At 47.2% G+C, this 70,554-nt stretch overlaps 5 protein-coding genes and 2 pseudogenes across 5 annotated transcripts; 5 read left to right on the forward strand and 2 right to left on the reverse strand.

Annotated features, from left to right (window-relative positions):
• The first annotated feature begins 1,097 nt into the window (after positions 1-1,097).
• On the forward strand, positions 1,098-2,696 carry LOC137815785 (uncharacterized). The gene has a single exon (XM_068618898.1). It carries the CDS (start codon positions 1,098-1,100, stop codon positions 2,694-2,696), a length of 1,599 nt encoding a protein of 532 aa, XP_068474999.1.
• Positions 2,697-5,317: 2,621 nt separating this feature from the next.
• On the forward strand, positions 5,318-17,025 carry LOC137815786 (uncharacterized). The gene is made up of 5 exons (XM_068618899.1): positions 5,318-5,772; positions 5,898-5,977; positions 6,054-6,589; positions 6,734-7,176; positions 16,851-17,025. Exons 1-5 carry the CDS (start codon positions 5,318-5,320, stop codon positions 17,023-17,025), a joined length of 1,689 nt encoding a protein of 562 aa, XP_068475000.1.
• A 1,218-nt stretch (positions 17,026-18,243) lies between these two features.
• Positions 18,244-18,858, forward strand: LOC137815788 (uncharacterized). Its single transcript, XM_068618900.1, has one exon. It carries the CDS (start codon positions 18,244-18,246, stop codon positions 18,856-18,858), a length of 615 nt encoding a protein of 204 aa, XP_068475001.1.
• A 1,584-nt stretch (positions 18,859-20,442) lies between these two features.
• On the reverse strand, positions 20,443-48,056 carry LOC137813831 (probable 2-isopropylmalate synthase). The gene is made up of 13 exons (XM_068616272.1): positions 47,492-48,056; positions 35,546-35,753; positions 35,360-35,446; positions 34,843-34,935; positions 34,659-34,745; positions 34,413-34,513; positions 34,173-34,206; positions 34,018-34,092; positions 33,766-33,849; positions 33,520-33,654; positions 32,969-33,108; positions 32,607-32,875; positions 20,443-20,541 (listed from the first exon to the last, which is right to left on the reverse strand). The coding sequence occupies exons 1-12, from the start codon at positions 48,004-48,006 to the stop codon at positions 32,788-32,790; spliced, it is 1,647 nt and encodes a 548-aa protein (XP_068472373.1). The 5' UTR covers positions 48,007-48,056; the 3' UTR covers positions 20,443-20,541; positions 32,607-32,787.
• On the forward strand, positions 41,853-42,396 carry LOC137813830 (large ribosomal subunit protein uL11-like; annotated as a pseudogene).
• LOC137816807 (small nucleolar RNA R71) lies at positions 46,347-46,452 on the reverse strand (annotated as a pseudogene).
• Positions 48,057-66,989: 18,933 nt separating the features above from the next.
• On the forward strand, positions 66,990-68,306 carry LOC137815789 (uncharacterized). The gene has a single exon (XM_068618901.1). The coding sequence runs from the start codon at positions 66,990-66,992 to the stop codon at positions 68,304-68,306; it is 1,317 nt and encodes a 438-aa protein (XP_068475002.1).
• Positions 68,307-70,554: the final 2,248 nt, after the last annotated feature.

Raw genomic sequence — 70,554 nt, forward strand, 5'->3', positions numbered from 1 at the left:
CACAAAAGCAAGGCAATCATAGTGTTGCTCCCCGATACCCATGGGTAGGAAAGACCATGGAGGGAGTGACGCCGTGGGAAGGCCTCAAACCCCGATAACCCGGGGTAGCATTAAAGAAAAGAGAAAGGTGGCTTCAAGGCCATAGTAATAGCGCCGGTGGAGAGCAACCTGACTCGTGAAGTGCCCATGTCGCCCCAGAGAGACCCTTGGGATAGTTACGACTCATGAGAAGGGTCACGCCTAGGGGTAGCCAGGTGCAGGGTACGAGAGGAAGGCAGATACGCTCTTAAAGTGAGTGACTAGAGGTTTGGGGGCATGAGTTGGCACCCAGAAAGTCACCCCTTGCGCAGATGCACTCCCAGGTAAGAGAACTCACACGAGGAAATGCTCCCATGTGGGGTCACGGTGCTGTGAGGCCCTCCACGTGTAATAACAGCCAAGTCAAAACAGAAACATCAATTTGTCAGGTACAAGGTAATTAAAGTTATTTAAGTTAAAGTTTACGTTTCGAGCGTTTAAGGTACTTTAAATGCTTCGAGCGGTTTAAACGTCTTAAAAGCGCTGAACGTTTCATGACCTTAAATGCGCTTTAAGATGCTTTAAATGCGAGGGTAGTTTAAATAGAACCTTGAATGTTGGAAACGGGGTTCGAACTTTTGGCAGATTTCCCGAGAATACACTCTAGTTGCTTGCTCGAGTCTTGTGGCTACGCACAAGGGACTAGAGAAAGGTTGTTTGCCAGAAGGAGAAAAGATACATAATACACAGTTTCGTTTACCACCTTCAGAGTGCCATTCACGGTGCTCCGACACGGAGGTGCAGAGTTTTTGGTGTTTCTTGCTAGCTGACTTGAGCGTCGAAGTGCAAACGGCCGCTAGGGCGCCCTTTTGTCCTTCTTTGCAGGTATCCATAGGTAGCCAGAGGGAAGGTGTCCCTAGCTGACGGGCAAGGTTGCGCACAAAGACGTCCCAGGTCAACCGGTCGGAACATTTGGCGCCCACCATGGGGCCGATTTAAAACATCAGTCCCATCGCAAGCTTCAGGAGATCTATCGAAGCTACTATAACATTGGCAGAAGTTCGAGGAAACAGTGAAGAATGAGGGCCACCACTAGACAAGGTTCCGCACGCACTACGAGTGAGGAAATGTCCATGCAGCAGGTCATGGAAATGATGCGGGGGCTGCAGGATGAGATGGCGGAATCGAGGGTGGAACAAGAACGCATGCAGGCTGGTCTCGCAGCCTCACGTGTGAGAAACGAAGAACTCCACCGTATAAATGAAGAGTTGCGCCGGGGTTTGAGCAATAACCAAGGGCAACGTGAACAAGATGAGACCGAGCGTCTCACCCCGCCAAGGGAGTTTTCCACACCCTTCTCGCAGGAGATCCTGGATGCAGTAATCCCCAACACGTTCGCGGGACCCAAGGTGATCTTCACTGGGATGGAGGATCCTGAGGCGCATCTCACTGCATTCCACACGCAGATGGTGTTGGTAGGCAGCTCCGATGCCGCGAGATGCAAGCTCTTTATGAGCACCTTGACGGGGATGGCAATGGATTGGTTCATCAGCCTTCCAAATGGCCATATCACCTCCTTTCAGCAGTTGTCGCAGCTGTTTAGAGAGCAATACTTGGCGAACAGGGCTCCGCCGCTAGTTTCCTACGACCTGTTTGATGTAAAACAGTATCAAGGTGAGACCTTGAAGGAATACATCAACCGTTTCGGGGCCCAAGTAGTAAAATTTGGTACTTCAGAGGAGCATATGATCGTGTACGTATTCAAAAAAGGCGTATGTCCCGGCCCTTTTTGTGAATCGATTATTCGCAATCGCCCTAGGACCTTCGCTGAAATACGGCGTCGGGCGGTGGAGCATATCGCCTCCGAGGGAGAGGTGTGTGAGAAGCGCACCAGCGTCGTACCCTCACGCCCGAGAGCGCAGACGCGGGATCAACCCGTCAGGGTCAACGAGACCACGACGGGGAGAAAGAAGCCAGAGGGGAGACGCCCCTATGAGACCAGAAAACCCCAGCCCAGGGGTCCAGCAGGAGGGGATCGCTCGGCCAGGGAAAGGGCAAGGCCAGCGAGGTACAACTTTGTGGTGGAATTGAAGGATCTGATTGCCGTGCCCAATATAGCTGAAAGGTTGAGGCGACCGGCGAAGACTGACAAGGTGTTAGGGCCTCGCAAGGACTCTTGGTGCGAGTTCCACGAAGCTTTTGGTCATCACATCGACAACTGCCTGTCGCTGGGTTACCAGCTAGATGAGTTGGTGAGAAGCGGGTTTCTGAAGGATTATGTCGCAGAGCCCGCCACGACCACGACCCTGCCAGCACCAGCGGAAGAACAAACGCACAAGATGCCTATCCTCGGCAAAGTCCACACCATTGCTGGTGGCTTTTCCGGCAGAGGACCCACCGCCTCCCAACGAAAGAAATACGCGAGGGGGATCAATTCAATTGAAGAAAGAATCTCAGGTAATCCGTGGGAGTCAGACCTCGTGTTCACGAGGGCGGATCTGCAAGATGTTGTGCCGCACGACAACGACCCCGTAGTCATTTCAGTTGTCACGGCGGGCAGAAAGGTGCACATGGTTCTTGTCGACCAAGGAAGCTCTGCAGATGTCATGTTCTGGTCGACATTCAACAAGTTGCGGTTGTCTCCCGACCTCTTGAGACCCTACACAGGGTGCTTATAGGGGTTTGCTGACAACCAAGTGGAAGTACGAGGCTACTTGGAATTGAGGACAACGTTCACAGATGGAACGGCCTCGCGTATCGAAAGCATCCGGTACTTGGTCGTAAACGCCAATTCCGCCTACAACATCTTGTTGGGTAGACCAGCGTTGAACAGGCTGAACGCAGTAGCCTCCATGCGCCATATGAAGATGAAGCTGCCAGATCTCAGTGGCAAAGTGATTGTCATCATGTCGGATCAGGAGGAAGCGCGGAAGGCTTTTATTAAAGGAGGAAGAGGACATCCACCCTCACATTTGAAGTTCTTCCTTCTAGTCTTCTCAAAATTAAAAGAAGACATAAAATAAAGTAAGGATCAAGCCTAAAGCCAAAGAAGTCTACAAGCCGTCAAAGAATGGGCTTCAAATAAATATCTCTCTTTATAGTTTCTTTTATAAAATGTAGAATGTTTAAATATATAGTTTTTAGGAAGGTGCTTAGAGGGAAACCTTAGATACCTCTTTTGTAAAAGCATCTTTAGGCATTAGTTTAGAATTTCCTAGAAGGTGAGTCTTCATGCTTCACTTTAGGTGCTAGAAGTGAGTAGCATGCAAGGGACTTTTGGTTAGCTTGTTTTGTAAGCTTCATGACCAGCCCTTGCTCCTATAAAAGGAGGGCTTAGGTCCTTCATAATGCAGATTGGAATTGAGAGTAAAGAAACTATACTCAAATTTTGAGTGAGCATTGGAGAGCTTTTGAGCCTTCTTCTCTAGTCTTATCTTGATGGATCCATGGTGTCCTCAAGTGGCGGCAGCACACTAATCTTGGAGCAGCCATCCTCCAAGTGGCGTGATCAATCACCTACTCTTCCATCTCCATAAGTGTTCTTTTCTCTAGCTTTGTGTCTTCTTCATTTTCATGTCTAGCGTAATTGTTCTTGCCTTTACCGTCTCGTATCCGGGCGTTGACAAAGTCAAGGTCAAAGTCAACATCTAGACTCAAAGTCAACATAAGGCGTCGCCTACGAGAAGAAACGCCAAGTGCCAGCGTCACCACGAGGAAGCGTCGCCAAGGCAGGGCGTTGCCTAGGTGAAGGCGTCGCCCAACCAGGGCGTCGCCAAGATTAAATATCACTAAGACAAGGCGATCACAGTGTGATTCCCCGATACCCATGGGTAGGAAAGACCATGGAGGGAGCGACGCCGTGAGAAGGCCTCAAGTCCCGATAAATCCGGAGTAGTGATGAAGAGAAGATAAAGGTGGCTTAAAGGCCATAGTGGTAGCACCAGTGTAGGGCAGCCTGACTCGTGAAGTACCCCTGTTGCCCCAGAGACGCCTTTGGGACAGATACGACTCAAGAGGAGGGTCACGGCCAGGGTAGCCAGGCGCAGGGTACGAGAGGAAGGCGTATACGCTCTCAAAGTGAGTGACTAGATGATTGGGGGCATGAGTTGGCACCCAAAAAAGTCACCCCTTGCGCAATAGCACTCCCAAGCAGGAGGACTCACATGAAGAAACGTCCCCAGATGGGGTCATGGCGCTGTGAGGGCCTCCACGTGTACGACAGCCAGGTCAGAATAGAAACACCATTTAGTCAGGTACTAGGTAATTAAAGTCATTTAATACAGTTTCTGTTTCGAGCGTTTAAGGTACTATAAAGGCTCCCAAGCGTTTCAACGTCTTAAATGCGCTACGTTTTCTAATTAGACGCGCTAATTAAATGCGTTACGTTTTATGATTAAAAGCGCTTTAAGGCGCTTTAAATGCTAGGGTAGTTTAAATAGCGCCGAGAATGTTGGGAACGGGGTTGGAACTTTTGGCAAATTTCCCAGAAACTCTCTAGTTGCTTGCTCGAGCCTTGAGGTTACGCACAAGGGACTAGGGAAAGATCTTTGCTAGAAGGAGAAATACACACTAGACACAGTTTCCTTTTTACCACCTTCAGAGTGCCTTACGCGGTGCTCCGATACGGAGGTGCATAGTTTTTTGGTGTTTCTTGCTGGCTAACTTGAGCGTCGGAATGCAAACGGACGCTAGGGCGCCCTTTTGTCCTTCTTTGCAGGAATCCACAGGTAACCAGTGGGAAGGAGTCCCTAGCTGACGGTTGAGGTCGCGCACGAACACGTCCCAGGTCAACCGGACGGAATAGTTCGGCTATTTGCATTTTCCAGCAAGCTATTCTTCCATTGTTTGATTTGGTTCGGTGTGTTTAATTTCCAACACTTCTATTTCAGTTTGCTTATCTTTTGTTCCATTCTTTTGTGTTCAATTTGATCAATAATTGGAACTTCCATATGAGTTTTGGATTTGGTGCTAGTTTTGGTGAGTTCTTGACTTAGAACATTGATCCAATTCTAAGAAAAGTGCCTAAGTATTGTCCAACTCAAGTTGATTCCTAAGAAGATCAAGAATCTTTCTCTTCTATGCTATTGGAATCACATCAGTCATCAAGTCGGATCAGGAGGAAGCGCGAAAATGTTACGAGAATAGCCTGAAAACGAAGAGAGGCGTGTTCATGGTGTTCGAGCGTCCTCCAGGTGCAGACACGACGATGGAGATAGAGCCCTTGATTGAGGCGACGCCCACGGAGTCAACGCCTGGCGAGGCCACACCCGTGAGGGCGACGCCCGAGGAAGACGCGCACATGGAGGAGGGGCCTGACGACACATCGCCCGTAGAAGAGTCGACGCCCGGAAAACACTACCGGGCGACGAACCTCAAGGAAGATAGCAGGGATCAGCCGGCGGCCAATGTGGTGGAGAGGCAGATTGACGGCAAAACGTTTAAGCTGGGGCGTTTGTTGAGCCAAGAAGAGCAAGATGAGGTGGCGGAGGTCATTTCGCGTCATTTAGATGCTATCGCATGGTCTGCCTCAGACATGCCGGGCATCGACCCTGACTTTTTATGCCATCACCTTAGCATGGACGCCACGGTCCGCCCCGTGCGACAAAGAAGGAGAAAGTTTAATGAAGAGAGGCGACTAGTGAAAAGGGAAGAGACGCAGAAGCTGCTGGACGCTGGGCACATCAGGGAGATCCAGTACCCTGAGTGGTTGGCCAACGTCGTCCTGGTGAAGAAGGCGAATGGGAAGTGGAGGATGTGCGTGGACTTCACACACTTGAACAAAGCGTGCCCGAAGGACTCGTACCCACTACCCAGCATCGACGCACTTGTGGACAGTGCCTCCGGTTGCAAGATACTTATCTTTTTATATGCATTTTCAGGTTACAACCAGATCAAAATGCACCTGAGAGACGAGTGCAAAACTGCGTTCATGACAGAGACTTGCAGTTACTGTTACAAGGTAATGCCCTTTGGGCTAAAAAACGCAGGCGCCACCTACCAAAGGCTGATGGACAAGGTCCTAGTGCCCATGTTAGGGAGGAATGTGTACGCCTACGTGGATGATATGGTAGTGGCGTCGAAGGAAAGGATGCAGCACGTGGCGGACCTAGAGGAGTTGTTCGTCACCATATCAAAATACCGCCTCAAGCTGAACCTCGAGAAGTGTGTCTTCGGGGTGGAGGCCGGTAAGGTCCTAGGTTTCATGCTCACGGCGAGGGGAATAGAGGCGAACCCCGATAAATGCGCAGCAATCATCGCCATGCGGAGCCCGACATCAGTAAAGGAAGTACAGCAGCTGATGGGGCGAATGACAGCTTTATCAAGGTTCGTTTCTACGGGAGGAGAGAAGGGGCACCCCTATTTCCAGTGCCTTAAAAGAAATAGTCGCTTTGCATGGACCGACGAATGTGAAGCGGCTTTCATCAAGTTGAAGGAGTACTTGGCGACGCCACCGGTCCTTTGCAAACCAGTAGCAGGCGTGCCCCTCCGGCTATACTTCGCGGTAACAGAGCGAGCTATCAGTTCTGTGCTGGTCCAGGAGCAGGACCAAATTCAAAAGTCCATATATTTCGTTAGCAAGGCTTTACAAGGCCCAGAGACGAGATACCAGTCGCTGGAGAAGGCAGCGTTGGCCGTGGTATTTTCGGCCAGGAGGCTCCGCCACTACTTCCACAGCTTTACAGTAGTAGTGATGACGAACCTCCCTATACAAAAGGTATTGCAGAAACCTGTTGTAGCGGGAAGGATGGTGCGTTGGGCGGTGGAGTTGTCAGAGTTTGACATCCAGTATGAGCCCAGAGGATCCATCAAAGGGCAGGTGTATGCAGATTTTGTGGTAGAACTCTCGCCCGGAGGTGAACAAGAGGTGGAGGCGGGCACGCAGTGGTCGATCTCGGTCGACGGCTCTTCCAATCAGCAAGGAAGTGGTGTGGGGATAGTCTTGGAGGGACCCAATGGTGTGCTGATTGAGCAAGCTCTGCGTTTTGCCTTTAAAGCAAGTAACAATCAGGCTGAGTACGAAGCACTGATTGCAGGGATGCTCCTGGCTAAGGAGATGGACGCGCAGACCCTCTTGGTGAAAAGTGATTCCCAGCTGATTACAGGACAAGTATCGGGTGAGTTCCAAGCAAAAGACCCACAGATGGCGGCGTATTTAAGGTACGTTCAACTGCTGAAGGGAGCATTTAGCGCTCTTGAGCTAATACACGTCCCACGAGAACAAAATTCCAGAGCTGACCTGCTGGCCAAGCTGGCCAGCTCAGGCAAGGGGGGCAGGCAGAGGACAGTAATCCAAGAGACGCTCAAAGCTCCGAGAAAATTCATAGAAGACAACAGAGTGGATGTCCTCCATATTAGCACTGCTAGAGGAAGGCCAAGGAGTCATCGTTCCTTAACTCAAGATACGGTGAAGACGCTTCATATCAGCACATACACGGACACGCCCGAAGGAGGAAGGCATGCACAGATATATGCTTTAGCCGAAGGAGACACCTGGATGACGCCATACAAACGGTATCTGGCGGATGGAGTATTGTTTAGACACGGGTTCACCCACCCTATCCTAACATGCGTAAGCGGCGACGAGTGCACCAGAATAATGGCAGAGCTACACGAAGGCATTTGCGGGAGTCACGTAGGGGGAAGGTCCTTAGCTTCTAAGGTGGTACGTGCAGGTTTCTACTGGCCAACAGTAAAGGAGGATTGCGTGCGCCATGCCCAGCGTTGCAAGCAGTGTCAGAAACACGCTGATTGGCACAAGGCGCCGCCAAAAGAGCTGAGATCCATATTCAGCCCGTGGCCTTTCCATACGTGGGGGATCGACATCCTAGGTCCATTCCCATTGGCGATAAGGCTGATGAAGTATTTGATCGTTGCCATTGAATACTTCACCAAGTGGATAGAGGCGGAGCCCGTGGCCCAGATTACTGCGCACAAGGTGCAACACTTTGTTTGGAAGGACATTGTGTGTCGCTTTGGCGTGCCTAGGCGGCTGGTATCCGACAATGGAACCCAGTTCGCCAACCAACAGTGGAGGAACCTGTGCACAGAGGTGGGCATCAAGCAAGTGTTCGCATCAGTCGAACACCCCCAGACTAATGGGCAAGTAGAGTCAGCGAATAGAGTTTTGCTGAGAGGACTAAAGAGAAGGCTAGAAAAAGCTAAAGGAGCGTGGGCGGAGGAAGTGCCAAGGATTGTGTGGGCATACCACACCATGCCCCAATCTTCCACCATGGAAACGCCTTTCAGCCTAGTATATGGGTCGGATGCGATGATCCCGGTGGAGATTCACGAAAGCTCGCCACGTTACCAAAAATTTGTGGCCGAAGAATCCAACGAAGAAAGGCGGGTGAATCTGGACCTCCTGGACGAAGCCAGGGAAGAAGCAAGAATAAAGGCTGAGGCAGTAAAGAGAAGAGTAGAGCGACAATATAGCTCTAAGGTGAAGCCACGACAGTTTCAGGTTGGCGACTTAGTTATGAGGAAGGCTCACCCATATGAGCAAGAAAATAAATTGTCTCCCAAGTGGACCGGACCCTTCAAAATTACCGAGGCTAAGGGGAATGGTTCGTACAACTAAGAGACTTTGGAATGGGGTCCCATTCCGCGCAGCTAGAATACGGCCAATTTGAAGTTTTATTTTAGTTGAATTATGTAAGTGAGCAGCCATGTAACAATCTTATTGTAGGGGACACTCTTTTTCCCTCTCGGGGGTTTTTTAACGAGGTCACCCAAATAAAAAGAAAAAGAAGTTCAAGAAAAACCTTACCTCAGTTTTTTATCTTCTTCCCACTCGAAGTGCAAGACCAAGGGGTAAAGAGATAAAAGACAAAGACTCGAAGTGGCGATACGCGTTGCCATGAAAGGGGCGTCGCCAAGAAACATAACGGAGGAAACACGCACAGTATGTTAAAAGAAGCGAATGTAGACGAGGGTGCACAAAAATGAAGTAACGGCGTTACAGAAATCAAAACATGGCACCAGAGAGTTAAAATTTGTACCGTCCCGTATCCGGGCGCTGACTAAGTCACGGCTCGTGATCAATCCATAGATACCTATAGAAAATAAAAAAGCACTCAAAACAAGTGCATGCTCGAATATCATTGACCAACTCCTTTTCAATTTTTATTCATTTCGATCTGAATATGAATTCAACGGATTTTATTGCCTAAAGTCAAAGTCAACGACTGGAAGGTCAAAAGTCAACGCAAGGCGTCGCCTATGTGTAGAGATGCCAAGAGGAAGCGTCGCCAAGGCAAGGCGTCGCCAGGGGAAGGCGTCGCCAAGGCAAAGCGTAGCCCAGATGGAGGCATCGCCTCGCTAGGGCATCGCCAGATTAAACAGTGCTAAAGTAAGGCAATCACGGTGTGGTTCCCCGATACCCATGGGTAGGAAAGACCATGGAGGGAGCGACGTCGTGAGAAGGCCTCAGGTCCCAATAGCACGGGGCAGCAGTAAAGAGAAAGAAAAGGTGGCTTCAAGGCCATAGTAACAGTACCAGTGAAGGGCAGCCTGACTCGTGACGTGCTCCTGCCGCCCCAGAGACGCCCGTAGGGCAGATACGACTCAAGAGGAAAGTCACGCCCAGGGCAACCGGGTGCAGAGTACAAAAGGAGGGCAGATACGCTCTCAAAGTAAGTGACTAGATACTTGGGGGCATGAGTTGGCACCCCAAAAAGTCACCCCTAGCGCAGTAGCACTCCCAGCAGGAGGACTCACACGTAGAAACGTCTCCAGGTTGGCCGAAGCGCCCCCAGATGGGGTCATGGCGTCGTGAGGCCCTCCACGTGTACGACAGCCATGCCAGAATAGAAACACCCTTTAGTCAGGTGCCAGGTAATTAAAAGTTATTCAATACAGTTTCCCTTTCGAGCATTCAGGTACTATAATGGCTCCCGAGCGTTTCAAACGTCTTAAATGCGCTACGTTTTCTAATTAAGCGCTTTAATGAGTGCGTTACGTTTGTGAGTAAAAGCGCTTTAAGGCGCTTTAAATGCTTGGGTAGTTTAAATAGCGCAGAGAATGTTGGAAAAAGGGTTGGAACCTTCGGCAAATTTACCAGAGAACTCTCTAGTTGCTTGCTCATGCTTCAAGGTTGCGTACAAGAGACTGGGGAATATTTTTGCCTGGGGGAGACAACACACACATATACACAGTTAATTCACCACCGCCAGAGTGCCACACGCGGTGCTCAGACACGGAGGTGGACAGTTTTTGGTGTTTCATTCTGGCTGACTTGAGCGTCGGAGTGCACACGGCCGCTAGGGCGCCCCTTTGTCCTCTTTTTTGCAGGAATCCACAGGCAACCAGTGGGATGGTGTCCCTAGCTGACGGTTGAGGTCGCGCACGAAGACGTCCCGGTCAACCGGACGGAACATTTGGCGCCCACCGTGGGGCCGATATAAAACATCAGTCCCATCACAAGTTCGAGAAGGTTTATCAAGTTACAGTAACGTTGAAGGAGTTTGGAGCGACAATAGCCCCCACCAGACGAAGAGCAGCGCGCGCAGCCCCAGCAGACCTATCCATGCAGCAGGTCCTGGAAATAATGAGGGGGTTGCAGCAGGACATGGCGGATTCGAAAATGGAGCAGGAACGCATGCAGGCAGACCTTGACACCTCGCATGAGCGGAACGAAGAGCTCCACCGTGTGAATGAGGAGTTGCGCCAGGGCCTGAGAAACGATAGGAGGCGGCCTAGGCATGACGAGACGGAGAACCATTCCCCACCAAGGGAGTTTTCCACTCCTTTCTCACAGGAGATCCTAGACGCAGCGATCCCGAACACGTTTGCGGGACCCAAGGTGATCTTCACCGGGATGGAGGACCCAGAGGCGCACCTGGCTGCATTTCACACGCAGATGGTCCTGATAGGCGGTTCTGATGCTGCCAAGTGCAAGCTCTTCATGAGCACCCTGACCGGGATGGCTATGGACTGGTTCATTAGCCTCCCAGAAGGTCATATCACATCTTTCCGCCAATTGTCGCGGTTATTCCCAGAACAGTACTTAGCCAACAAGGCCCCGCCGCCGGTCTCCTACGACCTGTTCGACGTGAAGCAATATCAGGGGGAGACCCTGAAGGAGTATATCAATCGCTTCGGGGCCCAGGTCGTGAAGGTTGGCACAACAGAAGAGCCTATAATCGTGTACGCATTTGTGAAAGGCGTATGCCCCGGCCCCTTCGGAGAATCCATTATTCGTAATCGCCCTAGGACTTTCGCTGAATTACGGCGCAGGGCAGTAGAGCACATTGCTTCGAAAGGGGAGGTATGTGTGAAGCGCACCAGCGCCGTGCCCTCACGCCCGAGGGGACTGGCGCGAGTTCAACCCGTCAGAGTCAATGAGACCACGACGAGGAGAAAGAAGCCAGAGGCGAGACGCCCCTACGAGGCCAGAAAGCCCCAGCCCCGGGGCCCAGCAGGAGGCGAACGCCCCGCCAGAGAAAGAGCAAGACCGGCGAGGTACAACTTCGTAGTTGAGTTGAAGGATTTGATCGCCGTACCTAACATAGCCGAGAGGCTGAGGCGACCGGCGAAGACCGACAAGGTGTTAGGGCCCCGCAAAGACTCTTGGTGCGAATTTCACGAGGCTTTTGGGCACCAAATTGATAATTGCCTGTCGTTGGGCTACCAGCTAGATGAGCTGGTGAGGACTGGGTGTTTGAAAGATTATGTTGCAGATTCCCCAACGACCGCCACCTTGCCGCCACCGGCAGATGAGCCAGCACACGAGATGCCTGTGCTTGGCGAGGTCCACACCATTGCTGGAGGTTTTTCCGGCGGAGGACCCACCGCCTCCCAGCGGAAGAAATACGCGAGGGGGGTGAATTCAATCGAAGAGAGGCTCTCGGGGGAGCCCTGGGAGTCAGATATTGTGTTCAAAAGAAGAGACCTCCGAGATGTGGTGCCCCACGACAACGATCCCGTTGTCATCTCAGTCGTCACAGCTGGAAGGAAGGTCCACAGAGTGCTTGTTGATCAAGGAAGCTCGGCAGACGTCATGTTTCTGTCGACCTTTAATAAGTTACGGTTGTCCCCCGATCTGCTGAGTCCCTATACGGGATGTTTGTATGGGTTCGGGGATAACCAGGTAGAGGTCCGGGGGTACCTGGAGTTGAGGACTACGTTCACAGACGGAGAGGCCTCCCGTACAGAGAGCATCCGGTACCTCGTCGTGAACGCCAATTCTGCCTACAATATTTTGCTGGGCAGACCGGCGTTAAACCGTCTGAGTGCAGTGTCCTCCACCCGTCACATGAAGATGAAGCTACCGGACCTCAGTGGCCGGGTGATAGTCATCAGGTCAGACCAAGAGGAGGCGAGGAAATGCTATGAAAACAGCCTGAAGACGAAGAGAGGCGTATTTATGGTGTATGAACGTCCGCCAAGAGCGGACACGACGATGGTTGAGGCGACGCCCGTTGGGCTGACCCGAAGCAGATGTGCCAATGGAGGAAGGCCCTGACGACGCGGCGCCCGTAGAAGAGGCGGCGCCTGTCGAAAAGGCGGCGTCCGTCGAAGATGATAGCAGGGAGCAGCCTGCAGCTAACGCCATAGAAAGGGAGATTGGCGGCAAAGCTTTCAGGTTAGGAAGCTCGCTAAGCCCAGAAGAACAGGAAGGGGTGGTAGAAGTGATTTCGCGCCACCTGGATGCCTTCGCATGGTCCGCTTCGGATATGCCAGGCATCGACCCTGATTTCCTGTGTCACCACCTCAGCATGGACGCCACGGTCCGCCCCGTGCGTCAGAGAAGGAGGAAGTTCAATGAGGAACGACAACAGGTGGTGAGAGACGAAACGCAGAAGCTGCTGAGTGCTGGCCACATTAGGGAGATTCAGTACCCTGAGTGGCTCGCCAATGTCGTCTTGGTGAAAAAGGCGAACGGAAAGTGGAGAATGTGCGTTGACTTCACGGACCTGAACAAGGCGTGCCCAAAGGATTCCTATCCGCTGCCCAGCATTGACGCCTTGGTAGACAGCGCGTCCGGCAGCAAGGTGTTAAGTTTCCTGGACGCCTTCTCAGGGTACAACCAAATCAAGATGCACCCAAGAGACGAGAGCAAAACTGCATTCATGACGGAGACATGCAGTTACTTTTATAAGGTGATGCCCTTCGGGCTGAAGAATGCGGGCGCCACGTACCAGAGGCTAATGGATAAGGTCCTGGCGCCAATGCTTGGGAGGAATGTGTACGCTTATGTCGACGACATGGTGGTGGCGTCGCCAAGTAGGGTGCAGCACATGGCAGACCTCGAGGAGTTGTTCAACACAATATCCAAATACCGCCTCAAGTTGAACCCCGAAAAGTGTGTTTTCGGGGTAGAGGCTGGTAAGTTCTTGGGTTTTTTGCTCACCGAGAGGGGGATAGAGGCGAACCCCGACAAATGTGCGGCTATTATCGCCATGCGGAGTTCGACATCGGTAAAAGAGGTGCAACAGTTGACAAGGCGGATGGCGGCGCTCTCGAGGTTTGTTTCCGCCGGAGGAGAAAAGGGGCACCCGTACTTCCAGTGCCTCAAGAGAAACAGTCGCTTTGCCTGGACTGATGAGTGCGAAGCGGCTTTCATTAAGCTGAAGGAGTTCCTGGCGACGCCACCGGTCCTCTACAAGCCGGTAACGGGCGTGCCCCTCCGTTTGTATTTTACTGTAACGGAGCGGGCCATCAGTTCTGTGTTGGTCCAAGAGCAGGACCAGAGTCAGAAGCCCATCTACTTCGTGAGCAAGGCCTTACAGGGGGCTGAGACGAGGTACCAAGCACTAGAAAAGGCGGCGCTGGCAGTAGTGTTTTCTGCTAGGAGGCTCCGTCATTACTTCCACAGTTTTACGATGGTAGTGATGACCAATCTCCCCATACAGAAAGTGCTGCAGAAACCCGATGTGGCAGGAAGAATGGTACGCTGGGCAGTGGAGCTGTCAGAATTCGACATCCAGTACGAGCCTAGAGGGTCCATCAAAGGGCAGGTGTACGCGGATTTCGTAGCAGAACTTTCGCCCGGAGGTGAGCAAGAGGTGGAACCTAGTTCGCAGTGGCTACTCTCGGTTGATGGCTCTTCAAACCAACAAGGGAGCGGTGCGGGAATAGTGTTGGAGGGACCCGACGGCATACTCATCGAGCAGGCCTTGCGTTTTGCCTTCAAGGCAAGTAACAATCAGGCAGAGTATGAAGCCCTGATAGCAGGAATGCTCTTGGCGAAGGAGATGGGCGCACAGCACCTCCTGGTGAAGAGCGACTCTCAGTTGATTACGGGGCAGGTGTCGGGCGAATTCCAGGCGAAGGACCCACAAATGGCGGCGTATCTTAGATACGTCCAGTTATTGAAGGGGGCGTTCAACGCTCTTGAGCTGATACATGTCCCGAGGGAGCAGAATGCCAGAGCTGACCTGCTTGCAAAGCTGGCCAGCTCAGGCAAGGGGGGTAGACAGAGGACAGTGATCCAGGAGACTCTCAAAGCTCCGCGTCGATTCGTGGAAGACAACACGGTGGATGTCCTCCAGATTTATACATCAAGGGGAAGGCCGAGGAGCCATTCCTCTTTAACCCAAGATAAGCAGAAGGCGCCCCGCATCAGCATATACGCGGGTGGGCCTGAGGAAGAGCAGAGGCAGGTCTGTGTTTTGTCCAAGGGAGACACCTGGATGACGCCCTATAAACGGTACCTGGCGGATGGGGCTCTTCAAGTGGACCCTGAAGAGGGCAAAAAAGTCAAAAGAAATGCCGCCAGATATACTTTGGTGGATGGGGTGCTGTTCAGGCACGGCTTCACTCACCCTATCCTAACATGCGTTAGTGGCGATGAGTGCACCAGGATAATGGCGGAGCTACACGAAGGCATCTGCGGAAGCCATGTAGGGGGAAGATCCTTAGCCTCCAAGGTAATACGCGCAGGTTTTTTCTGGCCAACAGTGAAAGAGGACTGCGTACGGCACGCCCAGCGGTGTATGCAATGCCAAAAGCACGCCGACTGGCACAAGGCGCCGCCAGAAGAGTTAAGGTCTATATACAGCCCGTGGCCTTTCCACACATGGGGAATTGACATCCTGGGCCCTTTCCCACTGGCTATCAGGCAGATGAAGTATCTGATCGTCGCCATAGAATACTTCACTAAGTGGATAGAGGCGGAGCCTGTGGCACAAATCACCGCGCATAAGGTACAGCATTTTGTGTGGAGAAACATCGTGTGTCGCTTTGGCGTACCCAGGCGCCTGATATCTGACAACGGGACCCAGTTTGCCAGTCAGCAGCTGAGAAATCTGTGCGCTGAAGTGGGAATCAAACAAGTGTTCGCATCGGTTGAACACCCCCAGACCAATGGACAAGTAGAGTCAGCAAACAGAGTCCTTCTGAGGGGGTTAAAAAGAAGGTTAGAGAAGGCCAAAGGGGCATGGGCAGAAGAGGTGCCAAGGATTATATGGGCATATCACACCACGCCCCAATCCTCTACTATGGAGACGCCTTTCAGTTTGGTATACGGGTCGGACGCGATGATTCCAGTAGAAATACACGAAAGCTCACCGCGTTTTCAAAACTTTGTAGTGGAGGAATCTAATGAAGAGAGGCGGGTGAACCTGGATCTGCTAGAAGAGGCCAGGGAAGAAGCTAGAATAAAAGCTGAAGCGATGAAGAGAAGAGTAGAGCGGCAATATAGCTCTAAGGTAAAGCCGCGACAGTTTCAGGTGGGCGACCTGGTGATGAGGAAAGCCCACCCATACGAGTTGCAGAATAAACTGTCTCCCAAGTGGACCGGGCCCTTCAGAGTTACTGAGGCTAAGGGCAATGGTTCGTACAACCTGGAGACTTTAGATGGAGGCCCTATCCCGCGCAGTTGGAATGCAGCCAACTTAAAATTTTATTTCAGTTGACTTATGTAAGCAGTATGTAACAATTTAGTCGAAGGGGATGCTCTTTTTCCCTTTCGGGGGTTTTTTAATGAGGTCACCCTAATAAATGGAAAAACCAGTTGAGAAAAAGAAGTGCCTTGGTTTTCAGCCTTTATCTTCCCTTGTTAGAAGAAATGTGATGCGCCGCCTAGGCCATGGTGTCGCCAAAGAAGAAGGCGGGAGGAAGTAGTAGAAGTGACTGTCTGAGGGGCATGTTGAGTTCTTTGTCGTTTGAAGACTTGCCCCCCAGCGAAGTCTTTATCATCGGAGACCACCTCCACTACCCTTTTCCCTTTGTCAAGGGGGGCTGATGAAGTAGCAGCCTCGACCAACGCGAGGGGCATGGCCGCGATGGGAGGTGGCGAGTGTGGAGGTTGGCTAGGAGAGAGTTGGACTGGTGGAGTTGATGGCGTCGTGGTGTGTTGAGAGCGAGAATTGGGAGAAGATGGAGAGGCGTTGGAGGTTGGAAGGGCGGCCCCCCAACTTCCTTCGCCGAAGCCCCGTCTTTGGACTTTAGGACATGAGCCAGCCTCAATCTTCGTTGTCTATCCATTTTCGAATCTGCACCAAAAAGGTAAATGCAATAGGGGTTAAGCACAAGTTAAACACTATACAAAGAAGACAGATAAGTCATACACTAAGTAAGAACAAGAAAGTGCAGTGAAGGAAGAGTTATGAGGGTGGCTCTCATACTTATGTATTTCGCTAGAGCCTCAGCGTTGTACTCTAGGGGGGCAGTGTCGAAGCCCCCCGTGCTGGTCAGAATTTGACAAGCCTCTCGATCGTTCCAGGGCAACTCGTCAAGGGATTTGGGTTTCGTGGGCTTCACCTCCTTCACCCAGTACAAGGAGAAGCCGTCAAGGGCGGAGGGGTGAAAGTCAGAACAATAAACTTTGAAGAATTTGCCCTTCCACCCCTTGAAGGATTGTTGGAATAAGGTCAGGTGGACCCTTCCAGGTATGTTGTTGAGGCTCACCCAGAGGCTCTTCCCCTGTTTCTTCACTTTGAAGAAATGAAGGAAGATGTCGACGGAGGGAGCGTGCCCGAAGAACCCGCACAAGATGTCAAAGGCTTTGACAAAGGCCCAGCCGTTGGGGTGCAGCTGGGCTGGGGCAACGTGGATTTCGGTTAATAGTTCCCTCTCGAACCTGGAGAAGGGAAGCGCATCCCTATGCGCTTGAAAACCACCTGGTAGAAGTAGAAGAAGGGGACCCCGTTGTTGGCCCGCTCATCCCCACATACAGGCTACCCTAGGGTACAAGGGAGCACTGCTATGTCATCGTCGTGCCATTTTGCGAAGGCACGATGGTCGTAGGTGCTCGACTCTCCTACGTGATCCCTCCAGGCCTTTGTGGAGACCAAGCTCGAGTACTCATCGAGCAGCTCGTCTGGAGCCCATGGGTAAAGGGCCCTCTAGTTGACTTTGGGGGGTGGAGGGTTGGTCGTTGTTTTAGTACGCGCCATTGATGAAGAAACTGGAGAATGAAGAAGAGAAAAGGTTTAGCGAATGGGGTCAGGAAGAAAAGGGGGAAGAAGCCCTAAGAAAACCCCTACCCACGCGAGAAGTTCAGAAGGGGAGAAACAGAGAAATGAGGAAGAAAAACGTGAATGCAAGGAAAATAAACAGGCCCAGACAGTTATATCAGTACAAAAAGTTAAAGGAGAGGGCCATTGAAGGAGAAAAATCATACCTTTTGAGTATCGATTTGGATGGAGATTGGAAGTGCTAAGGAGAGAACGAAAAATGCAGTGAGAGCTTTTGGAGAAGAAGGTGAACAGTAGAGGGAATACGAAAAGTGTGAATGGAACAGTGCCTTTGAGCGCGCATTTTCAAAGGGATATAACGTTAACTTGAAGCTCTAACGACACTCATTCCCAGCCATAGGATTGTGCCAAGAGATTAACGCGCAACTTAAAACGTCACATCTTCAGCGCAGAGAATGTCGCGTCAGACGCTCAGAGAGCGTCACGTCAACTGATCAAAGGAATGTCACGTCAGTAGGAATGCCACGTGGATGCTAGGGCGAGGCCTTAGTCTTTTTCCTGAAACAAGTGTCAGCTCAAGATTGGGGGGCTTGTGTACCGTCTCGTCCCCGGGCGTTGACCAAAGTCAAAGTCAACATATGGTGGGACCCCTCAAAGGTGCCCAAGGGAAGAAAGTCAACAGGCTGACCGCATAAGGCGTCGCCAAGATGAGGCATCGTCAGATGTAGGCGTCGCCAGGGTGAAGCGTCGCCTAGTTAAGGCATCGACGATGTCACCCCTCGATACCCATGGGTAGGAAAGACAATGGAGGGGGTGACACTGCGAGGGGCCTCGACAGCTCAAAACAGTAACAAAGAGAAGAGAAATGTGGCGTCAAGGCCATAATACCAGTACTTTTAATGGCAAGAGTACTGATGGTCCCACTAGTACTGTTGGTGACAACAGTACTGATGGTCCCACCAGTACTGTTGGTGGCAACAGTACTGATGGTGGGACCAGTAGTGTTGGTGGCAAGAGTACTAATGGTGCCACCAATAGTTTTGGTGGCAACAGTACTGATGGTACCACCAGTATTGTTGGTGGCAACAGTACTGATGGTCCCACCAGTAGTGTTGGTGACAACAGTACTGATGGTGCCACCAGTAGTGTTGGTGGCAACAGTACTGATGGTGCCACCAGTAGTGTTGGTGGCAACAGTACTGATGGTGCCACCAATATTGTTGGTGGCAACAGTACTGATGGTCCCACTAGTGTTGTTGGTGGCAAGAGTACTGATGGTACCACCAGTGTTGTTGGTGGCAACAGTACTCATGGTACCACCAATGTTGTTGGTGGCAACAGTACTGATGGTACCACGAGTACTGTTGGTGACAACAGTACTGATGGACCCACCAGTACTGTTGGTGGCAACAGTACTGATGGTGCCACCAGTAGTGTTGGTGGCAATAGTACTGATGGTGTCACCAGTGCTGTATTTTGATGTCCTCAATCTTGTGTATGATTTCATCCACTAAAGTCTCCTCCCCTGTAAACTATTTCCTTCTCCGATTAAAATTCTAAGCCCATTGATCAACATTTCAATATTTAGGAACAAAATCATTATCCATGTTTATATAATTAGTTTTTCATATTAAATTTTAATTGAAATTGTTTCCTGCGGGTTCAACACTCCTACTTCAAATCATTATACTTTAGTTGACTAAGTACACTTGTCGATTGAAATCAACAAAATTGTCGTGATCTGTGTTTTGGGGAACAAATTTTTTGTATTTGGGATCAATTTGTATCTTAAAAGTATAGGATCTTTAGGTTTGGCTAGACTTAGAATCCTTTTAATATCGGTATAATTTACGAATTTTGCTCGAATCTATATAAAGGTTAGAACACCACTAGTGTTCGTATACTTAATATCTAATTTTGTTACTAATTGTATCGTCCCGTCCCCGAGCGGTGACCAAAGTTAAAGTCAAAGTCAAAGTCAAACACGTGGTGCGACCCGCCAAGGGGCTCAAGGGAGAAAGTCAATAGGTTGACCATTTTGGGCGTCGCCAGAGGTAGGCGTCGCCAGGTGTGGGCGACTCCATGTTGAGGCGTCGTTGATGTCACCCCCCGATACCCACAGGTAGGGAAGACTGTGGAGGGGGCGACACACTCAGAGGTCACCGTACGGGCGAGGAGGCCTCGGGCCCCGGTACCTCAGAGCAGTAATAAAGAGAAGAGAGAGGTGGCTTCAAGGCCATAGTTCCAGTAGGGGGTAACCTAACTCGTGAAGTACCCACGCCACCTCTGGAGAATCCCTGGGACAGATACGACCCAGGAAAGGGCCACGCCCAAGGGTGAACCATGTGCATGGTACGAGAGGAAGGCAGATACACTCCCAGGGCGAGTGACTAGAAGCTGGGCGCATGAGTTGGCACCCAGGTCGTCACCCCTCGCGTCAGATGCACTCCAGGGAAGGAAGACTTAAACGTTGGAATTTCCCCAAGATTGGGTTACAGCGTTGTAAGGCCTTCCACGTGGAATCGCGGTTAAGTCAAAAGGACCATGGCAGTAAGCACTGAAACATCAAGGTATATAAGCTTTTCTGAAAGCTCAGTAAGGTACGTTTTATCAGTTGCACATTTTACTCAGTTTACGCACGAGTGGTTAGAGAGAGAGAAAAGTTAGTTACGATTCCGTTACGGTACTCCGATACGGAGGTTTTGATGTTTCTTGCTTTGTTGACTTGATTGTCGGAGTGCTAACGGCCGCGAGGGCGCCCTTTGCTCACTTCATTTCAAGTACTCACGACGGCGTAAGGCGGAGATCTGAGTTGAAGACGAAGGAGTCCTTGATCGCAAGTTAGAGCCACGCACGAAGACTTTCTCAGTCAACTGGCAGGAACACTAATGAAAATAAATAAATCTTAAGATAGAGAAGAAATATTTTCAGGTTGAAATCCTAAAATAAAATTTAAAAGAACTATTTGTGTTTAAGGATATAAGAGCCTTAAACACAAATATAATGCATAAATTGAAAATAAAAAATACAAGGCCTTGATTTTCACCACAAGGAAATTACACCAAAAAAAACATTGATTAAATCAATGGTTTTACATTTAACCCAATAGAAAGTTACCTTAAAAAAAGTAATTAACATTTGTAATTCAAATATTTCAAAGAGACTGATCCTGCCTGTTGACCGGAGCGCTGGAGAATGCCTCGTCAAAGGATCGACGTGCGCGCCGCTTCTCACTTCCGTTCCTCCTCTGGATCTATCTCAAGAACCTGCAAAGAAACGATACGGCGCCGCTGCGGCCGATCGCACTCCGACGCTCAAGTCAGTGACGGTATCACCAAATACTAAGAACTGGAACCGTGCGAATCTCTCTCACAAACAGCTCTGTCACTCGCAAGCGTAAAGTGTATGAACTGAACGTGCGTACCTTAGGAAATCTGTTAAGAACTCTTATATACCTGGTGATTTTCTCTCTCCTGGCAGTTACAGACTTGGACACGTGGCTTGCATCCGACTGTACACGTGCCATCATCTGGAGGCTCACTGACTTGGCGCTGCTTCTACTCTCATTTTGGCTAAGTTACCTATGCATGGTGCTGCCCAGTGCATAGCTAACTCAGGAATGCGATCTCTACTGAAACTGGCGAGGTAGGGCCTTCATACACCTTCCCTGTGGTCTCGCCGGCCGCCTTCATAATCTGCTTCTCCTTTAACTTCGGCGATGTGCTTGTACTGGCGATCTTCGACTGCCTGGTCGCCTGAGTCTGCATCTGGCGACTTCGTCCCCAACCTGGCGATCGCCTATTCTGGTAAGCTGGAGATCGGAACACGCCAACTTAACTATCGGCGACTACATGTGCCTCCCGACTTCCTTCCCAACCGTCAACCTGGCGCCTTGTCAACACGCCTACACTGTAACAGGATGCCACGTCATCGCATCCGACCAGCAGGGCGGTACACAAGCCCCCCAGTCTTAAGCGAAGACTTGTCTAGCGAAAAGACTGAAAAAGCCTTCGTTAACACCGGTCTACGTGGCATGGGCGCAGAATTCCAAGCGGTAGTACTTTCTGCTGCTCTGACGCTCCACCAAACGCTTCACGCATCTTTCAACACGTGGCTCTCATCAACGGCCATCTTCATCTGCCGTTAGCGCTTCCCAAAACCGTTCGAAAACCCCTAAACCCCTTACGCTCCTACTGTTTCATCACTTTCTTCAAACTTGCGTACGCTCTTATTTCCCTCTGCGAAAGCTCTCGACGTTCCTCGACGCTCTAGATCACCACCTCCCTTCAACATTCTCCCGATCATCGAAAGGTAACTACTTTCCTTCATCTGCTGGGTTTTCTTGCATTTTCACCGATTTGCATCATCCTATAACTGTCTGGTGCATACGCTGTGGGCTGTTTTCCATTTCTCCTTCTCGTAACTTAGGGTTCTGCCGATCGTCGCAACGAACTCATATTCGTTCGTCTTTCACCTTCCCTCCCTGATCGAGTCAGCCTTTGTAACCCTCCTGATTATTTTTCCTTTCTTCTGCGTTTGCAGTTTGCTACCATGACTCGCACGAAGATCACCCCGAACCCCCCTCCGTCAGCGCGAAACCCTCCTTCTCAAGCACACGACTCTACGCAAGTTCGTGGTGCCCCCTCTTCGCAGGCTGTGAGGCCCGCGTCTTCTCAAACCACTTTGGCCCAGGCGACTCCACCAAACGCTGGAGGAGCCCCCACCCCACTGCCAGACTTCAAGACGTTATACTCATGGGCTAACTCAACCCTCTTGAAGGAAACGTCGTCGGTGAACACCGCGGGAGCGGTTCTACGATTGACCAATGGGGACGAGGCCTACGAATCATTCCACAAGGAGCACGATGAGAGAATGATGGTGCTGCCTTGCCCAGCCACTCTGCCAGTGTGTGCTGATGATAAAGTGAGCGCCGACGGGCCCTTCTGCTTCGTCTACACCACTCTTTTCAAGAAAGTTAAACTCAGGTTCTCTCTTACTCGATTTGAGAGGGAACTCTTAACCGAGCTCAACATCGCTGCCGCCCAGCTTCACCCCAACAGCTGGGCGTTCGTCCGGGCTTTTGAGGTAACATGCGCCCACCTGGGGTTGCCTGCGTCAGTGGACGTATTTTTATTTCTGTTTGAGGCCAAACACCCAGGCGATCGCCTTTGGGTCAGTCTGAACGCCATCGCTGGGAGATCCATCTTCACCATCTTCCAGCAGTCGTATAAGGATTGGAAGGGGAAGTTCATCCAGGTCCGCGCGAACGACAAAGACCCTTCCCTTCTCGACGGTTTCCCCTTGTACTGGGTGGACAAGGGGAAAAAAGAGTCTAAGAGCTGCTTCAGGAGGCCCAGAAGTCCTGACAGCATGGGAGCTTTGGACAGAGACCTTTGTCTCTTCTGGAAGAGGGTGGCGGATGCCCACATAACATTCTTGACCCCCACCCTGATTTCCTTCGAGTTCTTTGAGGACCAGTTGGAATTTCAAATAGGTCAAGACACTACATCTTTGTCTTCACATTGCTTCAGATATTGTTTCTGGGCGTCTTGTGCGACACACACAAGACTTTGGTTTTATCTTTTCTGCATATGCCTGCTTTTGCTGTTTCCTTGCCTTGTACACTTACTCCATTCTCCTTTAAGCTAACCTATGCACTTTCATTTCATGCAGATACCATGTTGGGTAAGAACATGCTCGCCGATCTAAAGGCGCTCGCCCGAAACCACGGGTTGGCGACCGGCTCCCAGACGGTTCCCAACTCGGCGGTCGAGAAGGCCATCATCCAAGGGCGATCACCGCCTAAGGCGCCCACTCAACGAAAGAAACTGGTCCTTAAGAGGCCAAAGCGGAAAGCCCCCCAAGTTGTCCAAGAGGATGAGGAGGAGGACGACGAGGTCACAGAGGATGGCCTTGTCACAAAAAGGAAGAGGGTGGCGCCATCTTCCCCACCTGCCCCGCCCCCTCTTCCGGCTTCAACACCACCATCAACACCCGCTCCTCCTCCTTCACCACCAGCACCACAAGCCCCTTCACCACCAGTCCAAGTAGTCCCATTGGCCACTGCGCCACCTGCAACTGAGGCCCAAGAGCCAAACTTCTTAGAGGACCCCCCGAGCGCCTCTACTCCACATATATCAGCAGGAGGGGGCCCTCCTTCCAACACCTCAGCTGCAGGAGTCATTCCAATCGGGGATGAGGTCGCTCATACCTCTCCAATCCTAATCACCGAGTCCCCGGTTGTGTCGCCGCGCCAAGAAGCAACCACCGAAAATACTGTTAAGGAAGGCGGCGACGAGAACCCTCAACAAGCCCCCCTGGCGCCTCTCCAAGCTGCAAATCTTTCCCTCGAGGTGACGAGGATGTGGGAACCTCTGACTGCTAAACTCAAAACCATTGCAGAGGATATCCCATCAATCATAACGAGAGCTGTGGAGAGCTCCACCAGGCGGCTACAGGATGACATCTACAACCTCAAGACCGAGAACAGCACAATGAAGGTCGAGGTGGAGAAGGTGTCATTCAGCCTAACGCTCGCGGAAATGGAACATTCTCGAGTGGAGGATGCCCTAAACACCGAGCTTAGGCTTGCGCGCAAGGAAGCTGTCGACCTTCGCCGCAAAGTCCACGAACTTGCCCAAGAGAAGGTCGAACTTGAAAGCAGAATCGTGCCTCTGCGTACCAAGGCGAGCAACCTGGAGGCTCAAATTCAAGCCAATGCCGACAAGGTACAGAAGTTGGAGCAGAGGTCGATCGACCGCGAGAAGCTACTTGGGCAAGTAGAGAAAGCAAGAGACGACGCCATGGCTGATCTCTCTGAGGCAAACAAAGAGAAGGTGAAGATGGTTGCCGAGTTGGCCCAGGCTCAAACAGAATCTAAGAAGGTGGCTGACGACCTTCTTCAAGCTCAAGAGACCAACAAACAACTCCAAAAACAGGTCGAAGAGCTGGAGCAGCAGAACAAGGAGCTTAAGCAGCAGGTTGAAGGATTTCAAAAGCAAATTGAAGAACTTCAAAAGCAAATTGAAGAACTTAAGCTAAGCTCTGCTCAGATTCTGGTTGCTGGGTTTGATGCCGCTCGAGAACAGTTTGCATGCCTCTTCCCTGATCTTGACCTTAGCATGGTGTCGTTAGACAACGAAGTAGTAGATGGGAAGGTCGTTCCCGCCGAAGGCTCAACCAACTCTACCCCCTCTGCCTCTTTATGAATTCACTTGTATTTATCTTGTAAAAACTCTTGCACATGTATTTTGAACAGCCACTTATTTCAATAGCGAAATTTGGATATGTCTTCTGACTTCTCTTGAGCGCTTTACTTTCTTTGTATGCCTAACTCTGCTACGCTTAACTTGGTGATTTTGCAAACACGACCTTTGGCGTAACTTCTTCGAGCTGATTCAAACTTAAGCAATAATCGCTTTAAACAACTTGCACCCCTGAGCCACTAACCTGATCGTAAGAAAGGTTCCAAGCAATGAACTATGATTCAATCATTGGTTCAAACAACGTCCCACTTGACCCGCTTTATCAAACAAGTCTTTCAACCTTCTCGCCGTGTTTGAACTTTCGCGATCACCTAGACCTCTTGGCAACACCAGCTTTCCTTAGCCTCAGGCTTTGGCAGTCATCTCTTTATCTGAGGCAGAAATGCCCTTTGGGACCTTCCTTTACCTCCCCTGAACCTCAGAGCTAAAGACTGGCTGGCTTAGGCGTTCTCTTCGAACCTACCTTAGCCGCCTTTCAAGCTTCTTCCACCCTCTCCGCCATACCTGAACTCGTTCAAGACGAGAAGGATTTTATCTTGCCTATACTCGCGCACAGGCGAGAAGGTCTTTTAACTCGCCTGAACTCGCTCATCGGCGAGAAGGACTTTTACTCGCCTGAACTCGCTCATCGGCGAGAAGGACTTTAAACGGCCTTAACTCGCTCGACGGCGAGAAGGACTTTGTCAGGTGCCTCAACTTGCCCAGGGCGTACATCTCCCCCCCCCTGGATGCACTGAGGACCTTTCTCGCCTGCGCCCGCACAACGGCGAGGAGGTCTTTAACTTGCCTCTGCGTCGCCCCGGGAGTTACATCTTCTCGCTCCCAGAAACACGGAGGACTTTTTCTCTTTCTCGCCTGCACTCGCTCAACGGCGAGGAGGTCTTTTTAACTTGCCTCAAAACGAGCGAGGGCGTTGAGGTCTTCCATCTGGTGCCTCCGATCGCCGAAAAACGATGAGGACTTTAAAAACTTAACTGGTGCCTCTAATCGCCGAAAAACGATGAGGACTTTAAAAACTTAACCGGTGCCTCTAATCGCCGAAAAACGATGAGGACTTTAAAAACTTAACTGGTGCCTCTAATCGCCGAAAAAAAACGATGAGGACTTTAAAATTTTAGAAAACACGCGACATATCTTTTCGTGCCTCAAATCATGTACGAATGACAAGGTCTTTCTTCGAAACTTTTGGAAATAACACATATGCGGTCTGAAAACACCTTATACTTCGAAAACTCTTCTTTTATTGGGCGGCCTCATTAAAAACCCTCCTTAGGGAAAAAAGAGTGCCCCCTTAAAACTGTTTTAACAGAGACATTGCAATGTAATATTTGTGTTTGTCTTTACTTACAAAGCTCTTAGTTATAGTACAACTTCAGGTGTGTGGCGTTCCAGGTACGAGGGATCGCCCCCCCTTCCAACGTCTCCAAGCGATAGGCTCCGTTCCCGAGTGCCTCGGTTATTCTGAACGGTCCAGTCCACTTGGGTGATAGCTTATTCTCCATCTCGTACTGGTGGGCCTTTCTCATCACCAGATTGCCTTCTCTAAACTGCCTTGGCATCACCCTTGAGTTGTACCTTCGCTCGACCCTTCTCTTCACCGCCTCAGCCTTCAGCCTTGCCTCCTCCCTGACTTCGTCCAGCAGATCCAGGTTCAGTCTTCTCTCTTCATTCGAGTCTTCCTCTACAAAGTTCTGGAATCTCGGCGAGCTCTCCTGAATCTCGACTGGAATCATGGCATCACACCCATAGACCAAACTAAACGGGGTTCATGGGTTCCTGACTGCTCGGTGGTGTGGTACGCCCAAACTATTCGGGGTACCTCCTCAGCCCAACTCCCCTTGGCTTTCTCGAGCCTCCTCTTCAAACCTCTCAGCAACACCCGGTTAGCTGATTCCACCTGGCCATTAGTCTGAGGGTGCTCGACGGATGCAAACACTTGCTGAATTCCAACCCCTTCGCAAAGCTTCTTCAACAGGTGGCTCGCAAACTGAGTCCCATTATCTGATACCAGGCGCTTAGGCACTCCAAACCGGTACACAATATTCTTCCACACGAAGCCTTCGATCTTATGCGCGGTGATCTGGGCCACTGGTTCTGCTTCAATCCACTTGGTGAAATACTCAATCGCCACCACCAAGTACTTCATCTGCCTGATCGCCAGTGGAAAAGGTCCCAGGATGTCGATTCCCCAAGTATGAAACGGCCAAGGGTTATAGATCGACTTCAACTCCTCGGGAGGCGCCTTGTGCCAATCGGCGTGCTGCTGGCATTGCTTGCAGCACTGGGTATACTTCTTGCAATCTTCTCTCATGGATGGCCAGTAGTAGCCTGCACGGAGAGTCCTGGCGGCCAGAGCTCGACCCCCGACGTGACTTCCACATATTCCTTCGTGGAGCTCTGCCATAACTCTTGTGCACTTTTCGCCGTGTATACATTCCAGGAGTGGGTGAGTGAACCCAAACCTGTACAGATCGCCATCAATCAGTGTGTACTTGCTGGAATTCTTCTTTACCTTCCTAGCTTCTGTTGGATCTAACGGGAGGAGGCCATCCGCCAGGCATCGCTTGTACTGTGTTATCCATGTGTCTGGCTCTTGGGTGGCGCAGACCTGCATCACGTCCACCTTCTCTCCTCGGCAAGCTCTAATTCTTGGCGATCTCAGGGTTTCTTGCGTCAAAGACTTATGGCTTCTCGCTGCTCTCTCCGTCGACCTGCTTATCTGAAGGACCAGGTGATCTGCTACAAATGCCCTCGGCGTCTTCAAAGTTTCTTGAATCACTGTCCTCTGCCTACCCCCCTTGCCCGAACTGGCGAGCTTAGCAAGCAAGTCAGCTCGGGCATTCTGTTCTCGGGGCACATGCACCACTTCAAAAGAGGCGAAGGAACTCTTCAATTCCTGCACATACGCCAAGTAAGCCGCCATTTGTGGATCTTTAGCCTGGAACTGGCCTGTTACTTGCCCGGTGACTAGCAGCGAGTCACTCTTAGCCATCAGCACTCTGGCTCCCATCTCTTTAGCCAGCAGAATCCCGGCGATCAGCGCCTCATACTCTGCTTGATTGTTGCTGGCTTTGAAGGCGAATCTCAACGATTGTTCGATCAGCACGCCGTTGGGTCCTTCCAATATGACTCCAGCACCGCTACCCTGCTGGTTTGACGATCCATCCACCGAGAGTACCCAACGGAAATCATCTCCTTCAACCCGCGTCGCCTCTGAAGAGAGCTCGACTACAAAATCTGCAAAGATTTGCCCTTTGATCGGGCCTCGAGGCTCGTATTTAATGTCAAACTCTGACAACTCGACTGCCCACTTCACCATTCTTCCTGCAACGTCAGGTTTCTTCAAGACCTTCTGGATGGGCAGGTCAGTCATCACCAGTATTGTGAAACTGTGGAAATAGTGGCGCAACCTCCTCGCCGAAAACACCACAGCCAATGCAGCCTTCTCTAGGGCCTGATATCTCGTTTCTGGGCCCTGCAACACTTTACTCACGAAATAGATAGGTCTCTGAGCCTGATCCTGGTCCTGGGCGAGCACAGCACTCACCGCCCTCTCAGTCACAGCGAAATACAACCTGAGAGGGATTCCCGCCAGTGGTTTGCACAAAATCGGCGGGCTCGCCAAATATTCCTTCAGCTTGACGAAAGCTTCCTCGCACTCTTTCGTCCAAGCGAACTTGTTATTGCGCCGCAGACACTGGAAATAGGGATGTCCCTTTTCTCCGCTTGCTGACACGAAGCGGGATAGGGCCGCCATCCGACCCGTCAGCTGCTGGACTTCTTTCACTGTAGTCGGGCTTCTCATCGCCAAGATGGCGGCGCACTTTTCCGGGTTGGCCTCTATCCCTCTTTCAGTCAAGAGAAAACCCAAAATTTTCCAGCCTCCACGCCGAAAATGCATTTCTCCGGGTTGAGCTTCAACTTGAACTTGGCGATCGTCGTGAACAACTCTTCCAAGTCTGCAACGTGCTTGCTTTTCTCCTGCGAGGTCACGACCATGTCATCGACGTAAGCTTGCACGTTCCTTCCCAGCATCGGTGCAAGTACTCGATCCATCAGCCTCTGGTACGTGGCCCCCGCGTTCTTCAGCCCGAACGGCATCACCTTATAACAGTAGCACGACCTCTCCGTCATGAAAGCTGTTTTTTCTTCGTCCATGGGATGCATCTTGATCTGATTATAGCCCGAGAAGGCGTCCAGGAAACTCAGCAGCTTGCACCCTGCAGCGCTATCAACCAGGGCATCAATGCTTGGTAAAGGATACGAATCCTTTGGGCAAGCCTTATTCAGGTCGGTGAAATCGACGCACATGCGCCATTTCCCGTTGCTCTTCTTTACCAGCACGACATTTGCCAGCCACTCAGGGTACTGGACTTCCCGGATGTGGCCTGCAGCGAGGAGTTTCTGGGTCTCATCCTTGATCGCCTGCCTCCTTTCTTCATTAAATTTCCTCCTTCTTTGCCGCACCGGTCTCACCATGTTGTCCATTGCCAGATGATGGCACAAGAAGTCGGGATCGATCCCGGGCATGTCCGAAGCAGACCAGGCAAACGCGTCCAGATGCCGTTCAATCACCTTGGCGATCTGGTCCTGGAGATCGACCTCCAGAGATCTTCCGAGCTTGAAAACCTTCCCCCCGATCTCCTTCTCGAGCCACTGCTCGACGGGTTTGGGCCTGGACTCTCTGGCGATCACCGCCTTGGCGATTCCGAGTTCCCTTGCTTCCTCCGGGCGATTCCGCGCCTCTTCCTCCTCCAGGGCAGCATTCCTCTCCCCCAGCTCAGCATCTACCATCTCTACGTCCCTTCCAGCGGCCTCCTCCATTATCGGCGGTCTGGGCTTCACACCGGGCGGTGGGGTGGTTGTGACATAGCTCACTGATCTTTTATTTTTCAGGCTATTTTCATAGCACTTTTTCGCTTCCTTCTGATCAGACTTTATCGTGATCACCACCCCTTCCATGGACGGCAGCTTCACCTTCATGTGCCGAGTCGATGGAATTGCGCCTATCCTGTTGAGAGTGGGCCTTCCCAGCAGGATGTTATATGCTGAGGGGGCGTTTACGATGAGGTACTTGATTTTCTCCGTCCTCGACCCAGCCTCATCGGTAAACGTGGTTCTCAGCTCGATGTACCCCCTGACCTCCACCTGGTCGCCAGCGAACCCATACAAGCACCCTCCATAGGGCCTTAGCTGGTCAAGGGGCAATTCCAACTGCGTGAAAGTCGGCCAGAACATCACGTCTGCCGAACTTCCTTGGTCCACCAGAACTCGGTGGACCTTCCTCCCCGCCGTGATCAACGAAATAACAATGGGATCGTTGTCATGAGGCACAACGTCCCGAAGATTCTGCTTGGTGAACGTAATGTCCACTTCGGGCGAGTGATCTTCAAACATGTCTACTGACATCACCGATCGCGCGTACCTTTTCCTCTGCGACGCGGTGCATCCACCACCTGAGAAACCCCCTGCAATGGTGTGGATCTCCCCATGGATAGGCATCTCATGTTGCTGGGCTTCTCCACCTGCTGGCTGGGAACTCGACGCCCCTCCGGTCCTTCTGTCCAGCAGATAGTCGTTTAGGAACCCGCTCTTGACCAGGTCATCGAGCTGGTATCCTAAAGACAAACATGAGTCCAGGTTGTGGCCAAAGCACTGGTGAAACTCGCACCAGACGTCCGGCTTCGACCCTAGCACCTTGTCGCCCACCTTCTCGGGCGCCTTCAATCTAGCTGATATGTTAGGGATAGCGATCAGGTCCGCTAGTCCCATGACGAATTTGTGCTTAGGTGGGCGATTGTATTCCCGGCGTGCTGGTTGTTGGCGTGCTGGCGGTTGGCGTGCTTGGCTTCTTCCCTTGTTTCTCCTATCGTAAGGATAGCGAGTCCTTTGATCCTTTCTGGCCGCCGCTGCCGTTTCCAGCACTCTCTGTGGCTGGATCCTGGTCTGGGCGCGTGGCCTAACGGGAGCCACACTGCCTCTCTTCTCGGCGACCTCACTCTCGTCGGCGATGTGAGCCACCGCAAGTCGCCTGACTTCAGCAAACGTCGCTGGATGAGCCCTGATCAAGGCTTCGCAGAATGGCCCTGGCTGCACGCCCTTCTTGAAGGCATAAACCAGCATTTCTTCATCCTTGGCCGGCGACCTGACCATCTGCGCTCCGAAGCGATTGAGGTAGTCTCTGAGGGACTCCCCATGGTACTGCCTTATATCAAACAGGTCATAGGACACCCTGGGCGGTGCCTTGTTCACAATATACTGCTCGACAAAGATTTTCGAAAATTGCTGAAAATTAGTTATGTGGCCATTAGGCAGGATCACAAACCACTCCATCGCCGTTCCCTGGAGCGTGCTCACGAACATCTTACAATAGACAGCATCCGACCCTCCCGACAGCATCATCTGTGTGTGGAACGTGGTCAGATGAGCCTCTGGATCCTCCACGCCGGTAAACACAACCTTAACCGGAACCACGCTCGTGGGAATTGGCGTGTCGGTAATCGCCTGAACGAAAGGCATTGGGAACACACGAGGCGGCGTCGACGGTGCCACTTCTTCAGCTGAAGAACGACCCTGCTACTCCTGAAGAGCTCGACGTAGCTCTTCAGCTACTTTGCTGAGCTCCTCGTTCCTGGCGCGAGAGGCGACCAGGTCTTCATGTATCCTCGCCTGCTCGACGCGCGAGGCTTCTACAGTGGCCTGCAATGAGCGCATCATTTCTGCCATCTGGGCCATGGTCATGGCGGCGTCGCCTTCAGCTGCGACGGGAGCCACGGGACTGGAACGATTGCTTCTCATCTTTCTCATTAACTTCAGCGAACCACAGAAGTACAGCAAATAACACTTCAACCACGAACGAATCAGCGACCGATCGGAGAAGATTCAAGAAACTGCGCAAGGACTTCAAGAAACCACGAACCTTCGAAGAAAATCGCAGCTTCACCAAAAACCACCGTTTCCCCGCGAACCAAACAACCAAACGAAAGAACTCGAATCCACCGACCGAAAAACCAAACGAACGGTTTAAAACACAAACTTCCCCGAACGAAACTCAAAGAAACCAAGAACGACGGTTGCACCAGCACACAACCGCGCAGAAAACCTCGAAAACCTCCACGAACTCACGCTGTGGATGGGAGCACGTTTTACACGGCCCCACGGTGGGCGCCTGATGATCCTGCCTGTTGACCGGAGCGCTGGAGAATGCCTCGTCAAAGGATCGACGTGCGCGCCGCTTCTCACTTCCGTTCCTCCTCTGGATCTATCTCAAGAACCTGCAAAGAAACGATACGGCGCCGCTGCGGCCGATCGCACTCCGACGCTCAAGTCAGTGACGGTATCACCAAATACTAAGAACTGGAACCGTGCGAATCTCTCTCACAAACAGCTCTGTCACTCGCAAGCGTAAAGTGTATGAACTGAACGTGCGTACCTTAGGAAATCTGTTAAGAACTCTTATATACCTGGTGATTTTCTCTCTCCTGGCAGTTACAGACTTGGACACGTGGCTTGCATCCGACTGTACACGTGCCATCATCTGGAGGCTCACTGACTTGGCGCTGCTTCTACTCTCATTTTGGCTAAGTTACCTATGCATGGTGCTGCCCAGTGCATAGCTAACTCAGGAATGCGATCTCTACTGAAACTGGCGAGGTAGGGCCTTCATACACCTTCCCTGTGGTCTCGCCGGCCGCCTTCATAATCTGCTTCTCCTTTAACTTCGGCGATGTGCTTGTACTGGCGATCTTCGACTGCCTGGTCGCCTGAGTCTGCATCTGGCGACTTCGTCCCCAACCTGGCGATCGCCTATTCTGGTAAGCTGGAGATCGGAACACGCCAACTTAACTATCGGCGACTACATGTGCCTCCCGACTTCCTTCCCAACCGTCAACCTGGCGCCTTGTCAACACGCCTACACTGTAACAGGATGCCACGTCATCGCATCCGACCAGCAGGGCGGTACAGAGACATTTATTTAGTCTGGTTTTGGCACACTTATTCCTTAATATGGAGACTTAACAAAGTACATTATGGAATACTCTATTCCATTTTAAACTAAACTAAGAAATTACAAATAACTAATTGAATTTTTAACATGAAGTCTGAACTTCTACATTCAGATGCTAGAATACTAACAGATACAATCATTCGTTGAAATCGAGCATTTTGTTTAGTGCACCAAGATAAGCCTCTACACTGGAAACAACAACATCTACTCCGTCTCCAATCCCACTATAAAAGGAAATTTTTTGAAATATTAGATGTGCATGTAGGGAGTTAGCAAGAAAATGATATACTAAACAATCAAATTTTGATTAACAATACCTAAATGTTGGATAAATAATGTTTCCAGTAGAAGCAGATGAGTGCGCATTCTCTTTACGAATTACAACATGTATAGTTGCAATTGCATCAGTGCCTCCTGTGATTGTATTTAGAGAGTACTCAAGTACTCTCACAGCTTCCTGCATTAAATATTAAATATTGTAAAGATTCCATTATAGAAATATATTTACTGATAAAAAAAAACTTAATTAGAATATCAATATTCATGTGATTGCAAGAAATATTCTTTTTATATATAAAAAAAATCTTTGCATAACTTGGTTAGATACTTAAAAAAATGAAATTAAAAACATTGACCTTCCAAGAACTTCCATGTAGGATGATATAAACATAATTCACACTATCTTATACATAACTTTCTAGCCTATATAATCTTTGGGAATAGAAAAAGTTCATGAAAGTATTTGATTGCTTACCAATAGATTTCAAATAGCATACTATAGAAAAGAGTAAATGCTTATATGTAGTAAGAGACGTAATAAAAAAGAAAATAAAAAAGAAAAAGTTAGAACTTTTTAAAGTCGATATACCTTGACAATGAGATTGACAGCCTTAAAAGCTGAATCCACTGGTCCTTTTCCAACGGCACAAGCAACGTGTGTGGTACCGTCAATTCTAACAAGTTCAATAGTTGTTGATGAAAAATTCATAGTTCCACAAGTCACCTACGTTGACGATAGATATTCATTATTTTTTCTTCTTTTTCTGTTTTGTATTATTCTATCAAACATATATATATATATATATAGTTTAAAATTAATCTCATTCTAATTTACCTCCAACCCACCAAGCTTCCAAATAGGTTCTACATCACAAACTTTATCTGATACCAATGCTTTAAGGTCAACATCGGTAACTCTCTAAGAAAAAAAATATTTGAATCACATATTAGTTCAAGATGATTCAGAAGAAAAAAAATAGAGTAAATATAATTAATACAGAACAAATTAATTATTTGATATAATATTATTAACTATATATATATTATATTCAGAAATGAAAAAGAAAAAAGAAAAGTAATTATTAACCTTTTTTTTCTCAGCCATTGCTTTGAAGTTTTGAAATACACTCTCAACTTCATCCTCCTTGAGTTCATAACCAAGCTGAAAAGGAAGAAAATAGGTCATGAAACAGAAAAACGATACTTTCCGTTTAAGTATATACAACACAAATAGTTGCATACCTCTTTAAGTCGTTTTTTCAAAGCTTGACGTCCACTAATAGATGTGGTAGTGTAAAACGAAGGAAAAAAATGAGTTATACTTAAATTATATGAAATTTAAGATAAAAATTAATTAATAAGTTAGTACTAAACTACAAATAAAAATAATAAACCAAGAACAACTGGTATCAGATTAAAACAACTTTTTCATAGGCAAAAGGTCAGAAAATGGGATAAAAGAGTTGTGAGAAAAGAGCATACCTTAGCTTCCCTAGGACCATATTAGCTCCATTGGACCTTTCATAACCAATATCTTCAGGAGAAAGTATTTCATATGTGCCTCTATGCTTTAACAATCCATCCTACAAACCAGAAATCAAAATAGAGAAAAACAACAACAATACAATAGAAAAAGTTTAAGAGGAATCAAATGTATGTTTTAAGGTAACAAATAGAATAGGCATTAACAAAATCAAACGCAGCAGGGTGGCATTTACGTCCACTAACCTGATGAATTCCACTTTCATGGAGAAATGCATTATGACCTACAATAGCTTTGTGTGGCTGTAAATGCATACCAGAGCACTCTTCAACCTGTTGAAAAAATATTTATAAAATTTTGAACTTAACAAAGGTATCTTAAAGGAAGAAAACATTCCAAAAATGAATGAATAGTGTAATAATATAAAACCATCTTGCTGGTCTTCAGGATGTGCTTTGTATTAATTCCAGTATACAAACCACCTAAAACATGATCTCCCCTGCATCTTAGGGCCATCACAACCTTTAATAAAATAAAATAAAATGAGTTAAAGTATATTAAAAAGATGAAATTAAGTTACTGAGATCATTTACCAATAATAATAAAAAGAATACAAGAGTAAATAATTGTAAATGTGAAGGAAGTAGTTCTAATTTGCCAACAAATCTTGCATGCAAATCTCCAAAACATTGAAAATAATTAGAATTTGAGTTTAATTCAACCATTTACAATTTATTTATAAAGTGTTATAGACGGCTGAGTGAATATTTTGATATTAAGCTCTAAGCTTAGATATATAGAAAATGAACTAGGAAAACTGTGTCACGTTTATTATATATTCTTCTGGTAGTAATTTTTAATCTCAACAAATCTACATTCAATAGAAAATGGCGTAAAACTATGCTTAAATAACATGTATTATAAAAAATAGATGGATGATACTAACCTCTTCAAATGCAGCATTACCAGCCCTTTCACCAATCCCATTAACTGTTACTTCTAATTGCCTTGCACCAGCACGTGTAGCCTGAAAGTAATTAAAACTTAGTAAAATTGATTATGAATATTTGTTATTGATTACATTAATTGAGTGGTAAAAGTTACATTGTATGTGTGTACACAAATACCTCATTGTGTTTGCAGTAGCATGTCCAAGATCATTATGACAGTGAACCGAGATAATAGCCTTTTCAATTCCAGGGGTATTGGCTTTTATATCAGCAATCAGTTTTCCAAACTCGAATGGCATTGTAATGCCCACAGTGTCTCCTATGCCCACAGTTGTTGCCCCAGCTTCGATAACCTCTCCAAATATTTGATAAAGGAACTCTCTATCCGATCTACTCCCACAGAAGTAGTTGTCAAAACAGTTATTTTTCAAAAAGTCGACTGTGAAAATATTTTTAATCTAGAAAGAAGTAAAAACCCAGAATATTAGAAAAGGTAGTAAAGGAAAAGAATAAAATAAATTTTAATCTAGAAAGAAGTAGAGAAGAGAGAATGTAAATTTGTGTTGCCTGGAGCAAAGTGAGACACATATTTATAATGAGGAGAGAAACCAAAACTATCGCAGATTCAAAACCTATGGCACCACTCCATTTTTGAAGAAGGATGAAGCTTCTTATTTGTTGTCCTAGTGTGTGTTTGATGAAGAAAATAGCAAGTTTGCTTTGAATGTTGTAGTGATGTAATTAGGTGATCTTGTATATAAGTTGAGTGGGTTTAAGGTAGCCTTTTGCTTCATGACCCACCTTATATGCCTAATCAAGGTGGTAAGATCAAGTACAAGAAGTGATTCAATGTTTTCCTACAAACTGATAGGAAAAACGCACGCGGAAGCAACACACGCAATCACGAATTAACTGCAGAAAATAAACAACACAGGATTTAACGTGGTTTGGTCGCCAATCTGCAACCTACGTTCACGGGAAACAAATTAGGTTTTCATTCTGTTTGTTACACTTTTATTACAAGCACAAAGATCTCTTAAATAGAGATTATAGAGGGGACACAATAATTAAGCCCACTCACTTAAACATGGTGTCTAGTCAGCCCAACCCAATTGGTTCTGGCTTCACACTCAACAATCTCCCACTTCCACAAAACAATGTTCATATGCGCTTCAACTGTGTACATGTACTTCTGTAATTTGTCAACAGAACTCAATGTTTCAGCTCTAGTTGCCACCAGCCTTCTTAATAATCTTGAAGACTTCGTTGAAACTCCCCTAAGTTTCAACACGTTCTTCATGACTGAAACTACCACTGACCCATCCCCTGTTCCTACTAGCTCCCACTTACACGAACTGCCGGATCCTGATATAGCCTAAGAACAAACATACTCCATACTTAACAAAAACATTTCTAGAGATTTTTCAACAGCTAGAATACTGGTTCTCCTAACCCACTATCGTCTAGGAACCTCAACTGAAGCACGACCTGTGCTCCAAATGCCATAAGTACCTCTGACTGGTGTACTTGAACCTTTCCATGCTCGTTCATTCTGAATCTGACCTATGGCTCTAGGTTTCTCTCTTGTAATGCCCACGAGATTCTGTGAACCAGACTTTGTTTATCTTCCGAACTGGGATGGTCACTACCTCAGACGGTTATCCGACCATATACAGTGAACCTCTCTTTCTTCCGCGGGCCATGAAATATTTCCCTTAACAACCTTCCACTCCTGATTTCCAAACTTCACATCATGTCCTTGTTCGTCCAACTGCCTAATAGAAATCAAAATTTTCGTTAAGCTTGGAACAAATCTGACATCCTTCAAAGTCCAGATACCGACTGGCGTCTTCAACACTATGTCACCCATGCCCGTAACATCAAGAGTTTTTTTGTCTGCTAGTCTTACCTTTCCAAAATCTCCAAATAACTAGATTTTGCAATGCTTCATTATTGTGGGTAGCATGAAATGAAGCACCAGAATCCATGACCCAAGAATCCACATTGTTATCCGCGCAATAGACTAAGAGGTCCTTGTCCACGGAGTCTTCTGCAATGTTAACTTGTTTATCATTTGGGCATTGATTCCTAAAATGTCCCACCTCCTTGCAGTTCCAACATGTTACACTTGAGCAATCCTGAATCTTTGACTGACTCCTTCATTTGTTCTTGCTCCCGCTACCTCTGATATTTCTCTTACCTCTGATGACATTTAGCGATTCACTAGATAATTCCCCAGAACTCCTTCTTCTGACGTCCTCGCCAAGAACGAGATCACGAATCTTCTCAAAAGTGAATCCATCGGGTCCCACTGAACTAGTAACTGTTGTAACCGTTCTGGACCACCAACTGTCAGTTAATGACGATATCAGTAGTAAAGCTTGAACTTCATCATCGATCTTAATGCCCACTGACATAAGTCTGGCTAAGATCAAATTCATTTTATTGATTTGCTCAATAATTGAACTATCTTCCTTCATCCTTTCATTTTCCACCAACTGAAATTTGTACCGTCGAATTTTTCAATTCGGAAATTTCCCGTCTTCTACCATTTAAAACGACTAGTCGAGATACTCGGTATAACTAATTTCAGATCATGGCAATTTTTTTTAAATGAAGAACACAAAACTTGCACCACCCAAAATCACTCACCAACAAACCTGGTTGTAATCCCCTAGCGCTCCGCACCACACTGGCGCACCAGAGCGCAACCCTAACGAGCTTGTGCAGCTGCCGCACACTGCACTTCGTGCCGTCTTAGACCAGCACACCTGCAGAACACACATGCAACCCTAGCTTTGGGACGTTGTTGCCGCCCTTGCGAAACCCTAGCTTTGGGATGCCACTGACGTCTCTGTGAAACCCTAGCTTTGGGATGTCGTTGTCGCCCCTGCGAAACCCTAGCTCTGAGATGTCGCTGCAGCCGTAATTTTCATGTCTCGTCGATTAATTTCTACTAATCGGATCTCTAGTGTGTAAACAAACCAAGTTTTGATGGCACTTGATGGGAAACACGAACGCGGAAGCAACACACACAATCACGAATCAACAACAGAAAATAAACAACACAGGATTTAATGTGGTTCGGTCACCAATGTGCAACCTACGTCCGCGGGTAACTAATTAGGTTTTCATTATGTTTGTTACACTTTTATTACAAGCATACATATCTCTTAAATAGAGATTATAAAGGGGACACAATAATTAAGCTCACTCACTAAAACATGGTGTCTAGTCAGCCCAACCCAATTGGTCTTGGCTTCACACTCAATAGAAACTACTTTAAGTTTTCTCAAAATCAGGTTCCTGCACAAAAATAAATCTGTTGATTTGTAAAAATATAGATTTATTTCTGAGCTGCTAAAATGTTTTTCAAAATTATGTTAGGGCACCAAATAGTTTGTTGCAGGAACTAGAGATCCGATTAGTAAAAAACAGTTGAAAGTTGTTATAAGTTGTTTTCTATATAAAGAGAGGCACATCTCACTTGAAAAGGTGATGTGCAATCACGTTTTAAATAGATATCAAAAGTTTTCTAAAAGAACTTCAAGAGTTTTTGAAAATGAATTAAATGAGTTTTTGAAAGGTTTTCTAAAAGAACTTCAGGAGTGCTTGTTCTTAGTGTGTCTTGATCTTGGTGGAGGTGTTGTTACTATTGTGCTGCAATCTGGACTACTGGTTTTCAGTTTCTTGCATTTTCTTTCAGGTGTTTTCCTTCCTTAATTCATTCTTGTGTAAAGGTGATTGTGTAAGTCACTTCTTGATAGGGTTTCTTGAAGTTCAAGTAGTGCTGAAATAGGGTTTTTTCGGCTTTGAGTGCCTTGTTCTTGTAGGGTTCAAGAACTTCAAGGTGTTGTAATTGTTTTGAACAGTGTTTAGTCAATTTCACCTTGGTGTAAGGTGAAACTAGATGTAGCTCTTTATGAGTGAACCAGTATAAATTCTGTTTACATCATTCTTCTCAATCCCTACACTCTTTTCTGCTTAATTGAATAATCTTTCAAAAAATAAATTTGTTCATTTAAAATTGAATCTGTTATTTCTGAGCTTGTTCATACTGTTCTTCTTTCTTCTGGAAAAATCTTTTAATCACAAGTAGCTTTCTGAATCTATGTGTTGTCTGGTTTAAGAACAAACAATTTCTTTAAAATATCTTTGTTAAAGATTCACTTTCTTTAAAGAATTGTATCAAAAGATCTTGTGTTGATCTCTTTATGTAAATCTTGTTCTTATTGCCGCTATAAAAAATAACTCATCTTGTTATGGAAAATTTCTTTGTTTAATCTCAATGCTAATCTGAACTAGTTTATGGTTTTCATAAAGTGTGTTGAAAAAAATAAATCTAGTCTTTTCAAAATATATATGTTCTTTTTCTTCAAAACTACTGTAAACCAGTTTGTGCTTGCAAAAATTTTATAACTTCAATTCACTCCCTTCCTCTTGAACTTAGACTCTAATAGACCCAACATCCATGAGTCTGACTGCCGAAATCAGAGCAGACTATCGGAGAAAGAGAAGCACCTGTGAGAAAAGAGGAGTCATAGCGAGTGACAAAGACTTCTGCAACGTTCTGCAACCTTCCACAATATTCTTCAACCTTTCCAGATCACTTCCAAAAGAGATCAAAAGTTAAAAATAAAGTCGAACGAAAAAAACGCTAAGCTCTTCAATGTTCACGAAATTGTTTTTATTTTAGGCAAAAATCTTTGTCAATATTCTCAAATTTACAAGAGGAAGTACTTCCAAAACATATTTAGTGATACAAAATACTTAGAATTAGTTATTGTACCGCCCTGGTAGTCGGAAGTGATGACGTGGCATCGAGCTATCATATAGGCGTGTTGAACGGGACACCTGGCTGGCAGAAGGGAAGGAAGTCAAGAGGCTCGTGTAGTCGCCAGTTATTAAGTTGGCGTGCTCCAATCTCTAGCATACCTAAACCGGAGGTCACCGGGTTTGAGATGAAGTCGCCAGATGTGAACCCAGGCGACCAAGTGATTAGAGATCGCCGAAACAAGGACATCACCGAAACAAGGACATCGCCGAAGATGAAGTCAGATAGTCATTTCCCAGCTGGCCAGAGGATGAGCTCGGGAGATAGCTTACCTGAACATACACGGTGAAGCAAGTAAAGTAGATCGTGAAGGCGGCCGGCGAGACCACAGGGAAGGTGTATACGAAGGTACCCGATCTCGCCACTTAGAAGAGATCACGCTCCAAGGCAGCTATGCACTGAGTTGTGTCATGCATGAGTAACTTAGCCGAAAAACCTGAAGAGTAAGAAGTGGCGCCCAAGTCAAGGATGCTCCAGATGGTGACACGTGTACAGCTGGATGCGAGCCACGTGTCCAGATGTGTAACTGTCTGGAGAGAGAAAGTGCGCAGGTATATAAGAGATTCTAACGAACTTCTGAGGTACGCACGTTTAGATTACTTCTTTACGCTTGCGAGTTTTGAGTACGCTGAGAGAGAATTTTGCATGGTTCCTTAGAGTTCTTGAGTTTTCTCTTAGTATTTGGTGGTTCAGTCACTGACTTGGGCGTCGGAGCGTGATCGGCCGCAGCGGCGCCGTTCTGTCTTTTGCAGGTTCTTGAGGTGAATCACGGCGAAGGACGAAGGCTAACACGGCGCAGAAGTCGATCCAGGTTTGACGAGGCAAGGTTCTTGCGTCCCGGTCAACAGGCAGGATCAGTTATATATTAGAAAATTATGAATAAAGAATATAGTTTTTATTTCATTGCTACTTTCCAGATGAGAATACAATCTCTTTAAATAATCTTACAATGGATTTCTCAAATTCTACCTTCTCTCTCATAAAATCTATACTATAAATTACATTTAAAATCATAGTATAAATGACATTCAAACCTATAATTAAAGCTAATAATTATTGACTATTCAAATTTCCAAATAATATTGATGAAAGCTTTGAGTATAATGCAAACAAATTCCCCCCTTAAACTCAAATTTTTCATATTCTTCATTCAAATTGTTGTTCTGATGATCATCGCTCACACTTCCAATTTTATATTTTTCCTTACCCCAACTGCCTCAAATATTTTCCCAGTAGTCACCATACTGTTCTGGATTAGAAGCAACTTTAGTTTTCTTCACCACTACAAAAAAACATGTATATAGTGGCGGTTTTAATATGACGGTTATTAAAAACCGCCACAATTATTTGTATAATACGACAGTTTAATAACTGCCAGAATTCTCTTTCAAAAGGTGTCATTTAGAACCGTCACAATTCTCCTTCAAAATATTCATTCTCCCGCATTTTTGTTCCCTCCATACATTCCTTTTTTCATTTCTTTTTCTTTGACCCTTTGGAAACCTCACGCTTTTATCTCTTTGGAAACCTCACAGTGACCCTTTCACCCCTCATAGAGAGCAGTCTTTCAAACCCTCTCACTAAACCCTAAATCTTTTCACTCTCATTAGCGTAAATCCCACCCCTCACATAGCGAAAAAGGTGCAAATAACCCTAATCAACAACACTCCAATCAAGAAACCAGCGGTCCAATGCCACCGAAGTTTGATCCCTCGCAGGTGGTGGACGTGATCGTTCGCGTCACCGGTGGTGAGGTGGGCACTGCGAGTTCTCTCACACCAAAGATCGGTCCGTTGGGACACTCTCCAAAGAAGATCGATGAAGACATCGCCAAGGAGACTAGACTGGAAGGGCCTCCGTATGACGATGAAGCTCACCGTTCAGAACCACCAGGCGAAGGTGACAGTGGTGCGCTCCGCCGTCGCACTTGTCATCAATGCACTCAAAGAGCCCGAGAGGGACAGGAAAAAAGAACAAGAATGTAAAGCACAATGGAAACATCGCCCTAGACGACGTCATTGAGATCATGAGGGTGATGAGGTCGCACTCCATGGCGAAGGATCTCAGCAGAAGCATCAAAGAGATCCTCAGGACTTGTGTGTCTGTTGGGTGCACCGTCTATGGGAAAGACCCCAAGGATCTGCAACAGGAGATTTTCGATGGCGACATTGAGGTTCCTCTTAAATGATTTTGATGAATTTTCATTTGTTTTTTTTGTTTAGATTGCTTCTATTGTTGGCGTTATAATTTTGAATTTGGTTTAAATGATAGAGGAAATTGTTCTACTTCGGAATGATAAAAAGAAATTAGGGTTTTGAAATAAAGAAGTTGTTTTAGTTTCAATCAAGTATTTGTAATTTTGTTCTGTTTGGCAATGTATGTTATTTTTCCAGGACTCTTACCTTATTCAAAGCTTCGAGAGAGAAATATACAAAAGGCTGGTCATTTTGCTTGGGAGATAGTTCCGGTGTCATAATAATTCCTACCTATATTTAATTCAGTTGATAACTTATGCAGTGATGTTAATTTGATTTTCAATTAATGCTTTTTGTACATTCAGGTTGAGATTTCTGGCAGAAGAGGGAAACCTTCCACGCTTCTTGATAAAGATGAAGGTTTGGGAAAGGTAAATAGACTAATTTATAAATCCCAACTAATCGAAATGGATCATGTGGTTTGTGGTGCATATTAGGAGATTTTGGGTTTAAGTTGTAATTCTGTGTGATGGGGACTAGGTATTTGTATGCGAATAGTAAATGGACCTGATTACTAAGAAATACAATTTTTTTAAGGTTCTTCTATCACATTTTTTGGCTACTGCTTTACTTGTATGGAGCTAGAAATTGGTTACGCAAATAGATTGAATTTGTATACACGAGCTTTTGAATTTCTTTTGTTGTCTAGTTTGAGGCAGGGAGTGTTTGTTAATTGGTTTTATTGTTTTTTACAATTACGTGTTCCAACTTAAGTTACCAATACATATTTAAACAACCTAAATCAAAATGACAGCACCGATAACCAATATTCATATTTTAATTCTTTGATGTGTGATTTTGCATTGGACATTTCATCCTTTCATATTCAAGAGTAGAAAGATCTACACAATTGTCATATGGTGCAGGGTTTTAGCATTCTTAGTTGTTAGTTCTGATCACACTTCTCATATTCATTAAAGTATTGTTTAATCTTTTGGGAATATTAATTGAATAGATGAGTTCTTAGCGTGATAGATTGATGAGTTAGGATGAGTCAATACTATAAATGCAGGCTGGCCACATGTGTAATGTTGCTTTTAAGTACTATTTTATATATATTAATGCACTAGTTTTCTTCCTTTATCTAACCTTTGCATATTCTGTACCGCAAGCTTCTCAAGTTCTTCGCATAATAACATTTTATTCTACACAACTTCCTGGTCCAAACTACCACTGTCGTGGGGTATAATTGTTTGAGAATGTGTTTGTCACATCACATGTGGTTAAGGATTACTTCTCTTAACTTGTGTGAATAGCATATATGTGCAACATCTTTTATACATTTATTTTTCATTGATTCTTATAATTTTAGTCTATTTGATTATCATGCAGGGGTCTAATCTTGCCACATTACCTCATCCAGATAGTGTCTTTGAAGTGCTTTTCATCAATTTTAGTATACATTATTGTATTGGAGTTGTTTATATTTGATTTTTCGGTGTTTGTTTCAGACACTCATTTCAATTATTATGTGCTTTTATTATAATACTGTTTTCATTTATTTTTTAAAAATTGTCAATTAACTCTAAACATATTTTAACTTATTCCAGGCACAGGATGTTGGAAGTGGTGCTCTATCACCAAACTAGAATATAAGATCAAATAGAGGCAGTAAGACAAATTAGGATTGAGATTAGTTGTAATATGTTTAGAAAGTGAAACAATTTATATTTTGACAATTTAATTTACTTGTTGTTTCGATTAGTTTGACATTATTAACTTTGTTCTCTCAATGAATGAATGAAGTCATATTTTGATTATTATATTTATCAATTTTAATTATATTATGAAGTACAATTATATTGTGAAATTAGTTTATGTTATAATTTAATTATATTATGAAACATAATTGGGTACTAAAGTTTAATTATAATATGAAATTAATTAATATTATGAAATCAAATTATAAAACAGAATTAAATAAATTATTATAAATATTAAAAATAAAATTAAATATTTAATATTCAAATTATGACAGTTATAAAGTGTATTATAAATGTCATATTATACTGTATTAAGTGGCGGTTAAAACTGTCACTATTTACGTTACAATTGGTTTACTTAGTTTTTAAATTACGACATTTATAACTGACATCAATTACTCGCTTAAAACCGCCATTTTATACAATGCATAATATGGCGTCTGCTACAACGGTTCTCAATTCACCGCCACATTAAACTTTGTGGCGGCAAGAATTCTGGCGGAATGCGGTACCGCCACAGACGTATAATGCGGCGGTTAAAAACGCCAGTTTTTACAAAAATAACCGTCGTATTATACATGTTTTTTTGTAGTGCACTGCACGAATCCATGCAGAATTTTGAATTGAATTACTTTTAATTTCCCAAACAAAATCTTATTGACTTTCACCCTTTGAATTAAAAGGATTTAAGAAAGACTTTGACTTCAATGAGCTTGGAACATAATGATTAGACCATATATCCTTTTCAAATAATGCCTCAACATTATTCTATTTATTGTCTTCTCCCAAATCAAAACCATTATTTTCAAGTAGAACACATGAACCAAGTTTCTTATGGTCACTAAGAACTTTATTTTACCCCGCAACTGAACTGTCTGAAGTATTATTTCCTGCACTCTCATTAAAAACAACAAAAGATGAAAAATACTTGTCATTGACCTTTGGTTCTGCCCCCAGCTTCTTCATAACTTCAAGGGAATTTGAAAACTTATGAGGAGCTTTTAATTTGGACAGGACTTCATTCACCTTTTCTTTTTGTGCCACAAGCAACAAATGAAGTTCTTTTACTTGATTGACTCTACTTTATTTTTCTTTCTCCATATCAACATATTTTTCTTCCAATTCTGTAAACCTTCTTTCCATGTTATCAAATTTTGCTTAACACTCTCCAATTGAGACACATGACACTCCTTTCATTTAGAAGATTGTGTTTTTCATTATTCAATAAATTTCACAATTCTTTGCCTATTTTTTCAATAACATGTTAATCAAAATACATAAGAGTGAGAAAATTTGAAGCCTAATCCTTATTTTTCCAACTTGAACCAACCAATTTTTTTGCCTGTTTTCTAATTAATCATAGTCAACATAACCACTTTCAATACACTTTTTATTGTTCAATTTTATATTTAGAGAGTATTGTACTTGATAATTCACTTTTCCTTGTGGGATCAATATCTGTCCTTAGGGACAAATTATTACTTCTGACAACGCGGTGCACTTGCCATAGAAAGTCGTCAAGTTTTTGGTGTCGTTGTTAGGGAACAAGTTTGATTTGTTAAGTATAGTTTCCTAAATATTGTGAATATTTGAATTGTTTTTATTGTGTTTATTTTTTTTCAGATTTGTTATTTTGTTTTTATTGTTTTAATTCTTAATTTTTTATTTACTTTTATTTCTTTTTATTTATTTTCTTATTTAATTCGAATTTTCTTTTAATTGTTATTTAATTGGAGTTTAAATTTCTCTTTATTTTTCAATTTTTTTAAAAAAAAAACTAAATATAAAATATAAATATTCGGTTACTGCCTATGAATTTTTATGCTAACCCTTAAATTGGAGACTACGCCAAACACCAAGGGCCTAGACACTTTTCTAGCATTACGATACCTACTACTAATAAGGCTTTGGAGATGAAGCTTGCGTTCCTCAGCCTCATTATTACCAATCAATTCATGGTGATGGATCATGAGGATCCCTAAACACACATGGCTATGTGTTTATGAATTGGTGGGAACTATGTGTTTTCAATCAGGTGACCTTGAGAGTGTGTATATGTGTTTGTTTTCGTTTTATTTGACAGGGAAAGCAAATGAGTGGCTTAAATCACATCCTAATTAGAGCCTAACAAGATGGAAGGATGTAGAGGAAAATTTTCTACAGAGATTTTTTCCAATTTCTCGTTACATTAAAACTAAGTCTAAAATCTTTATGTTTAGATAATGAGCAGAGGAATCTTTCTGTGAAACATGGGAGAGATTCAAGATGAGGCTGAGAAAATGTCCAAATCATGGGTTTGAAGAAATTGCTCAATTGAGCATACTTATTAATGGTCTTAGGTTTGATATGAAGATGCTCTTGGATATCGCAGTTGGTGGCACAATGATGGTTGCTGATGTAGAACAAGAACGAGAATTATTGATGCTTTGGCCACAACTGATTATCAAGCTCAGCATGACAAAAAAGGTCATCAAAAGAGAGGATTATTGGAGTTGAACACTGCGGATGTATTGTTGGCTCAAAATAAAATTTTGACCCAGCAGATTGAGCAACTAACCGCACAGATGGCCAAACTACCTCAAAAGTTGCATGCGGTTCACTCATATAAAAGTCATAATATACCTATCATGTGTGATTTTTGTGGAGGTGATCATCCTAATGGTCATTGTTTTTATTAGACCAAATCACTCGAAGCTAAGGTAAATTATATGGACAATCAAGGAAGGCAAGGTGGCTTTTCCAACAATTATTCTCAAGGTTGGAAAAATAATCGAAATCAAAATTTTGGGTGGAAACAAGACTATAGTTCATTCAACAAGCAAGGGCCTTTCCAACAGTAGCATCAATCTAATTATCCTTCCAATATCAGAGAGAATGAGTAAAGTTGAAGATGCTTTATCAAAGATTGTAAGCTCACAGAAAAATAATATGGCCACGATTAGGAGTATGGATATCTAGATGAGACAGATGACCAAACAAATTGCACAGATTGCAGAAGGACAAATTGACCAATTCTCAACCAACACCACAACCAACCCTAAGGAGCATTGTAATAAAATCACTATTGAGTGATAAAAGAATAAGAGAGGGAGATGGTGAAGTTTAAGGAAGAAAAAAGAGAAAATAGAAAAGAGGGAGGAAAATATGAATTTGAAGAGAGGAGAATTTCAAAATAATTATTCCATTCTCTTTTGCCTGTTAAAAAAGAAAAGAAAATATTTTTTTTCTGATAAATTGCTTCCAAAAAATTATTTTGCAGAATGGTCGAAGAAAAAACATTCTTTCAAGGAATTAGTAGGAAGATGCGTTGCTTTGAAGGAAAGAGAAGACAGGAACCTGGCTGCATCCTCAGCACCGAATTCGATGTCACGACAACCCAAACTGCGAGCGAAAGCGACCATGGTGCGAGCTATTTGAAGAACCTCTTCTTTGGTCTTTCGAAGCTTGTACTCCATGTGAATGGGGCTGGTGGCGATGAAGGGCAAAAGCCTCGGCCTCTTCGCCTCCTTCACAGCCTCCCATGCAGTCCTAATGTCCTTCTCATTGCACCTGCACATCGCAACAATCACCGGAACGTACCCATCATCCTCGCACTTCCTCCCAACTTCCTGCGCTATCATCTTCACGCCATTGAAGTCCTCCTGTGATGCAGAAGGGAACCCTGCCTCGATGACGTCCACGCCCAGCTTCGCCAGCTGCCGCGCGATCCGCAGCTTCTGCTCGGCGATCATGGCGGCGCCGGGGGCCTGCTCGCCGTCGCGGAGGGTGGTGTCCAAAATGCGGACGTAGGAAGGGTCCGGAATGTGGCCCGGGATATACTCGGGGCGGGAACGAGAGCGAGAGCCGTTCATTGATGCAATTTGATTTAGAGGAAAGGAGCTTTGGAGTGAGGAAGAAGAAGATGTTTGTATTCTTTATAGTAGTAAGTATTTTTTTTTATTAATATTTTTCTAAAATACTTTTCAGCTCTTATCAATGCAATCAACGTTCTAAAATATTAACATATTTAATTTCATTTCCATGCTATATTTTTTTTCAGACATTAATAAAATAATAATCGATGCAAGATTCAGATCTGAATGGTGTGGTCTTGCAAACCACAATAAGATTGCACCCACGTGATCCGTGCGCCAATATATATTTGAGAAGATATTTCAAATTTGTACCGATTTACGATCTTACCCTTTTCCTAAAATTTACACTTTGACAAAAATAACCATATGATAAAATTACAAATTATATATTAGAAGTTAGAAAAGGATATTAAAGTATCCTTAGTATATATATTACAACAAAACATAACCACACACCCTTTATCAACCTTTACTTTACATTTAAATAAATTATTATTTTATTATAATATAATTGTACCGCCCTGGTAGTCGGAAGTGATGACGTGGCATCGAGCTATTATATAGGCGTGTTGAAAGGGACACCTGGCTAGTAGAAGGGAAGGAAGTCGGGAGGCTCGTGTAGTTGCCAGTTATTAAGTTGGCGTGCTCCGATCTCTGGCATGCCCAAACCGGCGGTCACCGAGTTTGAGATGAAGTCGCCGGATGCGAACCCAGACGACCTAGTGGTTAGAGATCGCCGAAACAAAGACATCGCCGAAGATGGAAGCAGATAGTCATTTCCTAGCTGGCCGGAGGATGAGGACGGGAGACAGCTTACTTGAACATACACGGTGAAGCAAGTAAAGTAGATCATGAAGGCGGCCGGCGAGACCACAGGGAAGGTGTGTACGAAGGCACTCGAACTCGCCACCCAGAAGAGATCACGCTCCAAGGCAACTATGCACTGAGTTGTGTCATGCATGAGTAACTTAGCCAAAAAACCTGAAGAGTAAGAAGTGGTGCCCAAGTCAAGGATGCTCCAGATGGTGACACGTGTACAACTGGATGTGAGCCACGTGTCCAAAAGTGTAACTGTTTGGAGAGAGAAAGTGCGCAGGTATATAAAGAGATTCTAACGAACTTCTGAGATACGCACGTTCAGATTACTTCTTTACGCTTGCGAGTTTTGAGTACGCTGAGAGAGAATTTGGCACGGTTCCCTAGAGTTCTTAAGTTTTCTCTTAGTATTTGGTGGTTCAGTCGCTGACTTGGGCGTCGGAGCGTGATCGGCCGCAGCGGCGCCGTTCTGTCTTTTGCAGGTTCTTGAGGTGAATCGCGGCGAAGGACGGAGGTGAACACGGCGCAGAAGTCGATCCAGGTTTGACGAGGCAAGGCTTTTCCGTCCCGGTCAACAGGCAGGATCAATAATATTTTATTGAAAATCTATTTTTAAAATTATTATTTTATTATAATATGATATTTTATTAAACAATTCAAGAATAAATGTAATTTTTAAATAGTGATGCCAAAAGAATATTTCTTAAGAAAATACTCTAATACCTAAAAAAAACATTCATTTCATAAATCATTATAATAATATAATAATATATTTTACTATATTAAATAAAAGAATATTTTTACAATGTTAATTTATTAAGTTGTTAGGTAGAGGTAACTATTTTTAGGGTCCGGAATGTTGGCGGGGATATACTCGGACGATGATGAATGCAATTTGACGAGAGGGAGTGGCGATGATGAATGCAATTTGATTTAGAGGAAAGGAACGTTGGATTACGGAAGCAGATGTTTGTCTTCTAATTTATAGAAAATATATTTGTAATTTTTTAATAATATTTTTCTAAAATACTTTTGATCCTGCCGGTTGACTCGAGTGGAAGAGTCTTGCCACGTCAAAGGTATCTCCCTCTGGATCGGCTTTGCACCACGCTAGCTTCCGTCCTTCACACCTCGATTCTCCTCAAAAACCTGAAAAAGACAGAGTGGCGCCGCTGCGGCCGATCGCGCTCCGACGCTCAAGTCAGTGACGGAATCACCAAAAATCTAAGAGAGAAAAGCTAAAACTCAAGGAACCGTGCAAAATCTCTCTCAGCGTACTCAAGTGTTCTCAAAAGCGTAAAGAAGTGTTCTAAACGCGTGTACCTCAGAAGTTCGTTAGAATTCCTTATATACCTGTGCATTTTCTCTCTCCTGACGGTTACACCTCTGGACACGTGGCTCGCATCCAGCTGTACACGTGTCACCATCTGGAGCATCCTCTACTTGAGCGTCACTGCTACTCTTCAGGCTGTTCGACGAAGTTACCCATGCAAGGAGTAACTCGGTGCATAGCTGCCTTGGAGCACGATCTCTTCTAGTGGCGAGCACGGGGTGTCACCACGCACACCTTCTCTGTGGTCTCGCCTGCCGCTATCACGATCTGCTTTACTTGCACATTATACATGTTCTGGTAAACTGTTCCCTTGCCTCGACCTCTGGCTAGGGAAAGATCATCTGATAACTTCGTCCTTCGTACTCCTGCCCTTGGAAAGCCTTAAGCAGGCCTTCCTGATCCTTCGGCGATATCCCTCCTTCGGCGATCTCTAACCACTTGGTCGCCTAAACCCACATACGACGACTATGTCACAAGCCTGGTGACCGCCGTTTAGATATGCTAGAGATCGGAGAATGCCAACTTAACGATTGGCGACTACACAGACTTCCCGATGTACTTCCCTTCTGTCAGCCAGGTGTTCCGCTCAACACGCCTATATTATCGCTTGCTGCCACGTCATCACTCCCGACTACCTGGTCGGTACAACTTTAACTTTTCTTCAGGTCTTATCAATGTAATCAACGTTTTAAGAAAAATAGTAAGATTAATAAAATAATAATCGATGCATGTATGGAAGATTCAGATCAGAATTGTGGTGTTGCAAACCGCACTAAGATATTGTACCAGGTACTGATAATTTGACAACCTTATTATGGTTGCGCCACAATACAATTAGTTGAGTTGGCTGTTTTAATAATAAAGAATTATATCATAGAGTCTACTTGTTTATTTGAAAAATTTAAAAAACTGAGTGTTTGAAATGTTAGTTTTCGTGAATGAGGTGTTGCAAACCGCAGTAAGATATTGTACCAGGATATCGATAATTTGACAACTCCATTATGGTTGCACCAGAATACAACTGGTTGAGTTGGCTGCTTTAATAATAAAGAATTACATGATAGAGTCCACAAGCTTAGTTGAGAAATTTAAAAAACTGAGTGTTTGAAAGGTTGGTTTTCGTGAAGGAGAGCATTGCAATTTTGAGGATTTATTTTGAGCGTTGCTTAGATTACGAAGGAGCGGAAGCATAGGGGCGTTGCTTAGATTACGAAGGAGCGGAAGCATAGGGGCGTTGCTTAGATTACGAAGGAGCGGAAGCATAGGGGCGATTTTGTGGGTGTTTTGAGAAGGAAGCCTAGGTGTTGTTTACATTTTGTAGAAAGGTTTTTCGAGGGGTTTAGGTTTTCCATTGGACGTTTTGCGAAGGGAGAAGGAAGTAGATATCCATTGCAAAGGGAGAAGGATTTGTGTTTTCGATTGGGAATGACACTTCAATTACACTGGCAATGCGATTGCAATTTCGCTCAGATCTTGATGACCTTTAATGGTGATGACCTTAGGAAAATTCCCATTGGACACTAACTTAACCAAGTGGTTAAGTAGGTGTGAAAGTGCATTTCACAAAGGCAAAGATAAAAAGATATTGTATGGTGATATGTATGCAATTGCCGAAAAAAAAGAAGAAAACTAGGAAACATTAATGGAAAGGAAACATGAAGGAAATGGAAGAAGAAACTTATGGAAATGGTGGTGGTTTGTCACGCCACTTGGTGGGTGGAAACCACCAAGATAAGTGCTAGGCCGCCACTTGAGAGTTTCATTCTCTTCAAGATAAGACCAAAAGGAAGAGGAGACAATACTTACTCAAGCTCTCACAATATTTGTGCAGAGTAACTTTTCTATTCAATTTCAAAAAGTAAAATACAATGGGTAGGCCTCCTATTTGTAGGTGAAGGAGCCTTAGAGAACAAGCATGAATGGTAGGATGGGAAACACCAAAAAAAGGGCAGCCTTAGGGTTTGACTAAGTCAAGTCTGCATCCTAAGTTTGTCCTTCTAGAAACTAGGTCAAATTGCCTTTCTAAAGGGCTATGAATAAGCTAAAATGATACCTACAACCCCTATTATGCTAAAGACACCTTATTCTAGCCTATCTTTGCTATTTGGACCCCTAAAGTGAGCCCAAATTATTTACAACTTGTTTTATTCTTTAAGAAGACCAGCAGGAAGAACATTAGATGCTCTGGTTTGTGTCGATTTCTTCCTCTGGTGAGGTCTTCTAAATACTTGGTGAGGTCTTCACTTGATTGTTGAAATGAATTCTCATAGTGTGTATCCTTGGTCATCTCCTTGTTGCCTTGGTTTGCATCATGCCTCCCAGGTTGGAGAGAATTCGACCTCGAATTTATAACTCTTGCAGATAACATAGAGAGTTTGTTCACATATAAGATAGTGCAAGGTGTGGGATGTGAAACAAACTTATGTTCTTTGAGCTTGGGGAGTTCAAAAGGGTAAGCGCTTCTTACAAGCCATGTTGGAAAAGAAGATTCGGGGATGGTAGAGCGTGGTGATAAAAATCCTCTTAAAAGGTGAGAACCCTTAGGAGGTGATCCTGCCTGTTGACCGGAGCGCTGGAGAATGCCTCGTCAAAGGATCGACGTGTGCGCCGCTTCTCACTTCCGTTCCTCCTCTGGATCTATCTCAAGAACCTGCAAAGAAACGACACGGCGCCGCTGCGGCCGATCGCACTCCGAAGCTCAAGTCAGTGACGGTATCACCAAATACTAAGAACTGGAACCGTGCAAACTCTCTCTCACAAACAGCTCTGTCACTCGCAAGCGTAAAGTGTATGAACTGAACGTGCGTACCTTAGAAAATCTGTTAAGAACTCTTATATACCTGGTGGTTTTCTCTCTCCTGGCAGTTACAGACCTGGACACGTGGCTCGCATCCAACCGTACACGTGCCATCATCTGGAGGCTCCCTAACTTGGCGCTGCTTCTACTCTCATTTTGGCTAAGTTACCTATGCATGGTACTGCCCAGCGCATAGCTAACTCAGGAGTGCGATCTCTACTGAAACTGGCGAGTTAGGGCCTTCATACACCTTCCCTGTGGTCTCGCCGGCCGCCTTCATAATCTGCTTCTCCTTCATCTTCGGCGATGTGATCATTCTGGCGATCTTCGACTGCCTGGTCGCCTGAGTCTACATCTGGCGACTTCGTCTTCAACCTGGCGATCGCCTATTCTGGTAAACTGGAAATCAGAACACGCCAACTTAACAATCGGCGACCACACGTGCCTCCCGACTTCCTTCCCATCTGCCAATCCTGGCGCCTTGTCAACACGCCTACGCTGTAGCAGGATGCCACGTCATCACACCCGTCAACCGAGCTCAACATCGCTGCCGCCCAGCTTCACCCCAACAGCTGGGCGTTTGTCCGAGCCTTCGAGATAACATGCGCCCACCTGGGGTTGCCTGCGTCAGTGGACGTGTTTTTATTTCTGTTTGAGGCCAAGCACCCAGGAGATCGCCTGTGGGTCAGCCTGAATGCCATTGCTGGGAGATCCATTTTCACCATCTTCCAGCAGTCGTACAAGGATTGGAAGGGGAAGTTCATCCAGGTTCGCGCAAATGACAAAGACACTTCCCTTCTCGACGGTTTCCCCTTGTACTGGGTGGACAAGGGGAAAAAGGAGTCCAAGAGCTGCTTCAGGAGGCCCAGAAGTCCTGATAGCATGGGAGCTTTGGATCGAGACCTTTGCCTATTCTGGAAGAGGGTGGCAGATGCCCACATAACATTCTTGACCCCCACCCTGATTTCCTTCGAGTTCTTTGAGGACCAGTTGGAATTCCAAATAGGTTAGGACGCTACACTCTTGTCTTGACACTGCTTCTGATATTGTTTCTGGGCGTCTTGTGCAACACACACAAGACTTTGGTTTTATCTTTTCTGCATATGCCTGTTTTTGCTGTCTCATTGCCTCGTACACTTACCCCTTTCTCCTTTGAACTAACTTATGCACTTTCATTTTATGCAGACACCATGTTGGGTAAGAACATGCTCGCCGATTTGAAGGCGCTCGCCCGAAACCACGGGTTGGCGACCGGTTCTCAGACGGTGCCAAACTCGGCGGTCGAGAAGGCCATCATTCATGGGCGATCACCGCCTAAGGAGCCCACCCAACGAAAGAAACTGGTCCTTAAAAGGCCAAAGCGAAAAGCCCCCCAAGTCGTCCAAGAGGAGGAGGAAGAGGACGACGAGGTCACTGAGGATGGCCTCGTTACAAAGAGGAAAAGGGTGGCACCACCTTCTCCACCTGCCCCACCCCCTCTTCCAGCTTCAACACCACCATCAACACCTGCTCCTCCTCCCTCATCGCCAACACCACGAGCCCCTTCACCACCAGTCCAAGAAACTCCACTGGCCACTGCGCCACCAGCATTCGAGGCTCAAGAGCCAAACTTTCTGGAGGACCCCCCAAGTGCCTCTACGCCCCATATCTCAGCTGGAGGGGGCCCTCCTTCAAATGCTTCAGCTGCGGAGAACGTTCCGACCGGGAATGAGGTTGCTCACACCTCCCCAATTCTAATTACCGAGTCCCCGGTCGCGTCGCCATGCCAGGAAGCAAACATTGAAAACCCTGCTAAGGAAGGTGGCGGCGAGAACCCTCCACAAGCCCCCCTGGCGCCTCTCCAGGCATCCAACCTTTCCCTTGAAGTCACAAGGATGTGGGAACCTCTGACTGCCAAACTCAAAAACATAGCAGAGGATATCCCATCAATCATAACGAGAGCTGTGGAGAGCTCCACCAGGCGGCTACAGGATGATATCTACAACCTCAAGACCGAAAATAGCACTATGAAGGTTGAGGTGGAGAAGGTGTCATTCAGCCTGACGCTCGCGGAAATGGAACATTCCCGAGTAGAGGATGCCCTAAGCACCGAGCTTAGGCTTGCGCGCAAGGAAGCTGCTGACCTTCGCCGCAAAGTCCATGAACTTGCCCAAGAAAAAGTTGAACTTGAAAGCAAAATCGTGCCTCTGCGCACCAAGGCGAGCGACCTGGAAGCTCACATTCAAGCTAATGCCGATAAGGTACAAAAACTAGAGCAAAGGTCAATCGACCGCGAAAAGCTACTTGGGCAAGTAGAGAAAGCGAGAGACGACGCCATGGCTGATCTCTCCGAGGCAAACAAGGAGAAGGGGAAGATGGCTGCCGAGTTGACCCGAGCTCAAGCGGAATCCGAGAAGGTTGCCGACGACCTTCTTCATGCTCAAGAGACCAACAAACAACTCCGAAAACAGGTCGAAGAGCTGGAGCAACAGAACAAGGAGCTTAAGCAACAGGTTGAAGAATTTCAAAGGCAAATTGAAGAACTTAAGCTAAGCTCCGCTCAGATTCTGGTTGCTGGATTTGATGCCGCTCGGGAACAATTCGCATGCCTATTCCCTGATCTCGACCTCAGCATGGTGTCGTTAAACAACGAAGTAGTAGATGGAAAGGTCGTTCCCGCCGAAGGCTCAGCCAATTCCACCCCATCTGCTTCTTTATAAATTCACTTATGTTTACCTTGTAAAAACTCTTGCATATGTGTTTTGAACAGTTACTTATTTCAATAGCGAAACTTGGATATTCTTTCTTCTGACTTCTTTTGAGCGCTTTCACCTTCTTTGTATGTTTAACTTTGCCGAGTTTAACTTAGCGATTTTGCAAACACGACCTTTGGCGTAACTGCTTCGAGCCGATTCAAACTTAAGCAACGATCGCTTTAAACAACTTGTACCCTTGAGGCACTAACCTGATCATAAGAAAAGTGTCCAAGCAACGAACTGTAACTCAATCGCGGTTCAAACAACGTCCCCTTCGACCTGCTTTATCAAACGAGTCTTTCAACCCTCTCGCCGTCGCTTGAACTTTTCCCGATCGCCAAAACCTCTTGGTAACACCAGCTTTTCCCAGCCTCATGCTTTGGAAGTCATTTCTTTATCCGGACAGGAATGCCCTTTGGGATCTTCCTTTACCCCCCTGAACTTCAGAACTGAAGACCGGCTGGCTAGGCGTTCTCTTTGAACCTACCTTAGCCACCTTTCAAGCTTCTTCCGCCCTCTTCGCCATACCTGAACTCGTTCAAGACGAGAAGGATTTTATCTTGCCTATACCCGCATATAAGCGAGAAGGTCTTTAACTCGCCTGAGCTCGCACAACGGCGAGAAGGACTTTATTTGATGCCTCAACTTGCCCAGGGTGTACATCTCCTCCCCCTGGATGTACTGAGGATCTTTTCTTTCTCTCGCCTGCGCTCGCTCAACAGCGAGGAGGTCTTTAATTGGCCTTGGCTCGCACAACGGCGATAAGGACTTTATCCGGTGCCTCAACTTGCCCAGGGTGTACATCTCCTCCCCCCTGGATGCACTGAGGACCTTTCTCGCCTGCACCCACTCAACGGCGAGGAGGTCTTTAACTTGCCTCTACGTTGCCCCGGGAGTTACATCTTCTCGCTCCCAGAAACACGGAGGACTTTTCCTCTTTCTCGCCTGCACTCGCTCGACGGCGAGGAGGTCTTTCGTCTGGTGCCTCCGATCGCCAATAAACGATGAGGACTTAAAACTTAACTGGTGCCTCCGATCGCCGAAAAACGATGAGGACTTTAAAAACTTAACTGGTGCCTCTAATCGCCGAAAAACGATGAGGACTTTAAAAACTTAACTGGTGCCTCTAATCGCCGAAAAACGATGAGGACTTTAAAACTTTTTTAGAAAGCACGCGATATACATATTTTCTTGCCTCAAATCATGTACAAATGACAAGGTCTTTCTTCAAACTTTCGAAAATAGCACACATGCAATCTGGAAACACCTTATACTTCGAAAACTCTTCTTTTATTGGGCGGCCTCATTAAAAACCCTCCTTAGGGAAAAAAGAGTGCCCCCTTGAAACTGTTTTGACAGAGACATTGCAATATAGCATTTGTGTTTGTCTTTACTTACAAAGCTCTTAACTATAGTACAACTTCAGGTGTGTGGCGTTCCAGGTACGAGGAATCGCCCCTCCTTCCAGCGTCTCTAAGCGGTAGGCTCCGTTCCCGAGCGCCTCGGTTATTCTGAACGGTCCAGTCCACTTGGGTGATAGTTTATTCTCCATCTCGTACTGGTGGGCCTTCCTCATCACCAGATCGCCTTCTCTAAACTGCCTTGGCATCACCTTTGAGTTGTATCTTCGCTCAACCCTTCTTTTCACCGCCTCAGCCTTCAGCCTTGCCTCTTCCCTGACTTCATCCAGCAGATCCAGGTTCAGCCTTTTCTCTGCATTCGAGTCTTCCTCTACAAAGTTATGGAATCTCGGCGAGCTCTCCTGGATCTCAACTGGAATCATGGCATCGCACCCATAGACCAAACTAAACGGGGTCTCATGGGTTCCTGACTGCTCGGTGGTGTGGTACGCCCAGACTATCCGGGGCACTTCCTCAGCCCAACTTCCCTTGGCTTTCTCAAGCCTTCTCTTCAAACCTCTTAACAACACCCGATTAGCTGATTCCACCTGGCCATTCGTCTGAGGGTGCTCGACGGATGCAAACACTTGTTGAATTCCAACCCCTTCACAAAGCTTCTTCAACAGGTGGCTTGCAAACTGCGTCCCATTATCTGACACTAGGCGCTTAGGCACTCCAAACCGGCACACAATGTTCTTCCACACAAACCATTCGATCTTGTGTGCGGTGATCTGGGCCACCGGCTCTGCTTCAATCCACTTGGTGAAATACTCGATCGCCACCACCAAGTACTTCATCTGCCTGATCGCCAGTGGGAAAGGTCCCAGGATGCCGATTCCCCAAGTATGAAACGGCCAAGGGCTATAGATCGACTTCAACTCCTCGGGAGGTGCCTTGTGCCAATCGGCGTGCTGCTGGCACTGTTTACAGCATTGGGCATACCTCTTGCAATCTTCTCTCATGGATGGCCAATAGTAGCCTGCACGGAGAGTCCTTGCGGCCAGAGCTCGACCCCCGACGTGACTTCCACATATTCCTTCGTGGAGCTCTGCCATGATTCTCGTGCACTTCTCGCCGTGTATACATTCCAGGAGTGGGTGAGTGAACCCAAACCTGTACAGATCGCCATCAATCAATGTATACTTGCTGGAATTTTTCTTTACCTTCCTAGCTTCTGTTGGATCTAGCGGGAGGAGGCCATCTGCCAGGCACCGCTTGTACTGTGTTATCCAAGTGTCTGGCTCATGGGTGGCGCAGACCTGCATCACGTCCACCTTCTCTCCTCGACAAGCTCTAACTCTCGGCGATCTCTGAGTTTCTTGCGTCAAAGACTTATGGCTTCTCGCTGCTCTCTCCGTCGACCTGCTTATCTGAAGGACCAGGTGATCTGCTACAAATGCCCTCGGCGTCTTCAGAGTTTCTTGAATCACTGTCCTCTGCCTACCCCCCTTGCCTGAGTTGGCGAGCTTAGCAAGCAAGTCAGCTCGGGCATTCTGTTCTCGGGGCACATGCACCACTTCAAAAGAGGCAAAGGAACTCTTCAATTCCTGCACATACGCCAAGTAAGCCGCCATTTGTGGATCTTTAGCCTGGAACTCGCCTGTTACTTGCCCTGTGACTAGCAGCGAGTCACTCTTAGCCATCAGCACCCTAGCTCCCATCTCCTTGGCCAGCAGAATCCCGGCGATCAACGCCTCATACTCTGCTTGATTGTTGCTGGCTTTGAAGGCGAATCTCAACGATTGTTCGATCAGCACGCCGTTGGGTCCTTCCAATATTACTCCAGCACCGCTACCCTGCTGGTTCGATGATCCATCCACCGAGAGTACCCAACGAAAGTCATCTCCTTCAACCCGCGTCGCCTCTGATGAGAGCTCGACTACAAAATCTGCAAAGATTTGCCCCTTGATCGGGCCTCGGGGCTCATATTTAATGTCAAATTCTGACAATTCTACTGCCCACTTCACCATTCTTCCCGCAACGTCAGGTTTCTTCAAGACCTTCTGGATGGGCAGGTCAGTCATCACCAGTATTGTGAAGCTGTGGAAGTAGTGGCGCAACCTCCTCGCCGAAAACACCACAGCCAGCGCAGCCTTTTCCAGGGCCTGATATCTCGTTTCTGGGCCCTGCAGCACCTTGCTCACAAAATAAATAGGCTTCTGAGCCTGATCCTGGTCCTGGGCGAGCACCGCACTCACCGCCCTCTCAGTCACCGCGAAATACAACCTGAGAGGGATTCCCGCCAGTGGTTTGCACAGAACCGGGGGGCTCGCCAGATATTCCTTCAGCTTGACGAAAGCCTCCTCGCATTCTTTCGTCCAAGCGAATTTGTTATTGCGTCGCAGACATTGGAAATAGGGATGTCCCTTTTCTCCGCTCGCTGACACGAAGCGAGATAGGGCTGCCATCCGGCCTGTCAGCTGCTGGACTTCTTTCACTGTAGCCGGGCTTCTCATCGCCAAGATGGCGGCACACTTGTCCGGGTTGGCTTCTATTCCTCTTTCAGTCAAGAGAAAACCCAAAAATTTTCCAGCCTCCACGCCGAAAATGCATTTCTCCGGGTTGAGCTTCAACTTGAACTTGGCGATCGTCGTGAACAATTCTTCCAAGTCTGCAACGTGCTTGCTTTTCTCCTGCGAGGTCACGACCATGTCATCGACGTAAGCTTGCACGTTCCTTCCCAGCATCGGTGCAAGTACTCGATCCATCAGCCTCTGGTACGTGGCCCCCGCGTTCTTCAGCCCAAACGGCATCACCTTATAGCAGTAGCACGACCTCTCCGTCATGAAGGCTGTTTTCTCTTCATCCATGGGATGCATCTTGATCTGATTATAGCCCGAGAAGGCATCCAGGAAACTCAGCAGTTTGCACCCTGCAGCACTATCAACCAGGGCATCAATGCTTGGTAAAGGATACGAATCCTTTGGGCAAGCCTTATTCAGATCGGTGAAATCGACGCACATGCGCCATTTCCCGTTGCTCTTCTTCACCAGTACGACGTTCGCCAACCATTCAGGGTACTGGACTTCCCTGATGTGGCCTGCAGTGAGGAGTTTCTGGGTCTCGTCCTTGATCGTCTGCCTTCTCTCTTCATTAAATTTCCTCCTTCTTTGTCGCACCGGTCTCACCATGTTGTCCATCGCCAGATGATGGCACAAGAAGTCGGGATCGATCCCGGGCATGTCCGCAGCGGACCAGGCAAACGCATCCAGATGCCGTTCAATCACCTTGGCGATCTGGTCCTGGAGATCGACCTCCAGAGATCTTCCGAGCTTGAAAACTTTCCCCCCGATTTCCTTCTCGAGCCACTGCTCGACGGGTTTGGGCCTGGATTCTCTGGCGATTACCGCCTTGGCGATCCCCAATTCCCTTGCTCCCTCAGGGCGATTCCGCGCCTCTTCTTCCTCCAGGCCAGCATTCCTCTCCCCCAGCTCAGCATCTACCATCTCTACGTCCCTTCCGGCGGCCTCCTCTATTACCGGCGGTCTGGGCTTCACACCGGGAGGCGGGGTGGTCGTTACATAGCTCACTGATCTTTTATTTTTCAGGCTATTTTCATAGCACTTTTTCGCTTCTTTCTGATTAGACTTTATCGTGATCACCACCCCTTCCATGGACGGCAGCTTCACCTTCATGTGCCGAGTCAATGGAATTGCGCCTATCCTGTTAAGAGTGGGCCTTCCCAACAGGATGTTATATGCTGAAGGGGCGTTTACGATGAGGTACTTGATTTTCTCCGTCCTCGACCCAGCCTCATCGGTAAACGTGGTTCTCAGCTCAATGTATCCCCTGACCTCCACCTGGTCGCCAACGAACCCATACAAGCACCCTCCATAGGGCCTTAGCTGGTCAAGGGGCAATTCCAGCTGCGTGAAAGTCGGCCAGAACATTACGTCTGCCGAGCTTCCTTGGTCCACCAGAACTCTATGGACCTTCCTTCCCGCCGTGATCAATGAAATAACAATGGGATCGTTGTCATGAGGCACAACGTCCCGAAGATCCTGCTTGGTGAACGTAATGTCCACTTCCGGCGAGTGATCTTCAAACATGTCCACTGACATCACCGATCGCGCGTACTTTTTCCTCTGCGATGCGGTGCATCCACCACCTGAGAAACCCCCTGCGATGGTGTGGATCTCCCCATGGATAGGCATCTCGTGTTGCTGGGCTTCTCCACCCGCCGGCTGGGAACTCGACGCTCCTCCGGTCCTTCTGTCTAGCAGATAGTCGTTTAGGAACCCGCTCTTAACCAGATCGTCGAGCTGGTATCCTAAAGACAAACACGAGTCCAGGTTGTGGCCAAAGCACTGGTGAAACTCGCACCAAACGTCCGGCTTTGACCCCAGCACCTTGTCGCCCACCTTCTCGGGCGCCTTCACCCTAGCAGATATGTTAGAGATAGCGATCAGGTCCGCTAGTCCCATGACGAATTTGTGCTTAGGCGGGCGATTGTACTCTCGGCGTGCTGGTTGTTGGCGTGCTGGTGGTTGGCGCGCTTGGCTTCTTCCCTTATTTCTCCTATCGTAAGGATAGCGAGTCCTTTGGTCTTTTCTGGCCGCCGCTGCCGTTTCCAGCACCCTCTGTGGTTGGATCCTGGTCTGGGCGCGTGGCCTGGCGGGAGCCACGCTGCCTCTCTTCTCGGCGACTTCATTCTCGTCGGCGATATGGGCCACCGCAAGTCGCCTGACTTCAGCAAACGTCGCTGGGTGAGCCCTGATCAAGGCCTCGCAGAATGGCCCTGGCTGCACGCCCTTCTTGAAGGCATAGACCAGCATTTCTTCATCCTTGGCTGGCGACCTGACCATCTGTGCGCCGAAGCGATTGAGGTAGTCTCTGAGGGACTCCCCATGGTACTGCCTTATATCAAACAGATCATAGGACACCCTGGGCGGTGCCTTGTTCACAATATACTGCTCGACAAAGATTTTCGAGAATTGTTGAAAATTAGTTATGTGGCCATTAGGCAGGCTCACAAACCACTCCATCGCCGTTCCCTGGAGCGTGCTCACGAACATCTTGCAGTAGACGGCGTCCGACCCTCCTGACAGCATCATCTGTGTGTGGAACGTGGTCAGATGAGCCTCTGGATCCTCCACGCCAGTAAAAACAGCTTTAACCGGAACCACGCTCGTGGGAATTGGCGTGTCGGTAATCGCCTGAATGAAAGGCATTGGGAAAACATGAGGTGGCGTCGACGGTGCCACCTCTTCAGCTGAAGAACGACCCTGCTGCTCCTGAAGAGCTCGACGCAGCTCCTCAGCTACCTTGCTGAGCTCCTCGTTCCTGGCGCGAGAGGCGACCAGGTCTTCATGTATCCTTGCCTGCTCCACGCGCGAGGCTTCCACAGTCGCCTGCAACGAGCGCATCATTTCTGCCATCTGCGCCATGGTCATGGCGGCGTCGCCTTCAGCTGCGACGGGAGCCACGGGACTGGAACGATTGCTTCTCATCTTTCTCATTAACTTCAGCGAGCCACAGAAATACAGCAAATAACACTTCAACCACGAATGAATCAGCGATCGATCGGAGAAGACTCAAGAAACTGTGCAAGAACCCAAGAACACCGCAAACCTTCGTAGAAAACCACCAAAGAACTCGAACTTCCACCAGACAGATTGCGCGCAAGCAACAAAAGACCTCACTCCACCGATTGAAAGACAAACGAACGGCACAAAACACAAACTCACCGAACGAAACTCAAAGAAATTGCAAACGACGGTTGCACCAGCACACAACCGCGCAGAAAACCTCGAAAACTTCCACGAACTCACGCTGTGGATGGGAGCACGTTTTACACGGCCCCACGGTGGGCGCCTGATGATCCTGCCTGTTGACCGGAGCGCTGGAGAATGCCTCGTCAAAGGATCGACGTGCGCGCCGCTTCTCACTTCCATTCCTCCTCTGGATCTATCTCAAGAACCTGCAAAGAAACGACACGGCGCCGCTGCGGCTGATCGCACTCCGACGCTCAAGTCAGTGACGGTATCACCAAATACTAAGAACTGGAACCGTGCAAACTCTCTCTCACAAACAGCTCTGTCACTCGTAAGCGTAAAGTGTATGAACTGAACGTGCGTACCTTAGAAAATCTGTTAAGAACTCTTATATACCTGGTGGTTTTCTCTCTCCTGGCAGTTACAGACCTGGACATGTGGCTCACATCCAACCGTACACGTGCCATCATCTGGAGGCTCCCTGACTTGGCGCTGCTTCTACTCTCATTTTGGCTAAGTTACCTATGCATGGTACTGCCCAGCGCATAGCTAACTCAGGAGTGCGATCTCTACTGAAACTGGCGAGTTAGGGCCTTCATACACCTTCCCTGTGGTCTCGCCGGCCGCCTTCATAATCTGCTTCTCCTTCATCTTCGGCGATGTGATCATTCTGGCGATCTCCGACTGCTTGGTCGCCTGAGTCTACATCTGGCGACTTCGTCTTCAACCTGGCGATCGCCTATTCTGGTAAACTGGAAATCGGAACACGCCAACTTAACAATCGGCGACCACACGTGCCTCCCGACTTCCTTCCCATCTGCCAATCCTGGCGCCTTGTCAACACGCCTACGCTGTAGCAGGATGCCACGTCATCACACCCGTCCACCAGGGCGGTACAGGAGGTGTTTGATGTTCATCCTAAAATCTCTTTGTCCAAGATGTTAAGTAATTAGATTTATTTGGTAATGAAAAAGACAAAGAAGAAGGACACCTTGGAGGTGCAGTTGGTAGCATGACACGAGTCAACATGATTGATTTAGTTTTGGAGGATGATATTTTGTGACTTGGTTTATATTTTTTTTCTTTCTCTTTTTCATTTTCTCTTTTGTTTTTCATTTTAAGTTGGTCCTCGTGGATTTCTTTTGGTGCGAGAGATTTTAGTGTGACCTTATGCCCATGGAAGGTAAAAGAGATTTTGTTGGTAAGCCATCATGGAGGTTATCCTATCATATTGCCATGACCTACCTAAAACAATATGAGTAGCTTCCATAGGCACAACATCACACAAGACCTCATCCTTGTATTTACCAATAGAAAAGGTTATGAAAACTTGCTTATTTACTATTGATCCTGTCGGTTGACCTAGCGTAAGAGCGTTGCCTCGTCACGAACCTCCTCACCAGCTTGACTCCACCTACCCTTCAAGTTCACACCACAGAAAACCTCTCTGAGAACCTGAAAACACAAGGTGGCGCCTCTGCGGCCGGTGGCGCTTCGACGCTCAAGTAAGTAACAAGAACACCCAAAACTCAGAGAAAATATGCTCTGTAGAACCGTACTAAAGGCACACAACCCTAGCAAAGAGCCGTAATGAAAACGTACCTCTGCCAATTCTGTTAAGTTTACCTTTATAGCTAGGTTTCTTCTCTCTCTAGGCCGTTATGCTTTTGGACGCGTGGCTCGCATCCAGCCCTGCATGTGTCGTCATCTGGGTTGGGATAGCAGGTAGCGCCCAGCCCTACACGTGTCATCATCTGAGCTAGGATAGCTTGAGCATCATTTCTCTATTGCATCCAACCCTACATGTGTCATCATCTGGGTTGGAATAACAGGTAGCATCCAACCCTACACGTGTCGTCATCTAGGTTGAGGCAACTTGGGCGTCATTTCTGTGTAGTAACCAGTCGTGCGGCTAAGTCCTCTACTCAAGGAGTAAGCTAGCACGCAATATGCTCTAGAACACCACCCGACAAGGCGAGTATCGGGTGCAGCAAAGTGCACCATCTCTGTGATATCGCTTGTCGCTAATGGCGCCCTCCTTATCGCTGCACCATACATGTTCTGGCTGAGGAAACCCTGCCACCAACGAATGTCCACTCTGGAAATCCTGTCGCTGATAGGAAAGCTGTTCCCTTCAACCCACACGCCCTTCACGCCCTATGTTGGCGCAACAATTGTCTTACTGAAATTATACGCTTGAGCTTACTCTTCTGAGCCTCCAGCAGCTTCAACTGAGTTTACTGGGAGGTCCGACGATGTGCTCCTTGCGGCGACGTCAGACCACCTGATCTCCCATTATCTAACACGTCGATGACACACAAACCCGGCGACAATCGACCATGTTCACTACAGAACGCCAGTTCCATGAACCGACGATTATGCTCATTTCTGAACCATTCATCTCTCTCTTGTCCACGTGTTCTGCTGAGCACGCACCACGTAGTCACGTGCTAGACACGTCATCACACCCGATGACCTGGTCGGTACACAAGCCCCCCAGTCTCGAGCTGCGACTTGTTCAGCGAGAAGACTAAAGAGGTTTAAATCCGGCGGCCTACGTGGCTTTGTGCATTGGCGCTCGTACTTTTCACTGACTTGACACTTCACCAACTCCTTCGGTCATTCGACACGTGGATTCATCAACGGCCATTATTCATTGTCGTTTGCGCTTCTCGCAACGTTCGAAACTCTTAAACACTTCGCGCCATTTCACTGTTTCATTATCTTCTACCTCTCTTCAAACTCCCGAAACGCTCCAGCGAACGCTCCGATTCCCCCAACCACCATCTTTCTGAATACTCTTTTGATCATCCAAAGGTAACTTTTTTTATCACTTCTACTGATATTTGCTGCATTTTAATCGGTTTGCATCATCCATTAACTGCCTGGAGCATACGTTGTGGGATGTTTTCTCTGCTTTGTTTTCTCCTTTCTGCGTTTAGGGTTTCTGAACCTTTTCTCTGCGAGCCCCCCTTCTTCTTCCATCTCCTTCTCTTCTGTCGAGTCTCTCTGTTTACGAACTCTCATATCTTCCCTTTTCGTCTTCTTGCAGCTTCCTCGATGGCTTGTTCAAAAGTCACACCAAACCCTCCTCCATCTCCTCGCAACCCTCCGACGAAAACCCGTAGGGAAAACCCTTCCTCTTCCAGCGACCCCCAAAGGATTCTAACGTCCCTTCCGACTGAGTCGCGAGACCCGTGTCCTCTCGAACTAGCCAACCACAACCAAACCCACCACAAACCGGCGCGACGGTGAAGCCTCTTCCAGACTACAAACGACTGTACCCGTGGGCCTCTGCAACCCTGTTGGGTGAGACTTCATGCATCAACTCTGATCGTGATATTCTTCGTCTCAAGAAAGGTGATCAGGATCACCTCTCTTTCAGCAAAGAGCACGATGACAAGGTGTCTGTGCGCCCTTGTCCTCCTGGTGAGCCCATCTGCACCGACAATTAGGGGAGTGACGACGCCCCTTTCTGCTTCGTTTACACCACTATGTTCAAGAAGGTCAAGCTTCGGTTTCCCTTCACACGCTTTGAGAGGGAGCTCCTGACCGAGCTCGACATAGCCCCCGCCTAGCTCCATCCCAACAGCTGGGCGTTCGTATGGGCTTACCAAATTATCTACGCACACTTGGGACATCTGGCCTCGGTGGATGTGTTCCTCTACTTGTTCAAGGCGAAGAACCTGGGCGATCGTCTATGGGTTAGCCTCAACGGGGTCGCTGGGAGGTCCATTCTCTCCATCTTCCATCAATCCTATAAGGATTGGAAGGGGAAGTTTGTGCGTGTATGCTGCAGCGATCAAGACCCTTCCCTTCTCGAGGGGTTCCCCTTGTATTCGGTGAACAAAGGAAGGAAAGAGTCGAGCTTCAGGAAGGTCAGGGAGCCAGAAAAGATGGGGGAGCTCGACAAGGACTTGTGCGGTTTCTGGAAGAAAGTCGCTTCTTCCAACGGGACCCTATCGACGGCCTCCATCATTACCTTCGAGTTCTTTGAAAGCCAACTGGACTTTCACATAGGTCTGTCCTTAAGCCTTCAAGTTCCCTTAGCTTGAATTTGCATTTCCTCGTTTCTACTCTGATGTTGTTGTTATAATTTCGCATATGGTTTCAACTTCCTCCATGCATTATTACCTGTCGATTTTCTGTGCTGGTTGATAACTGTTGGCCCCCTTTGCAGATACGATGCTGGGAAAAGATAGGATGGCTGAGCTACGTGCCATAGCCAAGTCCCATAAGCCTGCGGCGGGCTCCCAAGCGATCCCGAACTCTGTTGCGGAGATCGCCGCCGCCCATGGCCAATCTCCACCAGTTGGCCCACCCGCAGTTGCCGCTCTTCCAGCCCCCCAACGCAAGAAACTACCCCTCAAGAAGGCTAAGAGGAAAGCCCCCAGGGTAGTTTCAGACGAAGAGGCGGACGAAAGCACCGAGGACGAGCTAGTCTGCAAAAGGAAAAGGAGGGCTGTGATCGAGCCCCCAGCAATTGAGAGCGCCGCCCGAAACTACATCGAGGACCCCCCCAGCGCCTCCACACCATTCGAGTCCGCTGGGGATGTTCCCGTTTCAAACGCCTCAGTTGCTGAAGCTGCTCCTGAGCAACTTGCTGATACTCAAGCCTCCTCCCAAGCCGCCGAAGAACCTCCTGCCTCACCACCACGCCTCGAAGCTTCCCCTGCCATCCAACCTTGTGAGGGTGGTGGTGAGCACCAACCTCCGCCTCCTCCTGCAACCTCAAGCCTCCCGACCCCTCTTCAAGAAGCCTTGAAGTCCTTCACCGTGCGCCTAAGTGGCACGGTTGACGATTGTCTTCCCCAAATCGTCAGCGAAGGGCTAAGGGACTCCTTGGAGAAGTTTGAACTCGATAATCAGATCAATCAGGAGGTGGCAAGGACCGTGAAAGCCGAAGCCGAGAAGACCAAGTGCGACATGCTGATGCAAGGCTTCGAGTTTTCGCGGGTCGAAAACGCCCTCAAGGACGAGCTCCAAAGCGTGCGCAAGGACAACAAAGAACTGCGCAAGAAACTTCATGACAAACGCCAGGACGCCGTCGAGCTGGAGAACAGGATCCTCCCCTTGAGGGAGAAAATTGCCACGCTGGAGGAGGCAAAGAAAACTGACGCCCAAAAGATGGCCAACCTGGAGAAGAGGTCAATCGAGAGGGAGACTCTTCTTGGAAAGGTTGAGCAAGATCGGGATAAGGCTTCCCAGGAACTAAGTGAAACCGCTGCTGAGCTTGCCCGAGTTCGCGAAGAGAACAGCGGGCTCAAGAAGAAGGCCGACGAGCTCGAGCTTGAAGTCACTCAGGTAAGTGAAGAGAACAGTGGGTTCAAGACGAAGATCGACGAGCTTCAGCTTGAGGCTACCCAAGTTCTCACTTCCGGCTTTGGCGCTGCTTTGGAACAGTTCGATTGCAAATATCCCGACCTTGATCTCTCCGAGTTCTCGGTATACAACGAGGTGGTGGACGACAAGATCGTACCCCCAGTTGACTTATCGCCTTGAAACCTCTTGTGTTTTACCTTGGTCTATATGTAATAATTTTCACTCTGTTCAAACTGTTCAATATTCCTGTGCACATACATTTTTATATATATATAGTCTTCTAACTTATCTGTCGTGCAATCAACTAGTTTAACTGGATGGTTTTTCTCAACTCAATGTACTTTGTACCAACTGGTACTTAACTCTCTACAAACCACCTTAGCTTAAACAAAAAGTTAATTCGAAACAATAACGTTTAATACGAAATCACTTACTCGGCAGAAAGGGCTTAGGTCGATCTTAGTATCTGAAACCTTTCTCGCCCGATCTACCAAGGGCTAGAGGCGTTTCTACATTGTCGTCCAGAACTTCGCCGATGCAGCCCTCGCCATGCGATTCTCTTTCTATTTTGATCTCAAACCAAGGGCTTCTGGCGACGTCATCTTCCCTTTAACTGGGAGCGTCCCCTGCGGGACCACCTCCGGATTTCATCTTTGCTCATCTGGGGGGAGAGCTGTCTTTTGGACCTCTCTCTGCCTTCCCCGAGTCTTTACCCTGAGATAACTTACATCATTGTTCCCCCATCTGGAGGTAGAGTCGCCTTTTGGATCCCTCTCTACCTCCCTGGGTTTTAGAACAACGATTTAGGTGGTGAGGTGCCCTCTGGAAACCTTCCCCAACCACCCTTCACCTCCGATTTAACTGGTCTTACTAGGTCAATATTGGTGTCTCTCTCAAGGGGAAAAGAGTCCTTCTCCAACCCTCCTTTCCCACACTTGAGATCGTTAACACCCCTGACTTTTCAGTTTCATCTTGCCTGAACTCACTCGAGGGTGAGAAGGACTTTCCTGATGCCTCAACTTGCCCAGGGGTTACATCTCCTCCCCCCCGGATGCACTGAGGGCTTTCAACTTGCCTCAATTCGCTCACGCAAAGAGGTCTTGTGATCTGTACTTGCCTGTGCTCGCTCAGGGCAAGGAGGACTTTAAAATCTCTTTCTCGCCTACGCTCACTCAAGGCGAAGAGGTCTTTTAAATCTCTTTCTCGCCTGCACTCGCTCAAGACGAGGAGGTCTTTTAAATCTCTTTCTCGCTTGCACTCGCTCAAGGCGAGGAGGTCTTTTAAATCTCTTCCTCGCCAGGAGGAAATCTAATACTTGTGCCTCCGATCGCCGGGAGGCGGTGAGGACTTAAAAAACTTTATTCCTGTGCCTCCGATCGCCATATGGCGATGAGGACTTAGAAAACTTTATTCCCGTGGCTTCGATCGCCATACGGCAATGAGGACTTAAAAAACTTCATGTTTCGAAAATTTTGTACTGGATGCATCCGGTTTGGATTTACCATTTTTCTTTAAAACTACACAAGGGCGATAGAGTCTCTCCCCACAAACTTGGCAAACAGAAAGCATGCAAACTTAATAGCCGGGAAACTTTGATAAACTTCGAAACCTTCTTTACTGGTGGCCTCATTAAAACCCTCCTTAGGGAAAAAGATTGCCCCCTTGAAAAATTGCTTAAACTGATACATCTTAAACTGTTGGAGTTAATTGCTACTTACAAGGGCTTAACTGTAGTAAAACTTGAGATGGGTGGCGTTCCAAGTGCGAGGAATCGCCCCTCCCTCCAGCGTCTCCAAGCGGTAGGCACCGTTCCCGAGTGCTTCAGTTATTCTGAACGGTCCTGTCCACTTGGGTGACAATTTTTTTTCCATCTCGTGCTGGTGGGCCTTCCTCATCACCAGGCCGCCATCTCTGAATTGCCTTGGCTTTATCTTGGAGTTGTACTTACGCTCAACTCTTCTCTTTACTGCCTCAGCCTTCACATGCGTTTCCTCCTTGACCTCGTCCAGCAAATCCAAGTTCATTCTCCTTTCTTCGTTCGAGTCTTCCGCCACGAAGTTTTGGAACCTCGGTGAGCTTTCCTGGATTTCAACTGGAATCATCGCGTCGCATCCATACACTAAACTAAACGGGGTTTCGTGGGTTCCCGATTGCTCAGTGGTATGATATGCCCACATTATGCGGGGAACTTCCTCAGCCCAAGACCCCTTGGCCTTTTCCAGCCTCCTCTTCAATCCTCTCAGCAGAACCCGGTTAACGGACTCCACCTGCCCATTCGTTTGCGGGTGTTCCACGGAAGCAAACACCTGTTGTGTCCTCGCACAACTTCTTCAACAGGTGGCTTGCGAACTGAGTCCCATTATCTAATACTAGACGCTTGGGCATACCAAAACGACACACAATATTCTTCCACACGAAACTCTGGATT

This window comes from Phaseolus vulgaris, chromosome 1, assembly GCF_000499845.2.
Source record: "Phaseolus vulgaris cultivar G19833 chromosome 1, P. vulgaris v2.0, whole genome shotgun sequence".
NCBI lineage: Eukaryota > Viridiplantae > Streptophyta > Magnoliopsida > Fabales > Fabaceae > Phaseolus > Phaseolus vulgaris.

Bases quoted from the DNA above. Each gene is read 5' to 3' on its own strand.
- LOC137815785 (XM_068618898.1), top strand. From the start codon at position 1,098: ATGAGGGCCACCACTAGACAAGGTTCCGCACGCACTACGAGTGAGGAA.
- LOC137815786 (XM_068618899.1), top strand. From the start codon at position 5,318: ATGGAGGAGGGGCCTGACGACACATCGCCCGTAGAAGAGTCGACGCCC. The intron at 5,773-5,897 runs GTGCGTGGACTT...ATGCATTTTCAG, and splicing joins GCGAATGGGAAGTGGAGGAT to GTTACAACCAGATCAAAATG. The intron at 7,177-16,850 runs GTACGTTCAACT...GGACCCTTCCAG, and splicing joins CAGATGGCGGCGTATTTAAG to GTATGTTGTTGAGGCTCACC.
- LOC137815788 (XM_068618900.1), top strand. From the start codon at position 18,244: ATGTGGCGTCAAGGCCATAATACCAGTACTTTTAATGGCAAGAGTACT.
- LOC137813831 (XM_068616272.1), bottom strand. From the start codon at position 48,006: ATGAACGGCTCTCGCTCTCGTTCCCGCCCCGAGTATATCCCGGGCCAC. The intron at 35,447-35,545 runs ATGAGGTATTTG...AGTTTTAATTAC, and splicing joins GACATGCTACTGCAAACACA to TTTCAGGCTACACGTGCTGG. The intron at 32,876-32,968 runs GTATTGTTAATC...TTCCTTTTATAG, and splicing joins ATTATTTATCCAACATTTAG to TGGGATTGGAGACGGAGTAG.
- LOC137815789 (XM_068618901.1), top strand. From the start codon at position 66,990: ATGCTGGGAAAAGATAGGATGGCTGAGCTACGTGCCATAGCCAAGTCC.